Genomic DNA, 72,089 nt, shown 5'->3' on the forward strand with positions numbered 1-72,089 from the left:
ATGGAACGTGAGCATGCTACCCTCGTTTGTAATTTCATCCAAATTTCCAAGTTTGACAGAAACATCCCCGAGTTTTACAAGATACACCTAAAGGAGACCGGAGGTTACATCAACTGAAACGTTGTGAAAATCACACTCAAGATGAGAACAGTAGTCCGATGAATTCAAATAATACAAATAAGCAATCCTCATCTCAAAAATTCAGAAACATAAAAATGAAAAATTTGTTTTACTTAATGTTAGTACAAATTAACAATTCAATGATGAATCAGCCATTTCTCTGACTGTTTCTGAAACATTCAGGTCGATATGACTCCCTAATTGTTGAAAGACCAAACTATGTATGAGAGATGGTTAAAGACAATGATATGAAATCAATGACTTTTTGTAAATATATACTAGAAGATTTACCCAACATTACCCAATATTAAACGTAACATTAAATTCCTTTAAAAAAAATGAAGAAAAAGAAACTGAGACATGGTCATGCAGGTATTATGTTCTCTCTAAACAGTTCATTTCTTGCAAGTAAAAAAAAAAATACTCGAGCTGAGATTGAAACCAAAAACTAAAAACAGTGAATCAAGTATGATAACCATTAGGCCAGCTTGACGCGATCTTTACAAAGTCTTTTCACACCTACTTATACTTAACAAAAAGAAGCTCACAGGTTTCATGGCCGAGCATGAACATTCATGAAACAGTTGACAAATCCGTTGACTTCCAACACGAACCAATTTTTCAATTTTGACCCCTTAGCAACCTTTTTTTTTCGGATAAAACAGATTAAAAAGTTTTCCACATGTCTGAATACTCTATGTACCAGATTTCAAGTTTGTAGATCAAAAATTCGTTGAGTGTATAGGTTAAGAAGTGTCCTCACACAATCACAACGAATTTTTGATCTACAAACTTGAAATCTGGTATGTAGGGTATTCAGACATATGGAAAACTCACACACACGTACACACGTACACACACGTACACACACGTACACACACACATACACACACCATTCTGACTTTTATAGATATATAGATTTTACTTTTTGTTGTTTCTGTAGATGAAGTTGAATTTTTTGGACATCAATCAAGTCTTATTTGTACTTAGATTCTTTCTTTTAATGGTTTTACTCAGTTGTTGGAAGACAATTCAATTGAATCGATAGAATAATTTAATCTGATTTCAAATTCAAAGAAACTTTTGTTGCACCAAAAGATATCTGACCTTAATTCCCCCCGGACAAAAAGCCTAATAAAGAATATGTTACTTGATAAAGTTGATATTCAAAATAAAACATTTTTTTTTTTAATACAAAATATGTTGAGGACAAATTATGTTTAACTCACTTCATTTCTTCTTCTTCTTCTTGTGTCCATCGCACTTGTCGCTCCTGCAGTGCAAGGACGGCTGAAGAACATCATCTGCAGACACAAAAGTAAGGGAGCTGAAGAACAGAGCGAGGGAACTCAAGAGCAGGATCCCAACACTTGCCAAAAGAATAAATGGAAAACAAGAATAAGATGAAAACCAAAAATAAACGGTTTAAACAAAATGCACGACTATTCTACTCAATACCTCCGTTCAGTACTGAAAGACAAAGGATAATCCCTGCAAGGGCAGCTGCGCATGTAATTGTGCGGTAAGGTTGTGCAATCCCATCCACACCTCTCCTGAATCAGCACTTCTTGAGTCCAGTGGCACTGTCCAGGATGATTGGAAACAAGCCAAGATAAGCAGAGAGCACAAAGACCACCTGGAAGTCTTAAATAGTCACCCATCCGGTACTGGCCAGGCTCATCGTTGCTTGACTTTGGTAATCTGACGAGAACCGGTGTGTCAAATGTGATTATGCCGTATTTTACTATAGCTTAATAAGAGACACAATGACAGTAGAAAAACTGCCTGAAAAGAATTAGTTGGATGATTATTAAAGGCCTCTGTTTGAAAATAAGGATACCTATAATGAAGAAGCCCAATGGATCTTAGATGTTACTAAAAGTAACGAAAACAAACCAGAAACGTCAGAACCAGAAATAACAGCTTACAAGATAAAACAAAAGTTGAACGGATTCTAAAATTACAAAAAGCCTGACATAGGCAACCTACCCAATTTCTGACTTAACAAAACTAACAACACTTCATAATCATTATAGCAGTTTCTTCACCAGACTATTGAGGGGCGAAGAGGTTAGAGCAGCATGGCTGTTAAAAGGTTATACACTCCTCATATCGAAAACAAGTGAAACAACTCCCTAGTAAGTACAGACTAATCTACTGTCTCAGTACAATCTACAAGATCTTCACTGATTTAGTTTTATACAATATCTATCAACACCTCACCTCTGGATGATACCTGAAAAAAGAAAAAGCAGGGTGCAGGAGGAAGTATTTAGGCACCAAGGATCAGTTGTTGATTAATAAGACCATTCTTTGAGAACTATAGGAAGAGGCTAAAAACTCAAGTATGGCTTGGATTGATTACCAGAAGGCATATGATAGTATTTCCCACACGTGGCTACTGTTGTGGCCTGATTTATATAAGATCCATCCAGTAATCAAAGAGACCATGTCTGTACATTGTCTTCCTAAAAAAGATGACATAATTCCATTTCCGTTTGATGAAAACCGGTTTTCTATTTTTTTGTTGCAGACCATCTACTAGTTGGCCAGTTGTGTGCAAATCCCAAGAGTGATAGGAGCCTTCTATCATGCCTGAAAGTGACACAAGGTTCAACAAGCGAGAACAGAGATACGCCGCTGTACAACATATGCTTTCTACTGATCCAAGTTATGACAACAGGACCACTGCCAGCACCCTCAAAATGCATCGCTAGATTGCCACAAATAATAGGGACATGACCAGAGTGATGAAAAGTTTTTAGGCACGGTTATGGCTGTTGGTGTGGTTTCAAGTGAGGGCTACATCATGCCACCTCACATCTTTGAAGTTAGCTCAAAAGTCAACATCAAAGTATACCTAGATATGCTAAAGATGTGGTGATCTCCTGGTGCAATCAGGTGGCCGCTGGCAGACCCTGGGTGTAGCAGCAGGACTCAGCGCCAGCCCACGAGTCCAAAGAGACCCAGGCTTGGCTTCAGAAGGAGTGCCACAACTTTGTACCCTTCTCTCACTAGCCACCCCCGACCTGAACCCGCTAGACTACTTTGTTTGGTCATATGTCGAGAACATCACCAGCATGACTTTCCACAACACCAAAGCCAGCCTGATCGCCGCCATCCGTCAAGTATTCGCCAAGCTTCCATCAGTGTTTGTGGAAAAGGCATGCTCCCAGTTCTAGACCCATATCGAGACGGTGATTGAGGCTGAAAGTGGCTACATTGAATAGATGTCAGCTTTACTACATAATCAAGTTACCTGAATTAATTTTTTAAATAAAATTTTGAAAATAAATCTGTAATGTTGTTTCCTTTAGGGCGACAATTTTATCGTTCCAAGCTATACTGAAAATGTGGCAAACAATCATCGTATCAAGCCACACTAACAGAACTGTAAAAATCCTTAAGATCAGAAGAAGAATCTTCTAAGGGGAAAACCTATCTGCTTTACTCTTGTGCCTGACGATAGATCCATTAAGCAAGTTACTCAATAAAAGCTGGAGTGCCTACAATCAGAGCCAGAGCCACCAATAAGAGCCAAACAAGAGTCAACCACCTGCTCTTCATGGTTCACCTCAACTCAGATACTTACTTAAGTCAACTCTTGTAGCTTATATATAAATTCTTCAGAGACATTGACATGAAGTTTGGTTTGGATAAATGTGTCAAATGTTCCATCAGATTTGGGAAGAAAGTCCAACAGAAAACATGCAGCTTGATGAAAACATTGCTATCAAGGACTTAGAGGATCAGTAAAAATACAAACACTCTGGCATAAACGAAAACAATTCAATTCAACGTGCCAAGATGAGAGGAATAATGACTGAATATACATGACGTGTAAAGAAAATCTGTAAAACAGCTTACAAACAAAACCAAGGTAACCGATATTAACTAAATAGCAATACCTGTGACAATATACAGTTTTGGCATTGTTGACTGGCCACAAAGGGACGTAAACAGCCTTGACACTGAAATGTGGAAAATGTTCACACTGTACAGAATAACATACATAAACCAGTGTCTGTCTATGCTATATCTTCCTACAGGAGTAGGCGGTATGGTTGTCTCAGAAATTGAACATCAGCATCATGTCACTATTGTGAGCACAGGACAATATTTGATAAGCTCCTAAAATCCAAACTTCAAACGGTACATCAACATCATGAAACAAAAGCCAGCAGAACAAGCTCGATCGCGAAATTGGGCAAAGGTTTGAGACAGAATCAAAAAACAAATCTGCTACGAAAATAGCCCAAAATAGTCGTCAAAATTACACCAAAAATTTCCATTGCAAAAAACTTGAAGAATGGACCAACTAACAGCATGCCAAGTATTTTCTGGGTGAATTCACTCAGGACTATATAGATAAAGAAGGTTCTCTTGACTGACTAAAAAGAGGATCGCTCTACTATGATCAAAAGAGGATTATAATGACTGCCCAAGGTCAAGACTTGATGATTGATGCTTTTAAAAAAGTGGTCTCAGCAATGACAACAAGTGCAGGTTCTGCCACACAAAAAGTAGAGTGTGACATCCGGCTGTAAGGGTTTGCTGAGAGATGGCTACAATAGTGTGTAGGGGTAAAATGTACGGCAATGGATTCAGGATCAGCCGGAGTGAGAATAGGTATCTCGCAATATTGAGATTATTGAGTCCTTGAGGTAGGAACTGATATCTAGACATCAGTGGACACTGGAACAGGTAGCTGGGTGTCAGTGAGCACTGGAGCAAGTAGCTGGAATCACTGAAAGCTGCAGAACTGAGCTAAAAGCCGCTGGGATAAGCTGCAAGAGTAAGCTGGTTTTGCTGGAGTCGCTACAGGAGTAAGCCAGAGTCGCTGGAGAGCAGCTGGAATCGCTGTTGGAGCTGCTAGAGACATTGTTGGGGGTCGCTGCTGGGCTTGCTTTACTTGACTGGGCGCATCAAAATTGCTGTTAGAAAGGTGTACGAGCCTTTTTCAAGTCACACAAAACACACATTCATATTTCAAGCTGTCATATACATACGCGCACACAAACATACGCGCCCACGTCCACACATGTACACATATTCACGTTCGCGTACATACACTCACATTCACGTATATATACACACATGCTTACGTATACACATGTACTCACACACGCGAACACGAACACACACATGGACGACGTCACTTCCGCTTTCTAAGGAAATACACATGCGCAAAAGACACTCCAGAAGCGAGTATAAAACATGGAGACAAGTTGTTTCTAATCCTCTCTTTAGGACCAACTCTCAACGAGAGAAGTTGGGCTAACAAGCCGCCGCTGTTTCGGCACGCGCACACGCGTACCTCACGCCCACTTCCTACTATGTATGGGGCACAAGCTAAAGACTGTATGTATACCTTCTCACTCTTTCTCTCTCCATCTACTACTGACCACTAAGAACACCTTCGCGTAGCTGACTACTAACTGAGATGACAACTCTAATATCCTCTTCTTTGTCTACACGCTGGATTACCATTCTCAATTTTCCTACAACATTTATTTCTCTTCCCCCGCGCGAACAAACAATAGTGACCCGAACTTGAGATGAAAACACATTTCCTATTCTTGCTACAACACCAGTCCTGTAACGAACATGGGTTACATACGCGCGGACATGTTATAACTAAAATGTTCATTTCTTTCAACAGCAAATAAACAACATTTATCTTATCCATTAATTGAGTCTTTGTTTCCTTCAATTCCCATTCGTTTCATTATTCTTTTGTAACGGGATTGGGGTATTTATATATCCTAGTCCCCTACAAATTTGGTGACCCCTTTATTTAAATGAAATGGATGAGGTTGAACGAGGCACTCATACACACACAGACACTTTTCCACAAAGATAAACTTTTCCTCTTCACCACTTAACGAGAGACGCACGCCAAGCTATAAACTTTTCCTTTTCACCAGTTAATGAGAGATGCACGCAAAACTAACCACGTGTGGTACCCTTTTCTTTCACTTGTTTCTTTCACCAAAGAAATTCCTGTTAGTTTAATTCAATTTAACACGTCGTTCGTTTCTTCCTCGAGACAATTCATTTTCCCTCGGAACGCGAGAGGAGCACGCATTTCCTCCTATGCCACAAGTCCACAACAAACTGCCGCCCGACTGACTTGGAACGAACAAGCATGGCGACCCTACTGTTTTGAGATTAATTGTTTTGAGCGAGACGCGCGTTTTATTTGATAAAAAAAAAAAAAACGAACTTCTCAACAAAGAAAACCAAGCGAACCACTACCCACAGGAATAACTACTACCAACTACAATGACGAACCCTCGTCAGACTCGGCAAAAAAAAAAAAAAAAAAAAAACGAACACGGAGCTGTCGACTTTTATATCGAATTTAAAAAAAAATTCGAGCTTAACAAACACTTTCACGGTTTCCTTACATTACCCTGCAACAAACGCGAGGAGCAAAATCATATAGGCCTATACACATTCCCTCCCACACAGCAGACGCAGCAACAAAGAAACAGGACATTCCTAACAACACATAGGAAGAAGTTGAATCAACAATACGAGTTGAGATGCACGACGCACGCGGATAAACTCAAAACTTGGAAGTTTCATTGACAGCCGCAACCACGAACGACTACACAACAAACGCCCGTACAGACAATGTACACACACTACTGCAGACGCACATGCGAAGACAACGGCAACCAAACTCCGTTCAACAAGAACGAACGCGCGACTAGCGCCCGTCCAAACGATGCACACATTACCGCAGAATCATGCGGAGATACCGTTAACTGGACACACACACGACACCGTCAACACGAAACAAAAATTTTCCTTCCAAACGGAACAATTCACTTCTCTGTCCAAGCAACTCTTTGCACATGTCAACACACAACAGAAATCAAACCAACAAATGTCAGCAAAAAAAAAAAAAAAAAAAAAAAAAAAAAAGAGTAAACGCATTTTCCACGCGTAAGTAAATACTTTTTTTTTACGAACACACTCCGTTTTTGACATTCCGTTCCTTTTTGACGTTGTTTTTTCAAACAACCACACCAACAGCAAAAAAAAAAAAAACAGGACAAAAAAATCAACTGCCGAAAACATTACTCACAAAAAAAAAAAAAATATATATATATACATAAATATATATACATTGCATGTATTTTTTTTTTTCCTAGGAGGGGGAGTATTTGTACGAGCCTTTTTCAAGTCTCACACAAAACACACATTCATATTTCAAGCTGTCATATACATACGCGCACACAAACATACGCGCCCACGTCCACACATGTACACATATTCACGTTCACGTACATACACTCACATTCACGTATATATGCACACACGCTTACGTATACACATGTACTCACACACGCGAACACGAACACACACATGGACGACGTCACTTCCGCTTTCTAAGGAAATACACATGCGCAAAAGACACTCCAGAAGCGAGTATAAAACATGGAGACAAGTTGTTTCTAATCCTCTCTTTAGGACCAACTCTCAACGAGAGAGGTTGGGCTAACAAGCCGCTGCCGTTTCGGCACGCGCACACGCGTACCTCACGCCCACGCGTACCTCACGCCCACTTCCTACTATGTATGGGGCACAAGCTAAAGACTGTATGTATACCTTCTCACTCTTTCTCTCTCCATCTACTACTGACCACTAAGAACACCTTCGCGTAGCTGACTACTAACTGATGACAACTCTAATATCCTCTTCTTTGTCTACACGCTGGATTACCATTCTCAATATTCCTACAACATTTATTTCTCTTCCCCCGCGCGAACAAACAATAGTGACCCGAACTTGAGATGAAAACACATTTCCTATTCTTGCTACAACACCAGTCCTGTAACGAACATGGGTTACATACGCGCGGACATGTTATAACTAAAACGTTCATTTCTTTCAACAGCAAATAAACATTTATCTTATCCATTAATTAAGTCTTTGTTTCCTTCAATTCCCATTCGTTTCATTATTCTTTTGTAACGGGATTGGGGTATTTATATATCCTAGTCCCCTACAGAGGCTCCTTGCTCATTGCCGTTCTGGAGATATGATGTGAAAGCCATTTGTTTCATAAAAAGCTGTTCATGTTACAGTCGATTAATGCCGAAAACTGTAATTAATTTTAAGGTGGGTTTTCTTACATGCAAAAATATCTGTGGCATTTATTGCATGTATATCTATTATTCTTCATCTAAAAATAGAAAGTCTGTTGTTTCGTTGAGAAAAATTGAATTTTGTGTTTTTTCTTGGTTGTTGAAGAAAGGGTTGTTGATATTTTTAGCATGCGTGATCATGGCGTATTTCCGAGAATGTCATATTTCAGTCGACAGCGTGTTTTTATTTATGAACACGGGAGTAGCGATCTGGCAAACTGCAACAATATTTCCACTGGATAGTCTGTAAAAAGTTTAATATCGGATGCAGCAGCAAGTCCTGAGAACATATACCAGAAATTAATTATTGGAAATCTTAAAGTCAACATCTTAACAAGTTATGGGCCATGCTTCTACATCTTTGTAAACGAGTAAATATTTATATACACAGAAAGGTTAAAATTAATCGGAATTTACCAACGGTTCAAGGGAGATAATTTAAGTTTTAAATATTTACTATTAAGCTATGTCCCTTAGATTAGAAACGAAAACTTCAATGGATTAAAATGTAATTCGGGGCTAGGAGTCACGAAAAATATAACATCCCACAAAAATTAGTTGCATCCAAAATTTAGAGTGAGCAATTTCTTTTTAGTAAAAGATTATCGCTTAACATTTCCAGTGTCGAAAATTTTATTGAAATATATTTACATTTCAACGACATTAAAGTAGGTGCGTGTTTTTGTTAATCCCGATGTTTGCCTAGAATCCCCCCACCCTGACCCGACCCGACAAAAAAGAAAGAAAGAAAATAAAGAAAAATATGTATAATGCAAGTACATTAGAATATCATACAATAAAAACCATGTAAATTGATCAGATCGTTTTCTCTTTGAATAAGAAAATCAATTTTGATGACTAAAATACAAGTGACGATCTCGCAACGTCATCTTGAAAACAATTTAAAGGAATAAAGGAGATAACTCCAAATAATTTAAACACGATATATATTTTTTTAATTCTTAACGTGAGGAAGGGGTGGATTGAAAACACTCAAATTAGCGTAAAAATTATGTTCTTTATAAAAATGAAACTACTCGATCAATTTACATGATATTTTATATAGAATATTTTCTTTCCTTCATGGATCAGTGCATTATACAACTTCTTTATTTATATTAATTTATTTATTGCGGACTATTATTCTCATCTTTATTAGTTGTTGCAAAATAACAACTAAGAAAAAGGAGAATAATAGTCCGCAATAAATAAATTAATATAAATAATACTTATATTATTTTTTTTAATTGGAATTCAGATATCTCCTTTATTTATTTATTTTTGATATAGCGGGGAAAGAGGAGCTCTGGCTAAGCATCTTCAGAAGTATATGCAAAGACTCAATCGCCAGAAATATTTCTCTTCCTTGTTTATTTTTATATTTTCTTAACTTATATATTTCAAGATGTAAGACTGCACCTCGATAAATTAATTAGTGGTCGAGAACGTAGCACGGAATAATAAAACAAAGCCTCTTTTTTAAAAAATGGGAGGTATTTCGGCAGCAGAACGTTAAACAGTGAGAAACAGGAAGAGTTGAAAGTTCTTTGTCGCAGTTATCTTTGACTGAAGATCGTCAATACTGGAGGGTCCTGTGGACAGGAACAGAAGAGAAAGAGAGAGAGAGGGGGGGGTCATTCTTCAATACGTGCCAGGTTATCTGCTGACCGACCGTGATTCCCAAAGAGGTTGGAAAAGTCTCTTAGAAACAGATGAAATCAATGCACTTTACAAGTTGATTGGTTATTATGTGGCCAAATCGCTTAGCAGGGACACTGATTCATAAGATGAAATAAATCTTTATTTGTGACTGCTAAGAATATGTCCTTTTAAGAAAAAAAAAAGAAAAAAAAGGAAAAAAAAAAAGAAAACACACACACACACACACTTTCATAGTATGCTATTCTTCCTTATGTAAGGGACGTAATTCAATATTCAAAATCAAAATTATCTCCCTTGTAACGTAAATAACTCCAAATTGATTTACATTTTTCTTGCATTCGAGAATTATAAAACTTAAATTTTACTATAGCCGACATAATACTATTTTCCTAAAAATAATTTAAGAAATTGGTCAAAAAGAATTTAGGTACTGGTCGCGGTAAGAGTTCCCTGCCGAACACCCTCCAAAAACAATGATGTCTCCCGTTTCTCGCGCAGCCGCAAAGGACATGTTTTAGTTGCCATAGTAACAACACTTTTTATCGACATTGTTTTACTGTTTAAAGACATTACTACACATTTATTAATAATATCTCACTTTTAATCACTTTTATCGACTTTTTAAAACTTTTTTTTTTTACTCTTTTTAAATGACAACGTTAATGTTTATGAATATTGAAATAAAACATTACTACACATTTATTAATATCTTTTTTTTTCTTTGCTGTTTATGTGTCAATTTTATCGACTTTTTTTTTTTTACTGTTTATGTGTCAGTTTTATCGACTTTTTCTTTTCTTATATTGAATATTGAAATAGAAGACATTAATACACATTTATTAATAATATCTTTTTTTTTTTTTTTTACTGTTTTACTGTTTGTGTCACTTTTATCGACTTTTTCTTTTATGAAACTTATCGGCGGTTCTTGAAATTTACTTACCACAAAACTTGTCGGCGGTTCTTGAAATTTACTTACCACAAAATGATGATAGAATAATAAATTTACTTACGTTTAATCAATGTTATTTTCTTTTTTAAATAGCATTTTCTTTTTTAAATGACGACGTTTTTACTGTTTATGAATATTAAAAGAAAAATAATTACTAAACATTTATTAATAAGAAAATGGGTGCTAGTGCACTTATGATCCGCGCTATATTTTAAATCGTATTTCTAAGCTTAAAGTTTAATGTTTTTTTTTATTCAATTGTAAGGTTAAAGTAGAGAATAGGTACAAAACACCCTCCCCGTGTTAAGAATGGCTTTTTAAATAATAACGTTATTTCAGCACGGATCAAAAAAAAAAAGATATTAATAAATGTGTAGTAATGTTTTATTTCAATATTCATAAACATTAACGTTGTCATTTAAAAAGAGTAAAAAAAAAAAGTTTTAAAAAGTCGATAAAAGTGATTAAAAGTGAGATATTATTAATAAATGTGTAGTAATGTCTTTAAACAGTAAAACAATGTCGATAAAAAGTGTTGTTACTATGGCAACTAAAACATGTCCTTTGCGGCTGCGCGAGAAACGGGAGACATCATTGTTTTTGGAGGGTGTTCGGCAGGGAACTCTTACCGCGACCAGTACCAGAATTTATTTTACTTTATTTACTAATTTGTGTTTAAATTAATATAAGTCATGTTTTTAAAGGCTGAGCATAGCAACCATCTTTGTTTAGTCCCTTAAGTTAAATAAACGGATTTTTAATTCTACTGCGTTTCCTATAATTTGTTTTATTTTTTATGAGTTTTCAACTATTAACTAGTCTATACTTTATTAATTGAGATTTAATAATCATATTTTAATAAATGCTAAATGAGGTATTTATTGAATAAAATTAAAGAGTAGTCAGCTAGCGTCTTCTTCCCTAACTTTCTGCGATATACAGTCAAATTGAACAAAATAAAATAAAGATAACACTTTATTTGCACTTTTAATAATGCAATTAGAGCAAATAAAAATAACATAATTAGTGCAAATTAAAAAAAAACACACACAATTAGGGCAAATAAAGACTAATTGTGTTATTTTTATTTGCATAATTTTGTTAATTTTGATTGTATACATTTAAATGTCCTTTTTTATATTTTATTTCAATAAATCGCTTCAAAATACAATGGAACGTTCACAAGCATCTGTACGAGTATTCCAGTCATCAGTGACAAGAAGGGGATCAGAAGATTGAGTATATTCCGCTGCTGACCATAGGATATTGTAAAAAATAGTACTTCAACTGATTATCCGAGTCAAGAGCAGACAAAATTACAACAAACACAAGGAGGAGCGAATTCTCGTGGCCGGTGATTTTGAAATACACTTCCTTCCTGGATTGTCCAATCAGAGACCAGCTCTCAGTCACGTGACCAAGTTTATATAAGGTTAAACCGGTAATATACTCTCTTACTTCTCTCTTGGGACTCAACAAGCCAACACCCGGTCTTTGGGCTCAGGGTTCGACTAAGACGTGAATACAAACAAGCCAACATGGCTATCTACACACACGAACCTCAATGCGCTACACACAAACTTTCTTTCCCATCTTAGAATAGTGTCTAAAATCCTTCGTGATGCACGTTTCCACTACTACTTTAGAACGAAACCTACATGAACTCTTCTCCCTTTCAACAGACCTGTATAATCATAGTCTCAACACAGGAACACTTTCCATGACTAACTCGTTTCCTTATCTTTACTAACAAAGATAATCAATAAAGCCGTCATTAAAACATAGGAGAAATGTTTGTCTTTCATTTTTACAAGAAATGTTTGTCTTTCATTTTTTAGGGCACACACCATGATGACAGAGATGTGAATTGAGCCTCTTAGATGAATTCAACCTGAGGAGAGATGGACTCCCAGGTGAGCAAGGTGGAATTGGCTTGGTCACTTATTGTGAAGACTACATCATGTTGGTCTGAGTTGTCAATTGTGCCACTGTGATTGAGATTATATGAGGTATAAAACTTTGATTACGTGGTGACCTGAGTCAAGGATCCTAACATCAGTCTCCAGTCTTATTTGTTACCATCTCAACTAAATTCATATGCATAGAAAAATTTTTTAAATAATTTTGTAAAAGGTATATTTGCACATGCACTTACACCTTACAAGTTCCATTTTTTTATAATTTTTACATCTTAGCACCTATTTTTACCAGTAAAAATCAAATCAAATTTGTTCCACGAGTTCAAATTTTTAAATATACAGGATGTATCAAGTTTCAAATCTGTAGACCAAAAATTGACAGTTTGGTAGAGACCGTTTCTCAGACAGAAAGGCAAGGTTACTTTTGTATATATAGATTATCTTCTTAATGAGAGAGAGAGAGAGAGAGAGATATAGGCCAATAAAAAGCCTGGAAAAGTTGGCAGTATAAAGAAATGAACAACAAAAACAATATTTTAGATCTCTAGAGTCTTCTGCGTGTATTATTATTATGAGTTGGCATAATTAAAACATTTTACTACTACTATTTTGATCATCTACCTGAAAAATGTTTTCACAAAGTGACAAAAATAATAATGCAAGCTGGGAATGTACAGAGTATTTCTATTTCTCCATCTCACTCATTTTGAAGATAACAATAGGCTGCAAGAAAATCTGACATTAACTTTTACATTCAAATTTCATACAGTATTTCTTACCTGTCACTGCCAATTTTCATTCCATAGGTAATGCATTTCTACTGAGAAGAGTGTAAATTAGTCAAGACCTGCTGTCCAGATTGCCTTACTTATCGAGCCTGTTGTTTTGAGTAATCACGCAGAGGTAACTAAAATTAGCATCAAAATATTACATTAAGTACTGTGTTGAAAGCACTGGTTACCTGATTCAGTTACATCCTTCAAAGAAGGATTAAATATTCGGATGTTTTTAGTACCAATATAACATATCTGAATTAGTAGATATAAGATACTAAGAAACAATGAAAACAGACTAGCATTACTACACATTACACAGTGAGAGAGGAAACTGAGGAAATGGTCCTTAGCCCAATCAAGATCAACTCCAAGACTCGGAGTCCTAAAGAGTTTTGTTTTTCCCCATTCCACGCAAATTAAATTGTTAATAAAAACCATTTATGTATATATTTATTTTAAAAAAGAAAATTGATTTTGGACAACCCTTGGAGTAAATGTGGTATTATGGTGATTGAGAATTCCAGCAAGGAATAACATATGAATCTAAACAGGTAAAATGACAAGGATGACCACACTTTTGAATGGCCTTTTGCCTGATTTATTTTTCGATTATTGTAAAATTTTTTGAAATAAGTTTTTCAAAGTCATAAACACTCTTTATGCACATTTGGTTGAATGCACTCATTGTGATATTCAGAGCACCGAGAGGAAACTATATTATGTCTAAGAGCAATCAGCAAAACTACGCTGTGTTTTAATTAGAATTTACTAAGTTTATATCAATTCTGAATTGATGATTCACTGCAGAACAGACTCTCTCCATGCTGAGTAAAATACTACAGGGTGGAACGATAAAGTTGTCACCCTAAAGAAAACAACACTACAGATTTATTTTTAAATTTTTATTGAAAAAAAATCAATTCGGGTAACTTGATAATGTAGTAGAGCTGGCATCTATGCAATGTAGCTGCCTTCAGCCTCAATCACTGCCTCGATACGTATCTGAAACTGGGAGCATGCCTTTTCACAAGCGCCAGTGGGAGCTTGGTGAATACTCTGTGGCGATCAGGCTGGCTTTGGTATTGTGGGAGGTCATGTTGGTAATGTTCTCAACGTATGACCAAACGAAATAGTCCAGTGGGTTCAGGTCGGGGGGAGGAGGGGGGGGCAGCGAGAGAAGGGTACAAAGTCGTAGCACTCCTTCTGAAGCCAAGCCTGGGTCTCTTTGAACTTGTGGGCCAGCGCTGAGTTCTGTTGCCACACCCTGGGTTTGCCAACGGCCACCTGGTTGCACCAGGGAATCACTACACTCTTCAGCACATCCAGGTACATTTTCGTGTTGACTTTCAAGCCGACTTTGAAGATGTGAGGTGGCATAATGTGACCCTCAATTGAAACCACACCAAAAACCATAACCAGAAACATTATTTTCATCAACCTGCGTACGTCTCTGTTATTCGTGGCAATCCATTTTAAGGCTGGCAATAGTCCTTTTGTCACAACTTGGATTGATAGAGAGCACATGTTGTACAGTGGCGCATCTCTGATCTCGCTCATTGAACATTGTGTCACTTTCAGACATGATAGAAGGCTACTATCACTCTTAGGAGACTAGTACGAGGGGTGTGCAATAAGTAATGACCCTGACCCACTTCCAGTTGTCTGATCTAGCTGAAATTTTGCATGTGCAATGATTTATATCTCTACGAGTTATGTGGCAAATTACAGCTCTGAACTAATTGTGGTTTTTGTTTTACAGGTGTCTGAACTGAGTCAGGTGTGAAATGGAGCCTGCTGAATGTCAAGCAGTGATCGGGTTTTTGTATTTGAAAGGACGCACACCACAGGAGACTTGATGAAATGAAAGAAACTTATGATGATAATGCCCCATCATATGACCTGGTAAAATGCTGGCATCATGAATTCAAACATGGCCGGAAGTCTGTAGAAACAGCTCCCAGACCTGGTCGACCCCCTTCTGCCATTGATGAGGGATCTGTCCATCAAGTTGAGGCTGCCATTTTGGAAGATCGGCACACTACCATTCGCCAAATAGCCCAAGATGTCAAGATTAATACAGGGTCTGTGGAAACTATCATTCATGACCATTTGCATATGCATAAGGTGTCTGCCAGATGGATTCCCAGGTTGCTTACACCATTCCAGAAGCGAGAACGTGTCGAGTGCTCAGGAATGAATTTGGAAGATGAGTCAAAGTTTTTCAAAACCTGGGTCCATCACTATGATCCAGAGATCAAAGCCCAGTCAATACAGTGGAAGCACTTGGACTCACCACCTCCAAAGAAGGCAAGGGTGCAGCCCTCCGTTGGCAAGGTCATGCTCACAGTCTTCTGGGACCAGGATGGAGTAGTGATGACAGATTTCCTGGCAAAGGGTACCACAATTACAGGAGCCTATTATGCTTCACTTTTGAGGAAATTAAGGGAAGCTATCAAAATCAAGAGGCAGCGCAAGATCAGCAAAGTTACCCTCCTCCTGCAGGACAACGCTCCAGTCCACAACTCGCATGTAGCCAGATCAGAAGCACGGGCGTGTGGTTATGAAATCCTTTCCCATCCTCCCTACTCTCCTGACCTTGCACCCTCTGACTTTCACCTCTTCCCAGCCATGAAGTTGTTTTTGAAAGGAAAACGCTTTCCAGATGATGCAGTCTTGATTTCTGAAGTCACGTCGTGGTTGGAGGTCAACCTGGGGTGTTTTATAAAAACAGTCTCCAGAGCTGCATCAAACGCTGGGAGAAATACATAACTCTGGGTGGTTCCTATGTAGAGAAAGACTAATAACTGTACCAAGTTTTGTTGCTCTACTGCTATGGGAAGTGGGTCAGGGGCATTACTTATTGCACACCTCTTGTAGATGGTCTGCAACTAAAAAGGAAAACCGGTTTTCATCAAACGGAAATGGAATCATGTCGTCTTCTCTAGGGTGATAATTTTATCATTCCACCCCGTATTCTGATAAACAATCTATGACACACCTGGTATTTTTTACAAAGGGAATACTACAACCCTGAAACCTTACCCCTCTTCAATTAACCTATTCCTTACAGCCAATCCTTCTTCACCACAACATCTACAAAGTTTCCAACCTATGTCAGCATGTAAAACAGATGTTAAACCAAATATTATGATTTTAACAGCATGCTATGGATACTCTATAATTTTGTTTTTTAATAAGTATACTAGTCACTATGGTTGCAAGGAGGCTTGGAGCAATAACGATTAACCATGGCGGGGGTGAAAGTAGAAGGAAAAAGCAATGATAAAGAGATGGGGAAGGAAATGTCAGCAGCAAATGATCGATGAAGCAAAATTTACCAACTGCTGTGAACATGTATGTTTCTCACCTGATGGTGCTATCTTCAATACATCCACACTTTCAGTGTATAATTTTGTTCCTTCATCTAAAACTGCTTCTGGATGCAGACTTGACCTATTTGTTCACTTTACGAGCAGGACCGTATGACAGATATGCTAATGGCTGGTAATGATGCAAAGTGTTGGCACTGAGAATGGATGAAAACACTACTCTCTAATCCCGGAGCCATTTATGCAATCATGAAGCTTTACTTCACTTCAGAAGTAAAGGTCAAACCCAGAAGCTTGTCAAAACATGGAGCCTCCCCAAGATGAGAGCCATTCATTTCAATTGATGTCAGATGGGTTTCAGAGCGTTGATGATGTAAAGATAGGAGTTTGGTTTTAGATGCATTAAAAGTAACCAGCCACCTTTTCCTTCATTGTATCACGCACTCAAGATCAGAGGAAAGAGAATCAGAGAGAACTTTGTCATTTACAGCTGTTGATGTGTTGCCATAGATGGTCGTGTCATCAGCATAGATGTCAACGAATGATTTAAGTATGTGTTTTAGGAGATTATTGATGTAGATCAGGAAGAGAATTGGGCCCAGGATGGACCCCTGAGGGACTCCAGCATTAATACTCTGGGCCGCTGATTTCTGCCCATCCACCAGTTATACCGTAGCTGGAAATCTTGTGAAGTAGGCCTTTATGCCATACCTTATCGAAGGCCTTTGATATGTCCAGAGCAATTGCCCTAGAAAGGAAGCCTTTGTCAAGAGATTCACTAATCCTATGAGATATAACTGTTAGCACATCTGCTGCAGATCTAGAAGAACGGAAACCATATTGCGTGTCACTGCTGAGATGGTTGACTACTTCTCTATTTAATATGGATTCCAGCAGCTCTCATGACACACAGGAGAGGGAGATGACTTATCACCTGAATTCTTAAATACAAGGCATACTGATGAGGTTTTCCAGGGTGTTGGAAAGCACTTCTTAAGGCAACGCTTAAACAGTTTTGTAAGTATGGGGGCAAGTTCTGGTTGAAGCTTTTTCAACACTATAATTGGAATGCCGTCAGGGCTAGTTGCTTTACTGAAATCAAGGTTCTTGATTAGCTTGGCAACCTCACGCACAGATATTTGTATGTTGCATAGTGTGTTGTCTATTATAGGAGGAAATATTGATGGCCTTCGTCGCATAGGGTAGAATTTGCTGCAAAGTTCTTGGCAAGTAGTTTGGCTTTGTCTGATGCTGACAAGATTACCTCAGGTCCATTAATGACGGTTGGGATAGAACGCACACTTCTGTTCAAGATCCTCTTTGCTATTTGCCAAAACTGATGGGAACTAAGCCGCTGCTCAGCTACTTTGGATTTAACGGACTGAGCATATAGCTCTCTTGCACTTTTTATTACTCTTTTACATGGTTGCTGGCAGTCCTGAAAGCAGCTTTAGTCTCAGTGCATCTATTAAGTTGGTAGCTATGGAAAAAGTGATTTCTGTGAGCGATGGCAGCAGCACATTCTGGGGAGTACCATGGCTGGCTGTTAGGCTTTTGTTGGAATTTTTTGGATGGTATGAATCGGTCTATGTCTACAATTAACCATTCGGTCAGGTCTGATACTATAGAGGACACATTTTTTTTAAACATTGAATGCAAAGATAGCTTCCATATATTTATATCTGATCTATCCCAGTCAGCCATAGTGTATCGGTATACTATATGGTGGAGAGATACGTCTGAAGACTTATAACATTTCATTTTTATCTTAACTGATACAACCGAGTGGTAGAAGGATCTCAGAGGAGAAAGAATGGAACATGAACATAGCTCAGGAGAAGTTGTGAGAAAAAGGTCTAGAAGGCTTGCATACTGACCAGTAGTATTAAGTACACGGGTGGGTTCGTGAACAATCTGAGTGAAGTCATAGGCAGTGGCAAAATCATGACAGAACCTCCCCTCATTATCTGTCTTTTTTAAGTGGGTCAGCCATTCCACATTATGGACATTGAAGTCACCACAAATGTGAATGTTAGCCGAAGGATGAGCAGACAAGATGTGGTCAATTTTCTCAGATATACTCTTAAAGATAGTAACCCCGCTGTTGTGGGGACGATAGAGGGCAAATATAAATGCAGTGGTGTAAGCAAGTGCAACCCGAAAGCACATATAAGGTAAATTAGGGTCTTCTCTGGAGATATCCCTACCACACGGAAAGCCATCTTTAATGTAGGCACGTATTCCATGTCCATGGCGATCTTGGAGATCAGATTTAGATGTTAAGTATCCTTTAATTATGAACTCTTCTAGGGAAGTGGTCGGTCCTATGCCAGTTTCGCTTAGAAAGAATATGTCCGGTTTCGTTTCCAGTAATTGTATTTCAACCTCTGGAAGGTTGGAACATAGAAAAAAAACACTTTTTGCGTGGCAAATTGTATACTTGACAATATTTCAACAAATCTGTGTTGTACGAGTGCATAATCATACCATTATATCAATGTTTTTAGACAAGCATGTCTATTTTTTTTTTTACCCTGAAATGCTAATTCATTGCTTGCAGAGGATTTTTATTTTATTTTTTTTATTTTTATTTTTTTTTTATGGACTATCCTCAAATCTTAATCGCTACCAATTTTCATGTATTTAATTCCAAATAATGTGAAAATAACAAAAATTCTTAAATTTGGCCATTCTTGACTCATAGCCCATACTTTTTGTGAAATCAGTAATTTTGGGCCATTAAAATATGGAAAACATGAGAAAATTGCCAAATACATGCATTTCCTTTCACTGAAAATGATTGGAAAAAGTTAAGATTGTAAACAATAGTGCCTGGAAAGAAAGAGTGAGGACAAAGCAATATTGTTTGAAAACAAAAAAGATAAACAGTAACAAGCTATTGATTTGACAATTCAAATTGAGCAAATGTTAAAGTGTCTTTGTCAGGTAACAGTTGAAGTGAATGTAATGTTTTTTCTGAGGCTGTTGTTTCAACTTTGATAATATTGGAACTGATGAGATATTTTTTAACACATTTGTCAGTGGATGGAATTATTCTGATATTTTTCAGGCATCCATACCAATAAATGTAATTGTTCTTGAAATTTTCAAATTTCCTCCCATAAATTTCATCTATATCTTCTTTGAGAATTCGAAAATAAATCAAAACTTGGCCTAGAATTATTGCTTTATTCATAACAGAACGAAATAACTTTTTATCAGTTTTGGCTACTTTACAAAAATATTTAGTTGTCAAAGGCCAACTAAAGAGAAATTTGTCCGTAGAACCTAGTGAAGATCGGCCATTTTGATGCTTACCAGCTTGGTGATACTATCCCTGGCACTACAGTTGTCATCACTTCATTCCAACATCCCAATACACAATCCAGAGAAATTAAGTATTGACACAACAATCTTTGTTGATTATTCCTTCCTGGCCATGCCAGCACCACAGAAAGAGATACTAGAGTCTCTCAAATGCAACAACTACATCACTTGTATCTTTGACAGGTTTTGGTGGCTAGCATGGATTGAGGCTGCATCCGCATGGGCCATCAGCTCAATTTCACTGACCTGGTACAGATGATAAGGGATGGAATCCATTGAACAAGATAATCATGAAGATTACGACACCAAATACGTCATCAAATGAAAGCACGTATTTCATCACAGATGAGGAAAAGAACAAAACCCAGAACTAATTTGATAGATGTTGAAAGTACTTAGACTATTTACTTCTGATTATTTTTGTACGTATTGGTTTGCATGCAGACAATCTGTTGAACTGTAAAAATTCTCCTGGCGTTTAAGATGACAAGGCCAAAATTTTTGTAAATACAGGATTTCCCACTTGGGTTCCAAAGGTAGAGGAGACATTTTTCGGACACCCAATTGAGATCCATAACCCTTACAAAGGGAGTAGAGGAATCGTTTTAAATTTGTTGGAATTTTTTTTTAAAGCTATTTTAAAAGTTAGACAAAAATTTTCCGGGTGAGGTGGGGGAATCCCTCCATCCACCTACAGAGGGAAACCCTGAAATAAGAGCAGATTTGTTGGTCTGCAAGCTCTCACTGGACATTCTGACCTATGTTTTCAGCAAAGCTTTCTGTGTTTTTGTTCTACTACTCAAGGAGATCACACTAGTCTGTTGCAAATATCGCAATTTTCTTACTTAAACCAGAGAAATTTTTTCTAGAAAAATATCAAATTTCAGAGTTTAAATACATCAGAATAGAGGTAATGCCAAGAGATATTTTTTGGTTTTATGAAAGTTTCATCCTGTGTTATTTCAAAAATCCAAAAGTTGTTGCAGGAAAAGTACCACAGTTATCCTTTTTGTTGCTCTGCTTTGGAGGGCTGAATGACCTCTTAAAAAATGCCATGGTAGCACATGAATTTGTCAAAACCAGGTCTATCCTTTCAGTTGGTGCCTTTCTAACAAAATATTTTGGATTGCTTGCCCACGAAAACATACTTGGGTGAAATTTAGGCACAAGAGGATTATTTTTGGACCCAAAATTGCAAATTTTCTAAAACGTCCGTGGTATAATAGGATGTCGTGGCACACACATTTCTAATTTCTGAACTGAAACGAATCCTCTGAAAAAAATGGGTTCCTTTATTCAAATATAACTGAAAATGCAGATTTCTCTTCGTTTTTACCTAAATTTTATGAGGTGTTCATAAGAAAAAAATCTGAGGGGGGTGGTGTCAGGGCTGGAATGTCTTATTTTTTTCACATTGATTGAGCAACATTAACTCTAGGAAGTCCTGTCCATCACGCTCCCTAAATTTCTATAGTTACATTCCAGAGATGCATTCTGGTAACTTAATGTTAAACAAGGTATGGATTCTACAACAATTGGTCTGTACAATAATAAATACCTGAACATTATATTTTTTATCAAGAAAAGGAAATATACATTTATTGTTCTTTTTTTTAAGATGATAAAAAGTGACAAATTTAAAAAACAAAAAAGGCACAAAAAGTTTGAGATATAGCAGTGAGTTTTTGCAAAGAAAAGGGAGGGGGGGTCCTTTTAGGTTTTGCCACTTTAAAATCGTTTGTTTTTTTCTTTTTTATAAAAAAATAAGACATCTGACTTCCTATTCTGCTTTTAAAAATCTTTTTTTTTGTTGTTGTTGTTATTTTACATTGTGAGTAAAATAAATTTTAAAAAAATTTTTCAGCAATCAAATTTCACAAACATTCATTAAAAAGTTTTCTTTATTTCCTTTTATGAAAGAAATAAAAAAAAACAAAAAAACGAGATTATCCATGAGAAAAGAGAAAAAAAAAAAGAAAAAAAAATCAGCTTTTAAATTTTTTCTGATCTCGTGAGGATTTTCGGGCCTTAACCGTCGCCTCTTTATTTTTCTCTTCATGCTTTTGCCGCAGCTTATACTCATCTGAAGTACCTTTAGCACGGTTCACCTGCCTTGACATTCTTATTTCCATATCATACTGTTTCTGTAGGGCCAAAGCAAAAAGGCGATCTTTCTCCTCCAAGCTTTGGCTGGCCTCGTCTGTTTTATACGTTGCACATACACTCTTTTCCTTCTGTTTAAAATACATTTCCATCTTGTTTTTGCCATTGAGAGATGCTTTCGGGCTACCCTTCATTCGAGATACAAGAGTTGAGGGTCCACTTTTCGAATTGCATTTGTCAACATTCAATTTTTTCTCAAACAGAATTTTACGACCAAGTTTATTTGAAGCAGCTGTTACAATGTTGGGAGAAGAGTGAATTTCTGAATCCATGTGGAACAACTGGTCTGCCTTACCGTTAAGAATTGAGGTGTCTTCGGTTTTTGTCGGGGGAGGAGAACAACTTTTCTTTGGACTCAGCTGATCAACTGTTTGTAAAAATTTTAATTTCTCAAAATGGTCAACAATGTTTATTTTTAATTTCTTTTTCTGAGAGTGATTAATTCCATTTCCAGAAATGGAGGACGGGCTACAGACATGATCCACAGAGTTCTGATGGATAGGCTGACGTGAAGTGATCTGAATTAATCGAGGATGTTTGCTTTGGTCAGTGGTAGATGGAGACGCTTTTCTTTTCTGATGACCGCTGGCTAAAGTCGCAGGAGATGAAGAAGAGTCATTATTGGGGGAGAGATCAGGAGATCCATTCCTAGTGATTTGTGACGACACTTCATCATTTGGATTATTATCTTTTGCTTCCTCTTCTATTTTTCGACGAAGCATCCTTGGTGATCCTGCAGTCTAAAAAGTAAATAAAAATAAAACATTATTTTACTAAATACACAAGCTTTTTGACAAACATTAAACATCACATGAGCTGTTGAGCCAACATCGGTACATTATAGATTAAAAAATTAAAATGAAATGTTAGACAGGTTTCATAGTATCAATGTCGTAAATAACAGAATCAATAGACAAAGCATCCATTTTTGACAGATCCAATGTTCACAAATTCAAGGGATTTCAGAATAGACTGTGAGGTCATAAGAGAGCCACTTTTTCTCCCTCTCCTTATTTACATTTAATATATTGTACCATATTTCTTAGGAGCCATCTTTTACATTATTCACCCGCTCCTCTACCATTTCAAACATTCATGCACAGATGAAGTGTAGTAGTAAGAGATTACAAGATAATTTCTTAAATTAATGAACAGATCATAATGAATTTTGAAATATATATTCTTAACAATACAATGAGTAGCATGACCACATTTTTTTTAACTGTACCATTTAGCTAAAAAAAATTATAGAAGACAAAATGGCTTTACATCAAATTTCTTGTTATATTTAGAAATGCATGTTTAAATAGATCAATGCATGCATGTAAATATGCAGGTCACAGAATAATAGTTATAGTTAAAGAAAAAAAAAACACTCACCAAAATCTCATTAACTTATCTTTTATGATCATCACTCCCACAGACAATTTTCCAAATTCCTAATTTACCATTTGGACTGTCTTATAGCTTGAAACCAAAATATTAATTTTTAAGAGTCTTTAAACAAACCTTTTCGCTTAAATGAATTTAAAAAATAAAATTGTTTAGAGTTAGAAACAATTGAATTTAAAAAGGAAAGAGTTAGATTCTAGTCACCGAGATAACTGAACAAGGTGAAGAGAGGTTAGTAATGATGTCGACCAATAGAATTGTTGAGAGTTTCACCAAGCACCTCTTCCTCACGACGCTGCTCAGCATCACGCTCCTCGGCAAAATTGCTAAATAATTTTTGAATTGTATAACTGCCATTATATATCTTTAATATAAATTTGCTATATTGTAATTTTAAAAACTAATTTTTTTATCAAAATAGTCTTCATTAAAAATTAATGAATATAATATTTTAACAATTTTGGTAATTTATCCTTTTTATAATTAAAATCATTTAAAACTATTACACACACACACACACACACATATTTATATATATATATAATATGACCCAAACTGAAATCTGAAATCTTCACTTTTTGGTAGAGGTACAGGATACTCTTGGATGTGAGTAATTTTCTAACATACTAGAGAACCCACCTTCTTTGCAACAGTCTTGGCAATGTCCTCAATGTAATTCTTTCAGTTCATGTTGCATGTGGATGTTAAGCTGAGGAGATTGAATTATCAGCTCTCAGATAGGGTGTTATTAGTCATGCTTATCAGTGGTTGAAAATGTTTCTTGTAATTGTTAAAAGAAATCTTAGTCTTAATAGCATTAACTGTTATTATCTATTTACAGCCATATTCTACTACAGATTAGGTTTTCTAAGGTTTCTGCCATTGTGTACATTCGTTTTCCTTCCTATCTATTAGAGCGAGTGGTGTCATCAAAAGAGGATAAGATTATAAATGAATACCAAAAATTAATCTATACAATAATATGGCAAGTCACTTCATGTTCAAACATGCGTTTGCACACATTGAAAATGACAATCATTTGATTAACAAAGATGATGATTGGTGATTAATCTAATGTCACTAATATAAGATATTCCGATTTTACAAATTTTAAAATGAATTGTTCCAAAATCGGAATCTGCCATTCTATCGAATAATTAAGTACAATTTTAAATGAATAAATTTGTTCAGTATAAACTGTTAAACGAAATACTTATGCAAATTAGGCATACAAATAGCTGTGTTTAGGTTTTTGATCCCCATTCTATGTAAACTATATTTCAAAAGATTAAACAAGGAGTCGTTTTGACGGTAATATATGTGTGATAAATAAAATACAAGAAAGCTTACCTCTAAAAATCTGGCCAGTTCTTCATCTCTCTTCAATTGAGATTCCTGTTTCTCCAACTCTTCTTTCACACGTTTATCTTCTTCTTCCAAGGTCTTCAACAAAGCAGCACTTGCCTCTTCCTCACGACGCTGCTCAGCATCACGCTCCTCGGCAAGCTAGAACACAAACAATAAGATTCATTCTAATATATGTTCATTTTATCTGTGTGCTTAGCTACTATGGTTTTAAAAGGTCAAAAAGAAATAAGACAACAAAGAGGTAGAGTTAACAAGAATGTATATTTACAGAAAGTAAAAAAAGTAATGTGCTGTCAGAGAATGATTCTGAATTGGTCATAGTGACTCTTTTTGTTAATATTCCCAAGTATGATAAAAAGATTCCGGAACTTGAAAATGGTCAAAGGTTACATCGGACAAAAAAATCGTAAGAATAATCTCAGTTCAGTCATGCTCATAAATTCAGTTATACAAAAGTTTTCTTGCGCATCTAACCTGCTTTTTTGTTATCTATATATATAAAAGCGAAAAATGTATGTATGTATGTTTGTGTGCCTGCTAAACACTTGACCAACGGAACAAAAATTCACAAACTTGGTTTCATATGAAAGTCCCGCCCTCCTGACGACAAATATCGAAAAATTGGCCCAAAAGGACCATCAGAAGTGCGTCAACTGATCAATTTTCTGCAGGAAGGGGCCCAAAAAAAAAGTGACATTTTAATGCTAAACATTACATATTTTTAAATCGATTTATAACTGCCCTAAAAAATACGGGTGCCAACTCTTCTACATAAAGTGTACACGGGGCCGTTTATTTTAGGTCAACTTGTATTTAAAACCCGCTGAGTCATGTCACGTAATCTTGACGTCAGCAAGTTGTAATGGCAGTCTGAATTTAAAAAAGTTATTGGTAAAAATTTTTTTAACCCTCACACAAGCTAAACTATGAACTTCTACGCTATAACAACGTTACCAAAGTTATTAGCACGTTAAAAATAGTTAGATATGATAATTAAACGAAAAATAACAAGCCAAAAATATGAAGTAAAAAAAAAAATACGCTTACAAAAAATATTAACAATCGAAGTTTTTACAAAAAAAAAAACAGCCAGACGCCATTTTCTTTTTTAGTAACACTCTTTAGAGTAAGGAAGACGAAGTGAGAGAGAGAGAGACACACATACACAAACACAGAGAGAGAGAGACACATACACAAACGCAAACACAGAGAGAGAAAGAGAGAGAGACAGATAGAGAGAGATGTCTAGACAGGAAACGAAATACGTAATTTAATAAACGCTACACGCTGAATCATAAAAAATGTGAAGTAAAACAAAAGATAATATGCTTAAAAAATTATTAACGATCGATGTTTTTAGCATTACTTCATATTCTTTTTTTATCACTCTTTAGAGTAAGGAAGACGAAGAGAGACAGACAGATAGAGAGGGAGAGGGAGATAGAGAGAGAGAGACACACACACAACAACAACAAAAACAGATAGAGAGAGAGAGAGAGAACGATCGATGTTTTTAGCATTACTTCATATTCTTCTTTTTTTTTATCACTAGAGTAAGGAAGACGAAGAGAGACAGACAGATAGAGAGGGAGACACATACACACACAACAACAGATAGAGAGAGAGAGAGAGAGGGGGAGAGAGATGTCTAGACAGGAACTGTGTTTTAAAATGTATACTAATAAGAGTGATTGTTTTTCGAGTAACGTTTGTTTCTACGAAAGATGAGACCGCTGGAATTCTAAGAACATATACAACACTTTGATCTTAGCCAAAATACCATGTAAACAGGTAATAAATGTTTTAGTTTCAAGAATTTATTTTTGTAAGACGAAAAGAGAGAGACAGAGAGAGAGAATTCTAAGACAAGTTAATTCAATTTTCTCATTGTTTATACGGTCCCGAGAAACGCCGGGTAGCCCCGCTAGTCTATAATATAAATCTCACCTGTCTGTTTATATGTATGTATGTATGTATGTCTAAAACTTTTGACGGAAGTGACGGATTTTCGCAAGATCGGTATCATTTTGAAGCTAGACCCTTCGGACGACAAATATTGAAAAATTGACCAAAACCATTAATTCCTTCACCCTTAACTTGGCAGTTTTCTAAAGGGAGGGGTCGTTTTTTTTTCTGACATTTTTTGCAAGTCATTGAACCCTTAACGTCGCATAAAAGGCTGTTATTTCGACTGCCTGTGATGTCACAACCACGATAGGCACATCAGTAAGACAGTTTTTTTTTTTCACCTTTTTTTCCTCTGGCGCGTTACGGGTTTGAGCTTGCTTACTACTACTTTTTTTTTTTGCGCTCGCAATTTTCCTTTTTTTTTTTTTTGCTGAACCAACACCCTTACATACACCTCCACTTTCTTTTCTGCCTTCGCATCACGGGTTCGAGCTTGCCTGCCTACTAAAACTTTTTTTTTTCTCAACACACACCTTCAAACCTCCAGGCAATGCTGGGCATCCTCGCTAGTTAGAATGAAATTTGAGAATTGAAATATTGAATTTCAAGTAAAACCAATGGTATCTACTGAATTGTCAGGTCACAGTAATGAACATATCAAAAAATTACAAAAAACAATACGGTAGAAAATTAATTATTTATGGAAACAGTTTTCAAAGATAAGCAAAAATTGGATTTTGCTAAACTGACCTAAGATTTACAAAATTTTCTGAAAATAATTACCTTCCTAGTTATGATTCAAACTGATTTCTTTAAGCAAAACTCAATTTTCGATAATAGTCTTCAAAAACTATTTTCATTAATAATTAATTTTCTACCTATCATTTTTCATAATTTTTGGATATGTTCATTACTGTGACATGACCATTAAGTAGATGCCATTGGTTTTACTTGAAATTTCATATTCGAATTTTACTCTGATAAAAAAGAAGCACTAAGAAGTGATCACTTGTGATCAAATATAATTGTTCTGTTCGAGTGCACGACTAAATCAAAAATATTTTTTAAATATATTTAAAAAACTATATTTTTTCAATTCTTATAGAATTTAATTAGCATATGTGAATAGTCAATATCAATATATAATAAACTTGTCAAACAAATGATTTTCTGTGGCTGTTCACATTCAAACATAACTTTTAAAATTATTTTTCTTTTAATATATACTAGGGGGGGGAGGTACCCGGCGTTGCCAGAGTGTTTGGAGGTGTGTGTGGTTGTTAATGAAAACCTGAGAATAAGCGAAGTAAAAAAAGAAAACAGAAAAACAAACATTAAAACTTATTTGAAAAATAAAGTGGGGGATACCCGAGCGGTGGGTAATCAAAACATCGAAAAAAAAAACACAAAAAAAACTAACGTAAAGCAAACGAATGATGATAAATGTAAAAATCAAAAAAACAAAAACAAAAAAAGAAAACAGAAAAACCTAAGAATAAGCGAAGTAAAAAAAAACAAACAAACAGAAAAACGAACGTTACGTGAAAAATGGCTTAATAACCCTGCTTCAATATTTAAATTTAAAAAACAAAAATAAAAAGACATCTCATACCACGATTCAAACCCAAAACGTTTAGATAATGAACCAACGCTCTAACCAACTGAGCTAACACGACGTACATGAAATTTAGTCAGTTCTTCAACTATTTAAACTAAATCAGGTCATGACGTCATCTGACGCATGAGTAGAACCGCTCGTCATGAGAGGACGGTTTTTGTTGACCCCGCCCCCTGTAGAAAATTGTTGATTTCAAGGTGAAAAAAATTAACGTTTTTGGACAATTTTTCGATATTTTTCGGGCGAAGGATGGAGCTTCAATATGATACCAATTTTGTCAATTTTTGTTGTCTGTCGAAAGTTTTTAGCGGACACACAAACACACATACATATATACACACATTTTCGGTTTTATATATACTAGCAAGGGGTACCCGGCGTTGCACGGGTGTTTGGGGGGGGGGGGGTAAAAAAAGTAAGTATGAGGATCGAACCCGAACACTTGAGGCAAAGTTGTAAATTAAAGTGTGAAAAAAAAAAAAAAAAAATGTGCGATGTTAACCATTGCCCCACCGCGAGATGCTAACGGAAACACGTTTGAATCTATTTAATTAGTTGGATTTAGCAGATGCCCGTTTTAAATGAGGTCAAGTTTTGACTGCGGGATAGTATTCATTTACTGCTGAATGCTCCCCCTCCCGAAGATGTTATAGGAAAAAGACTAAGCCACATGCGGCGAGCGACAAATATTGAATATTTATCTTCCCGAAATCGAGCAAATTAAATAGACAGGTGAGCTTCCTTGTTAACTGTGAGATATTACAATTTGTATGTGATATAAAAAGTTTTAAAAAGTTGTAAACCGAGCGACCGCTTCTCTGAAAGAAACCTTTTGTAAACACACAGAAAAAGCGAACACACATACATACATACATACATACATTTTCGCTAGTGAGGGGTACCTGGCGTTGCCCGGGTGTTTTTCGGGGTATGTGAAAAAAATCCAAAAATGTGGGGAAAAAAACAGGTGCCCGTAAAAAAAACAAAAAAACAAAGCCTTCACGACGCGCAGTTGGAAAATAGTAAAGTGTTAAAAAAAACAGGTGCGTGTTTTTGATTGACGTGACGGCGATAGGTATTCAGCAGTTAGCATTTTGTGCAGGACAGTTTTGAATGAGGTGAATAAATCGGTTTGTTCGTTTTTAAAAACCCGCTCCCTGTTTATTAGGAGGAGCGAAATGAAAGCTACAGTCTGATATGACGAAGTCGACATTGAACAAACGTTACTTAGCTCTCTTGAGACAACTGGCTTTCAGCCTGTAATTAGAGTCGAGTTTCACTTTTTTTTATACCGAAAACCGAATGTAACGCGTGCCAATGCGGGAAATGTCGAATAATTAACGTTTGAAAGTCAATAAAATTAAATAGACAGGCGAGCTCCGTGGGTAACTCTGAGATATTACAATTTATAGATGATATAAAAAGTTTTAAGTTGTGAACCGAGCAAGCGCTTCTCTGAAAGAAGCCTTTTGTGGACATCGAGGAAAAGCGTACATACATACATACATACACATACATACATTTTTGCTTTTACATATATAGATAGATTATAACTATTAAAACATTTTTTCACATATATTTTTTTACTAGCTTAGGAGGATGGCATCATGGCGAACTAACATATAACACACTGACCCCCTCAAAGGAGAAGATAATGATGGAGTGATGCAACAGCCATTAAAAAATAATAATAAAATTAAAATATTTTGATAATTTTTTTTTTTTTTTTATTGCTGTTTCATGCCAGATATACTAACGAGTTTGTTGCAAAACTCGTTTTTATTAAAAAAAAAAACAAATGTAAATATTTTCCAACATAAACTTAAGTAAAAAGAAAAGAATTATTGAAACGAAAATAAAAATGTAAAAAATTCCTGGGTAACACTGCTAGTACCTTATATACTGATATCAAGTCATCATGTAAGAATGCAGTATGTGTGAGTTCTGCAAAGCATGTATTAGTTGACAGTTCTATTCAAACAGAACACAAAGACAGCAAATATTGTTGATAAGAAGAAGTTTACCTTTTGAAGTGCCCTCTCATATTCTTGACGGATTTCACCCGGTTCTGCCAAACGATGATTAGCATGAGACTCTGAAGAAGAAAAAAAACGAGATATGAAAGTGACATATAAAAATAAAAGCTTTTAGACAATCAGATCGACAGACTTAACCGTTTTGAACATATCGCATCAGATAATGAAATATGAGTAAGTGTTCTGTTGTCTATTTCAAGCATTCATCAAATTCAAACTAAATACACGTTTTATAAGATCAAAATTTAATAGTTGAAATTCAATTTTTCTGTTTAAACACAAGTGAAACTTAATGATAGTTTTGACATGATTAATGAAGCTCGACAAATAACCAAAAATAAAACTTTAATAGATGGAGAAAAACAAATTTTAGTTTGAATTAAAACTTATTGTGATTTTCAATGTTAAAACCTGATATTTGTTTCATATAAAATTAAAAAAAAAAAAAATTAATTTCATGAATTATATAAAAAAAAATAAAAAAAAAATTTGTACAAATTTAATTAGGATGAAAATGAAAAAGTAGATAACTACCATCTTTAAATTGCAACTTGCTCGATTCACCTCCTCCAGAGCAACTTTTGGCATCAAAACTTTTAAGTTATTTGCACTTACATTCTAACAACTCTTGGGAACAACTATCTCACATCGAAACTCTCCTACTCCGGCATCAATTCATGAAGAGTGTCAGAAAATACATCCTACTATCTGCAACAATTTAGCCAATAATGAATAAAAGCTGTTATAAAGGCAAAAAGAGGACATGTCAAATATTGATTGGTGTTAAAATAGATTTATTAATGTTTACTCCACTATTCTTAACCTTTAAATATATAAAAGTTTGAATCAATTTCGATTTTTCATTAGTAGTTCTACATAATTTTGACCATGGCTATCTATCTATCTATATATATATATATATATATATATATATATATATATATATATGAGAGAGAAAGAGAGAGATAAAGATTTCATAATGGTTAAATAAATCCCAGTAAAATGCTCAACTACTTTAGGAACTATAATAAAGTGATGTCATATTATTGTGTACATATTTCCAGTATTTGTTTCAACATTGCGTAATACATGAGTAAAACTTAGTATTAGTAGTAGTAGTACCATGAAAATATAAATATGGTAAGTAAGCCAGGGCTCTACGGACGAATTTAATTTTAGTTGACCTTTGACAACTAAATATTTTAATTTACTAGCCAAACCAACCTTCTTAGTGACACACAATATGGTTTCAGTTCTGCTAGATCTACAGCTGACATGCTAACGGTTATATCTCATAGAATTAGTGAATCTCTCGACAAAGGCTTCCTTTCTAGGGCAATTGCTCTTGACATATCAAAGGCCTTCGATAAGGTATGGCATAAAGGCCTACTTCACAAGATTTCCAGCTACAGTATAACTGGAAATGTTTTCTCAATCATTAAATCATTTCTCTCTGATAGGCTCATAAAAGTAGTGGTTGATGGGCAGAAATCAGAGGCCCACAGTATTAATGTTGGAGTCCCTCAGGGGTCCATCCTGGGCACAACTCTCTTCTTGATCTACATCAATGATCTCCCAAAACACATACTAAAATCATTCGTTAACATCTATGCTGATGACATGACTATGGCAACATATCAAAGGCCGTAAGTGACAATGTTTTCTCTGATTCTCTCTCCTCAGATCTTGAGCGCGTGGTACAGTGGGGGAAGAGGTGGCTTTAATGCATCTAAGACCAAGCTCCTATCATTACATCATAAACACTCTGATCCCCATCTGGTATCGATTGAAATGAATGGCTCTCGTCTAGGGGAGGCTCCATGTTTTGATAAGCTTCTGGGTTTGACCTTTACTCCTGATCTGAAATGGAACACGTACATCAAGTCTGTGGTCAAGGTCGCTAGGAAAATGGTGGGATCCTTCTACCGCTCCAGAAGATATCTTACTAATGATGCAATATATAAAAGCCAAGTACGTCCAAGGATGGAGTACTGCTGTCACATCTGGGCAGGAGCTGCTAAAAACAGCCTATCCTGCCTTGACCAGGTACAAAATAGACTTCGTGGCTTGGTGGGGGATACCCTTTTCTTTTCCTTGCAACATCTCTCCCACAGAAGAGACGTTGCGAGCATGTCTGTTTTATCGTTATTTCCATGGCAAGTGCTCATCTCAGCTCCATTCTATGATCCCCCCTCGCCAATCTTTCACGAACCCCCCCCCCCAAGCAATCCTTCTCCTGCCATTAGCCATCCACTTCTCAATGGATTTCTCTGAGTTGAATTCAGCCAGATCTGGACTTTCTGAAGAAATCAATATTAAATCTGACAGTTTCTTTACAGACATGCTGCTCCGTATGTCCCTCTTTATTCTTTTCTGTGCAGAAAAGGTTCTCTCACACTGCAGAGCTAATAGGAAGAGTCAGCATTATTCTTACAAGATGTAACAAATTGGAGAAGTCAGTATTGTATGGGTCCTTGGTTAGTAGAATTTGCCACAAATCAGAATAAGACTTGTCCCTAAAGTATTAGAAACAAAGAATTTCATTTGTCTCCATTCTGTTTGAACAACTTCCATGTTGCATCCTGCAGTCACAAGATGTTTTTCAAACCAGTTACAAATCACCTCTATTTCGTGATTTCCAAAATGGAGAAGTTCTCTTTTACCATGTATCATGATTAAATACCTTGAAGCTTTTCACCACGGCTTGAGCATCTACACTTGTGTTTGCTCCCAACAGATTTTTTAACCTTGACTCCGGTTCTTTCAATATAAGGCCAATTGTAGAGCCAACATGTTTCTCCAGTTTTTCTTTGGCCATACAAACAGGACTTCCAATCATTTCAACTCCTTGAAATTTAGGATTATCCTGCAAATTTGAAAACTTGATCTTCAATGCAATTCATTAACTTTTCATACATTCCCCCAGGGATGTATTCCTCCTTCATACTTATAATAGTTTCCATACAATCGTTAATTGATCCAACTGCTACAGGAAGAATCAGATTGTTTGCCTGTAGTTTTAGACTGAGTAAAGCTAGCTCACCAAACAGGTCAGATACAAAATGTCAAAACGTGGTGAATACAAGGTCTTTCAACTGCTTTTGTACTTTCCTAGCTCTACCAACAATATCTGCATTTGGTGATGTTGCTGCAAGATTTTCCATACGAGTGAAGACTGCTGCATACTGACCATGATCCTCAGCCAAATGACTGTCTTTTTTTCCTTGTAAAAAAACTCTCATTGCCCGGTCTACATGGGGAACCCATCTGGTACCCTTCACTGGTGCTGGTGAGTAAATTCTTGTTTCAAGTTCTCCAATGATCTTTAGCTCTCTTTTGCTCTTTGGGCTGAAGTGGTATGTCTTCCATATCAAATGTAGACATTCATTGACAGACTGCATGATAGGACACTGCTTTCGTAGCTTCAACAGAGCTAATTCAAGCCTGTGTGCCATACAGTGAAAGTCAATCAGATGAGGGACTTCCTTCCTCAACAGTGACACGACACCATTCCTCAGTCCGGTTTTATACTGTAGTAAGAGTAGAGGTTTGAGTTTTGTGAAGGCCATTTCTTCCTTCCCTATACAATAAACCGTGTTAAATTTAATTTTTAAATCTGTCAAATCCCTTTCGTTTGTGTTGATTTCTGCCTCAAGAAATTCTTGGCTATCTGAGAGCTTTCAATCAATTTTTTGCCTTTTTTTTTTTAAAGATAAAGTCACGGCACTTGCCGTGTCAAAGACTTTTACTATGAGCAAGGACATTTTCACGTTTAAATTTATTACTACCATCAACAAAATGTTTTGCCAGTCAAAGTTGAACTAGCCTGATGACAAAAATTACAATACATCCTGTTTTTTTTCTTTGTCATAACGAAGCCAGGTGAAAGTTGACAACCAATTTTGTCGGAATTCTCGTATAATGGAGGGTTTATTTTCATTTTGTGTGTCGTCAACATTATCATTTGAGAGATTCTTTTGAATCTCAATTTCATTCCGCATTTCTACTTGGTTTGATTTTGTGAAGAAAGTTGATATCGGCTTCATTGTTGTTTTCTTCAGTGTTTTCTTCGATGCCATGTTTCTTTCTTTCACGGTTCAATCTTTTGAAATGTGAAACTGCGAATAAAATTTACAAAAACAATTTTTTTTTGGTTGTTTGCTGATTTTGTTTATTGAACATAACTTCTAAAATAAACTATCTAGGAAAAAAAAAGGTTAAGTGGTACAGTTCACACACCCTCATTTTTCATTTTTTTCAGGAGATTTAGACAATCTACTAGATTATGAAAAAGAATTGCAGAAAATTCAATATTTTTTGATTTTTAGGGGGTGCTTAGTTTTACACACAACGAACAATGCTCTCCAGTAAATCTACTGCCCATACTGGAAATGCTCAATGAGAGATTAGATTAGATTAACAAATGTAAAAATCTAACGATGTAAAAATGGAACAGAATGCAAATCTTAGAGAAACGAAATTAGCAAGTCGACTATACAGCCTAGCAAGAAAAAAACTACTCAACTGCAGATAACAATAACTAATAATAAGCATGCTTTAATTATAAACTAATCTGTACTTGTTATGAATATGTTAATAATGAAATAAAATAACTATTTTTTTATTTAACTAGACTGTAGTTTCACATAACATTTTAATAAACAAAAGATATTGTAAAATTGAATTTCATCGTCCTTTCTCTGTATAAATAATTACCAAAACAAAACCATTAAATGAAAAATAAAACAAAAATAATGAAATGAAATAATTAAAAAATAATGTAATCCTCCAGAATAACAAACATAAAAATTACCTTGAAAATAGATAAATGGTGATGGAATTACTGAATTTCTTGAAATGTGTTGAGGTCCGTAATTTAGCCCATTTTTTTAAAGAAATATGTCCACAAAAAGCATCAATTTTAGCACTTAAAATTCTCATAACTTTTGAACCACTTATGGTATTGGCATAATTCAAACGGTTTTACATAAATAATATTGCATTCAAAACTGGGGCAAATAGTTTTAAGATATGGAAGGAAGCATCAACACATGTTTTTTTTTATAAAGTTCATTTGTTTTTTTTTGTTTTTTTTATAAAGTTCATTTGTTTTGTTTTCTCTGCTTCATTAGTTGAATATTTTAATAGAATGTAAATTTTGTAAAGAAAAAATATATTTGAAAATTGACTTACCGCAGTGCGCAGTAGTAGCTTAAATTAAATATAACACCGTACTTAAGAGATAACAAAATAATTGTTTTTGTGTTTTTAATTTTCTGAAGACCTTAACCGCAAACCACCACTTAGCATGCGTAGTTCTAATTTTTTTTTTTTTTTTTTTTTTTTGTTTACACGGTGGTCACCACTTATCAAGGCCCGAAAGCCACTCAGGGATAAGGGTTATATAATGTTATTCCAATGATATTCTTTTTGAAACTTCAAAAGAAGCCGACTACTGTCAAAGTTTTGCGAAATAATACCACGTGATCAATTTCATTTTAGAGATATTTCTTTGAAAAGCCTTGTTTAAAAAAGAAAAAAAAAAGTATATTGTTCTATTACTGTTTTACTGTTTAAATAATTTGACTTTGCTTGTTTTATTTTAAGAAAATATAAGTTGAAAAGACATTTTTCATTCACTATTAGAAGAGTTGTCGGTAAAAAGAACAGTCGCCAAAAAGATAAGCGTTTTCTTTTATTTTTAGTCGCCAACCGGAAAAATTACTCGCAAATGCGAGTGATTTATTCGCAATGTAGAGCCCTGAAGCTATGTAGTGTAATCCATGTTTCACTCTTGCAGGAATAATTAGGCCAAATGTACATGAGCCTTGTTATAAATATGTGTAGACGCATCTAAAAATACAATTGAAAAGTTTAATGCAGTGGTTCTCAACCTTTTTTTACTCATAGACCCCTTTTCCCTTCTTTTTATCTTGGTGGACCTCTTCATAGCTATTAATCAAATTATATTTTTCACTAATATAAATTTTGAGGTTTTAATAATCAAAGAAATATTATATAACTATCGGGGGTACCCGGCGTTGCCAGAGTGTTTGGGGAGGGGGGGTGTATGTAGGAGAGGGTGACCCTGTTTTAATATTATAAAAAAAAAACACGATGTTAAGAAAAATTGGAAAAACCAATACAAAGCAAAACAGCGAACAAACGTAAAAAAAAAGGAAAAAAAAGGTGTAAAAGAGGAAAATCGAACCCGAAACATCGAGGCTAAGGCGGGAAAAAAAAATGCCCGACACGTTACCCTTACGCCAAAGAGACATACAATTGAGAATGGATAAAATTAAACCTTTAAAAACACTTGCAGGTGGTTTTAAGCTAACGTCACCGTTTTCTAGGTCAAACATGACGTCATTGTCGTAGTAGCAGGAGCAGAGAAAATGAAGGAACGATTTTTTCAGCACCCCTTCCTGTACATAACTGATGATTTTAGGGTGAAGAAATTAATGTTTTGGTCAATTTTTCGATATCTGTCGGGCGAAGGTTGGAACTTTAAAATGATACCTATCTGGCGAAAATCTGACCTATGTCGAATGTTTTGCGAGACATACAAACACACATACATACACATATTTTCGCTTTTATATATATATATATATATATATATAGACTAGCGGGGGGACCCGGCGTTGCCCGGGTGTTTGTAGGTGTGTATGGTGTTAAATAAAAAAGAACCCGGGGGGGGGGGGGATCAAGCCAGGAACCCTGAGGCGAAGTTTGAAAATAAAATCGGTCAGCCAGAATGAGTTAGTGAAAGATGTTTGAATTTATAAGAAGAATTTGTAAGAACCAATTTGACAGGTGCACGCCCGGAAGTCGTCGAGTATTACGATGACGACGTAGGTTTGCTTGTTATAAGCGAAGTAAAAAAAGAAAACAACGTTTTAATTAAGCGTGGTGGGGGGGAGTTAGTAGGATCAAACCAGGAACCCTGAGGCGAAGTTTAAATAAAATCGGCCAGCCAGAATGAGTTAGTGAAAGATGTTTGAATTTATTTAAGTAAGAACCAATTTGACAGGTGCACGCCCGGAAGTCGTCAAGCATTACGATGATGACGTAGGTTTGCTTGTTATAAGCGAAGTAAAAAAAGAAAACAACGTTTTAAATAAGCGGGGGGGGGGGATCAAAACATTAAAAAAAAAAAAAAACTAACATAAGGCAAACGAACGATGAAAACAGAAAAACGAACACGTGAAAAATGGCTTAAATAAGCCTGTTTCGATATTAAAATTTAAAAAATCGGTGGGTACCCGGGTGTTTTTGGGTGTGTGGTCGGGGGGGGGGGGGGGGTTGGATAAGCGAAGTAAAAAAAAAAACAAAAAAAAAAAAACACAAAAAAGAACGTTACATGAAAAATGGCTTAAATAACACTGGTTCAATATTTAAATTAAAAAAAAATCGCAAAAAAAAAAAAGACATCTCACACCACGATTCGAACCCAAAACGTTTAGATAATGAACCAACGCGCTAATCGATTAAACTAATGCGACGTACATGAAATTTAGTCAGTTTTTCAACTATTTAAAGTAAATCAGGTCATGACGTCATTTGGCGCATGCGTAGAACCGCTCGTCGTCACGAGAAGACCATTTTTGTTGACCCGCCCCCTGTCGAAAATTGTCAATTTCGGGGTGAAAAAAAAAAAAAAAACGAACGTTTTTGGCCAATTTTTCGATATTTTTTGAGCGAAGGATGGGGCTTCGATATGATACAGAGTCTGTGAATTTTCATCGTATCTGTCAAAAGTTTTTAGCAGACACACAAACATACACACATACATACATTACATTTCGCTTTTATATATATAGACTAGCGAGGGGTATCCGGCGTTGCCCGGGTGTTTGGAGGTGTGTGTGGTTTTGGGTAAATCAAAACTCCAGGGGGGGGGGGTAAAAAAAAAAAAATGTTTTGATAGGTAAGTATGAGGATTGAACCTGAACCGTTGAGGTAAAGTTGTAAATTAAAGTGTGAAAAAAAAAAAAAAAAAAGAGTGCAACTGTTTTAACCATTGGGCCACCGCGAGATGCTAACGGAAACACGTTTGAATTTATTTAATTACTTGGATTTGGCAGGTGCACGTTTTAATGACTTAATGAGATCAAGTTTGACTGCGGGATAGTATTTCATTTACTGCGGGAACACTTTTTTATTTTCCCCAAGATGTTATAGGAAAAAGACTAACCCACATGCGGCGAGCGACAAATGTTGAATATTTATCTTCCCGAAGTCGAGCAAATTAAATAGACAGGCGAGTTTCATTGCTAACTCTGAGATATTACTATTTATATGTGATATAAAAAGTTTTAAGAAGTTATGAACCGACCGACTGCTTCTCTGAAAAAAGCCTTTTGTAGACATACAGAAAAAGCGAACACACATACATTTTCGCTTTTATATTTATAGATTAAGCTTTATTTTTAAATGAAAACTAATTTAATGCAAATAAAGTATTCTACAACAACTATAATAATTATGATAATTTTGTTAAATTTTGCTTATGGACCTCCAGAAATATTCCATGGACCCCTAGGGTCCATGTGGACCCTAGTTGAGAACCCCTGGTTTAATGTGACAGAATATTTTAGAGATAGGACACATCTAAAAATTATGTTAATTTGTATATTCATTAGGAAAAAATAATTTCATTTCTTAAGTGATAATCAGCCTTTAAAAATAGGGACCAACAAAAGTATTCTTGTAAATCTCTGCTTATCAATGAGACATGATAAATCCAGGTTTGTAATGAACCGAGAAAAAAGACAAATTTAGTATTTTAAAGATAAGATATAATTATATACAATTGGGTTGGTTATTTGTTAGATCTTTATTTTCTTCTTATATTCACTACTAGCAGAGAGACCTGACGTTACCTGGGATTGAATTTCACATTTTTATTGTCATCAAAATTGGTGAAATTGCCCATTTTTCAATCAAATTGATTTATGGTCTGCTCTAATTAGGGATCCACCATGGTGCAGCACGAGGAAGCGTCACATGCCACTCCACAGTAACTTAGTCCAAATACCTTATAGTCTACATCACACTTTAGAGAAACTACTGTTGATTTTATAAAATTATTTTGAATATAATGGTTTAAATTACAGTTTTAAATGCAAAAGTCAAGTATCAGTGTTCAATTGCATTATAAAGAGAAACATTCATTCCAAATACGCCCCTGTCTAATCAAAGAACCTACTGTTAATTTCATATGCCAGGTTCTTCTGCTTATAAAACTTTTCAAATACACTTGCGATGTTTGGCTGTTTAAGGATGTTAACTTTGGTCGAAATCAGACTGTTCATTCTTTAATTGACATATTCTGATTACTGATACTTATTGGAAGGATTCCAATACAAAACCCATCTAAGAATGCTTCCAGAGAAATAAAGTACATTTGTGTGAAATTCAAAAAAAATTTTAAATCGGTATAACAGTTTTGGAATCCATAAGGAACAAACTCGCACACTTTTATATACAAGTGGAGATATTGCCACAGAGACATAAGGGGCTAAATTAAGGGTCAGATTTATAGGAGCATCCCAAGTGGGAAGTTGTGCAGCGAGTTGTTTGTTCATATTACATTTAAATTTTCTGCACATTAATACAATTACAGAAACAGATTTAGTAACACTAACAAACTGAGGAAAAAATAAAGTTTTCTTTGATAAAAAGGGGATGCCACCAACAATCTCAGAAGAAAATAATTTAAAAAATGATTTTTTTCATTTAATAAAAAATTATATAGTATTACCAGGTTTTCTAAAATGTTCAAATTTAACCTTAGGAAATAATCCTTTCAAAAGATGTGACTAACACTTTCTTTTCAAGTATTAATTTACTAGCAGGACACCATGGAAATTCCACAGAATGAGAAACATTTAATCAACAAATGTTTTTTGATAAAGCTGATATTTTCGTGGATAATGCAAAAAATGAGTTTTGGGGACAGAAAAACCAATAACACACAGTAAATATAAGTTTATTAACATTTCTATGAAAATAGTGTCCATCATATTTTAAATATAGAACTGACCCAAATGAGATGAATTTTTAATTACTAATAAATACTCGGAAGGCAATATTGTGCTACATAGTTCAATACAAATAATAAAATCACATTGTAAAAAACAATCTTTAATTTACTCCTTCAGTCCAGCAACTCTTGGAAGACAATGATGTGATTTTTTGCCCTATTTCTTTCGAATGTTCCCTTTTTATGTAGCGTTTTACTACCTTTTTTCTTTGATGAAGAACCATACATGTCAAAATTACTATGTGTTCCTTTATCACACTATTACAACAATAATCATACATTATTATAATGATATTCGAAAACGTAGCTACATCAAAGAGATGCCATTTTCATATTCTTGTCCAGGGTTGCCAGATTGTTTTTTTTTTAACAAAATTTCGAGAATTCGGTATTTTTTAAAGCAGTTTGGCCTTCAAAAATTGTAGTTAGCCTTTTTCAAAGCATAACGTACAAACTAAGGAAGGAATAAGCAAAATGTTATAAATAGATACATTGATAATTTTTTTTATTTTTTTTTTTTTATTTGTCAATCTTCAAACGTTTCCACTGCTTTCAGAAAAGATATTATATCCTCTGCTTTACTTTTATCAAACAAATGTTTTATACTGCTTCTGCAGTTTGTTTTACAGCATATCAACCAACAGCAGAATACAGTCATTTAGGTGAAAGTTCTTAACAAATTTATTCAACATGTAAATTCATGCATACACCAGCAGATGTAGTTTCAGGTTGCATTCTTTCAGACTACACCGACTAGGGCTGATGCAAGTGGATTTGGCTGCCTAAATGTGCCCCCCCCCCCCACTTGAATGCCTTGATAAACAAGTATAATGACCCATTTACTACACGGTTTCTAACTTTCAAAACACTACTGATAACATCATTATCATTTTGAGGCTTTATTGCCACCAAGACAATATTCTAGACTAGTCTATATGGAAGGGGAGGGGGAGGGGATGAAAAATAACAATAAAAGCAAAAGCAGTCAGTTATCTATAATCCCCTCGCTATTTAAAATTTTATCTGAGTTTGTCCTGAATTGCTTTCTATGTTAGGGGCTCTAGGCGATCATTTAGTAGGTTTTAACTAATCTTGCCCTCATCCCAAATACTGAATGATTCATAATTCCAATTTTACAAAAGATTGAAATTTTCAGATTCAATAAGGCTTGCTTTAAAAAGAATTTTTATACTAATGGTTCATCACTTATCAAGGCAAAAAGTTACCTAAGGATAAGGTTAGTGAGCTTTTGAGTTGGATGATAGAACACTAATATGAAAGGATTAATAAGTGTTTAATTTAGGGACTTGACAGATATTCATTGATATTTAACTTAAAGATAACCATATCATAGTCTGTAGGGAAACATTCTTGTAACAATTTGTTCCACAAACAGAAAATTCTTTGAAAGAAACTCTGTACATGATTTTAGCTACTCTGGAAAAAAAAAAGTTCTTTGCAATGTTGGTAGCAAAACAAGTTCTTGCTGAGAAAATTAAAGCTCAGTCGAGCATGTGCCATAAAAATACCAATAGAGTATGGAAGCACTAGCAATGTTTCTTCTGTGAAAAACAGACTGTAAGGAAGATTATCCCCCACTAGATTACAAAGTCAATTTTGTATCAAAACAAGAAAAAGTGCTTTTGCGGCACTTTTCCAGATATGGGAGCTACACCGTCAGGTACCTTATCTGAGACTAAATGAATAGAGGATTGCATCACGAGTCAGGTACTTTCTGGAGTGGTAGAATGATCCAACCATTTTGTCAGCAACTTTAGCAAGTGGTTTAATGGAGCTCTTCCATTTCAGATCTAGGGTGAAAGTCAGTTTTCGGAGTTTATCAAAACAAAGGGTTTTGCTAAAGCGAAAGTCATTTACAAGAAATGCTCAAGAAACAAAGTAAACATTAAAGTAAATTACATACTTTTAATAGCATTACAAGTGTAGGCAGTATTTTCATGGACATCGGCAATATTACATACCTAATGTGCTTCAACAAGTCATATCTCTTATTTGTTGGTCAATTTTTAAAAGAATTATATTGATGGAAAGAAAATAAAATAAGCATTCCAATGATGTTAATTCATTTTTGTTTTATGCGTTCAATGTTTTTATGCTCAAAGTTAGAAATAAAACAATGGTAAAAAATAATAAAAAGGGAAACTGTTTTTTCAATGTTTACATTTTATACGTTATTACGTTTGGATACATATGCCCAGGGTTAAATTTGATTGGACATGGCTGAAATTTTAAAGGCTATATAAATAAAGCAGTCCATTTCTACTGGTGTTTGATTTATATTTTTATGACCACAGGAAGCAAAGTTATGACCAAACAAAGTTTACAAAGAATATTTCAAAAGTGATAAGATAAATCGGCATATATCATCCATTTTCATATAGACAATAGTTTCAGAATTATTTTCATGTCTAATATGTAAATATTTGATAATTATTAATTGTGTCAAAATTTCTTTAAAATGTTATCTTTTATAGAAATTCAAATCCGCTTACAGAAAAACGGCTCGCTAAGCGCAAATGCGCAAAGTTAGGTGTATCAGAATTTTTGATACCCCTAACACGAAACTGCGAATAAAATATAAAAACTTGTACACATTCTCGCGAACTTGTTCAATTGATGCCTAAAGGTAAATTGCTTCCCAACACCTTGGAAAACCTTGTTAGTCTGCCAGTATTTGAAAATACTGAGGATTGGTTTTATACATCTTAGTATAGACCAATTAGTCTTCTGTGCATCATGAGTAAGTTGCTTGAATTTGTACTAAATAGAAAAATTGTTAACCATCTCAACCAAACCAATCTACTCAGTTACAAGCAATATGGTTTCCTTCCTGTGGAAGGTACAGCTGATGTGCTGACTGTAATTTCACATAGGATTAGTGAATCTATCGACAAGAGTTTCCTCTTTAGAGCAACAAGCTCTAGAGAGGAAGCCCTTGTCGAAAGGCATTTAATCGCGTTTGGCATAAAGGTTTATTTCACAAGATATCCAGTTATGCAATATCTGGAAATGGTTTTTCAACAATAAAAGCCTTTCTCTCTGATAGGTTTATACAAGTAGTTGTTGATGGACAGAAGTCCGAAGATCAAAGTATCAACACTGGTATGCCTAAGGATCCATCCTGGACCCAACTCTCTTATCTTCATCAATGATCTCCCAAATTACATTTTGAGTTCATTTGTCAATCTATATGCAGACAACACTACTATTTACTGTAATACATCAAAGACCACAACAACAAAGATCTCTCCGAATCTCTCTCCTCTGACTTTGAGCATGTAGTGCAATAGGGCAAAAGGTAGCTGATTAACGCATCCAAAATGAAGCTTCCATTTTTTTTTTTTTTACCAACACTGATCTACACTTGGCCCCAATCGATATGAATGGCTACAGTCTCGAAGAAGCACCTTGCTTCGACAAGCTTCTGAGACTTACTTTCAACCGACCTGAAATGCAAGAGTTACATCAAATCTGTTGCCAAGGTTGCTGGAAAAATAATTGCGTTATTCTATTGTTCCAGAAGATATCTCATTCCCAACGCAATCCTCTACCTGTATAAGAATTAAATATGCCCTAAAATGGAATACTGTTGCCACATCTGCACAGGAGATGCTCCGAGCATCCTATCCTGTCTTAACAGAGTTCAGAACTGGTTACAAAGCCTAGTGGGTGATGTCATTTTCTACTCTCTACAACACCTTTCGCAAGAAGCGACATTGCGAGCAGGTCTCTTTTTTATCATTATTTCAATAGCAAGTGTTCAGCTGAGCTTTAATCTATGATCTCCCCACGCTAAACTTTCACAAAAAGCACTTGTCTATCTCAATATTAACAATTTCCCTTACTTTCTATCTGTACCTAAATCTGACCACAGATTCCATAAACAAAGCTTCTCCTCTAGAACTGCCCACCTGTGGAACTCAGTTCTACTGGCATGCTTTTCAGTTGACTACAACGTGGTCGTTTTCAAGTCCAATGTGAACAAGATTTTAATGTTATCTTATCCCATTAAGTAATCAAATTCTACCCAACTTCCACCATCAACAATCACTAAGCTGTTGTCTTAGTAATCACCTTACATTCATTAACCCTGTTTCGAGTAGCCTTTAGGCCTTGATAAGTAATTACTCCCTTGTAAAAATAAAATTAAAAAAATAACAATAACAAGAGTCAACCTCCATAAAGAGTTTAGGTAAATCGTTGATGAATGTGGAAAACTAACAAATAGAGAAATGCTAAGAGAGACGATTATAATACTAAGAGTAATTTAGTACTCATTAACCACAGGATAATTTACTGCTTTATTTTTTTGCTAATTTCTGTAAGGACTATACATAATATTGTAAATTTGATTATCTTTAAATAGCATGCAATGCTTTTATTATTAGCATTTTTTTCTTGTTTGTTAACCAATATTAAAAAAAGGGTTACTTTCCTTTATTTCCTAAAGATAGATTATCCCCCTTTTTCTATTTTGCCAATGAATTAGCCTCATCTGATTCGACAGGGGTTTTCTCTTTGACCAATTAGCTGGCACTTACATTTAGCAGGATGAAGATGAAAAACCTTTTCTTTTGAATGCGATCTTCAACCAGAGAAAAGTGACCTCTTTTAATCCCTTTTCATGTATCAGACACATTGAAAGGGCTACCATTTTAAACATTAAAGAAACCCCTTTTCACAATAATTCACTTTTAATTATGTTGCAAACACATTTAGTTTTGTAAAGATATTTATTGTATTAATACATACATTGTTTTGTGGAATTTCTTTTGTACGTTTTATTTTAAAATATTTCCAATGTTCAAACAAATTTCTTTTGTCAATGATAGTCTTCTGAAGGTTGAAGGTTCAATCCTTGCTACAGACGATAACTAGGAATAACAAATTAACGCTTTTATCCAGTCATGAGAACAATTACGCTTATGGATTGAACACAATATGCAGTTTCAAATTCCTTGAATAGGTTCATTTGAGTTCAACTAGAAATTTTTATGGTTAAAAAAGATGCAACCAAATGTTAAAAGTTACACTCACCGAAACGTTATGAGAATAACTAACATCCAAATAATACAATTTATTTTAAAAACAATTTATTTTAAGGATTGTGACATTGTTAAATTATGAAAATTTGAAAATATTCAACACAAACTACTTGCTTGTTTTCACTAAAACTTGGAATATTATTTATAGTCATTTCACACATTTACTGATCCAAACAAACAACTTCCGGTTTTGAAAGTCCTCGGAAGTAAATGGTTTTACTGAATTTGAAAACTTCACTAATATTACATTCCTTTAATTGATTTATTACAATCATTTAATTAATTTTGTTTTATTTATTATATGTAAATAAATATTTTAAATATGTGTGTGTGTGTGTGTGTGTGTGTGTGTGTGTGTGTGTGTGTGTGTGTGTGTGTAAATAAACATTTTAAATATATATAATTTTTTTTTTTTTACAAGGTGATCACCACTTATCAAGGCCCGGAAGCCACTCAGGGATAAAGGTTATTGCATGTACAGTACGTTAGTGTGGGGATTTAATAAAAGTGTCTACTTAAGGGGGCGGTTCATCAGGAATTTGTTTACGTTGGACTTGAAGACATCCAGGTTGTAGTCAGGTGGGAAGCAGGCAGACGGAACAGAGTTACACAGGCGTGCAGTTCTAAGAAAGAAGCTTTGTTCATAGAATCTACGTTTTGATTTAGGCACAGATAAAGAGTGGGGAAAATTTTTGACAATGGTTTTTAACTTAGCTCTGACGGCACCGACCCTTTCTTCCAAGGTCATCTCGAAAACTGATTAGTAGCTAGCAGACTTGGGTTGTTCTGGTACTTAAGGGATGTGGTGGGTGTGGGGGTTAAATGCTTTTAACTTTTTTTCAGCTAGTCGGGTGTTTTTCGTAAAAGATTGGCGAGGGGGAACTAGAGATTGGAGCTCAGACGAGCACCTGCCATGGAAAAACAAAGATAGGCTCGCAACGTCTCTTCTGTGGGAGAAAGGTTGCAGGGAAGAGAAAAGGGCATCCCCCACTAAGCCACAAAGCCTATTCTGTACTCTGTCAAGGCAGGATAGGCTGTTTTAGCAGCTCCTGCCCAGATGTGGCAGCAGTACTCCATCCTTGGACATACTTGGCTTTTATATAGATAGAGAATTGCATTAGCAGTGAGATATCTTCTGGAGCGGTAGAAGGATCCTACTATTTTTCCAGCGACCTTGGCAACAGACTTGATGTACGTGTTCCATTTCAGGTCAGGAGTAAAGGTCAAGCCCAAAAGCTTATCAAAACATGAAGGCTCCCCTAGAATGAAAGTTTTTAGTTAACCTGCTTTTAACATTTATAACATTCTATTTCCCACTTTTTTTTCTTTAAAATCATTTTTCTCAATACTCAATATTTAAAGATGGCTACATTATGTCTACAGATGTTGGTAACCATTAAAAGTTGAGTGTCGACAAAATTTTATAAAAAGAAAAAGTATGAAATAAAGTGTTATACACATTAAACCATGACTACTTAGGTAGAGAATTTTATTTTAATGCATTTCATATGAATTATGTAATCTTTTTTTTTGGGGGGGGGGCTATGAGTTCTCAGGTGTTAACTATTTTGTACTTTTAACTGCAGGTTCATTCTTATTTCAGTAATCTAAATTATTTAAATAGAAATGGATGTTGGCACTGCTACCAAATTATTTATTTTAGTAGCAATCTATATTTACAACAATGATAACTAGCTGTGATAATACTGCCCACTTGTGTAGAGTTTTAGAATGTTTAACACATTAAAAGAAAAAACATTTCTAAAATAAAGATTGCAAAATTAAAAGAAAAAACTATTTCTCTAAAAGTACAGTTATAAAAGTTAACAAATGAAAAACTATGAATAAAAAAAATAATAATTTATATTTAACACAGTACAATTTAATCATCTACCAACTTGTATACTTTTAATGTTCTGAAATCGTTTGTAAGATTTTTTTTTTATTTTATAAAATAGCAGCAGGGACATTGCTTAATTGTTGAGTTGTCATGAATGAAAAGATATAAAAAAAATTTTTTTCAGATAAACCTTACCACTAACCGAGTTGGAGTGGTAAGTCGCCTTCCCATTTAGGTAGAGCAATTTTTTTTTCTATCTTTTCAACATAAACAAAAAATAGGTGGCTATCTTTATTTTTTCATGTCACAACGGTAGCTTTGAACAAAATCAAATTTTCAAATAAAAAAAATGAAGTTTCAACATGGTAAAAGTATACAGGTTGGTAGATAATTAAATTATACTATGTTTAACAGAAGTTATTTTATTTTGTTTATGAATAATCAACTGGTAACTATTCTGCAATTTTACCTTTGTTTTCCTAAAAGTAGTATATTTTACCCTTCTTTTTTGTGTGTATTGTCATCCAGATTTACAGTTGGTGTTTGGATAAATGAAGGGCATGTGATTTGAGGGGGGGGGGGCTCTTTATTAACTTAAACACTAACACTAAGTCAGGGTTAACAATCTGAAAAATACATAAATTATAAAAATAGTCATTTTAAAATGTAATATTTTCGAGATTCGACTAAAACTGCACATGTGCTACCTTAATGTATCAAGTTATCTTTGTTGTAAATATAGACGTTTACACTCATTTTTATCGAGATACTGAAATGAAAACCAAGCCTGAAAAATACAATTGCTATCTTTATAAGCAACTTTAAGGAAGACTAGGTAAGAAAAAATAAAATGATAATTAAAGTTCGTAATTTTATAGACAAGATTATGAGCTTGAATTATAATTCTTTGTTAGCTGGCTCTTTTCTTGGCGTGTTTATGAAGATGACGATTATTATTCGAGCCTAGTTTACATTTCAGTGTTTCATATGTACGATGAAATGGGCAATATTTTCTTATGAGTAAATGAGAAATTTGAAAGAAACAGTTTCATTAAAAATTCAAATAAAATTAGTGTATAGGCGATACTTATATATAAAAGGCAATTTGTCTGTGTGAGTGTTCCCTACGAACTTGGAAATGGCTGGACCAATTAATTTTTAATATCGCACAAATGTACTTTGTGTCTGATAGTTTTCTTAGATAGGTTTTGTATCAGTAAGTAAGTATCAAAAATTGATAATCGAAAAAATCCAAATCAAGAGAGGTTTGATTTTGACCAAAGTTAACACTCTTACGTAGCCTAACATCACAAGTGCATTTTAGAAGTTTTATCATTGCACAAGCAGAAGGGCCCAGCATATAAAATCAACAGTACATTCTTTGATAAGACAAGGGTATGTACAAAATTAATGTTTCTGTTTAAAGTACAATTGAACCATAAACTTTTGCATTTTAATTCAAACCATTATATAAACTAATTTTATAAAATCAACCCTAAATTCTCTACAGTGCAATATAGACCACAATGTATTGTGGACAAAGTCACTGCAGAAAGGCATGTGATGCTTCCTCCCAGTGCATCATGGTGAATCCCCCCACTAGAGAAGGCAATTTGATTGAAAAATGGGCAATTTCACAGATTTTGATGACAATAAAAGTATTGGAATAGTGGAACTTGTTGATCCTAATTCAATCTTACGTTGGGTCTACCTACTAGTATGAAATGGAAACGGCACTAACCCTATGTGGATTTAACCGGCTTCCTCTAAAGGAGGAAATTCTATAGGAGTATGAAAATCCCAAGAAATCACTAATCTCATGTGTATCCCCGTTAGGGAGGATGACAACGTTAGGTTTTTGCAACACTTGCAGGGCGATGTCAACGTCCTCTTACATATAGTGCCTGGAATTCCGAAATTGGTAACCCATTTTAGTAATGACTAGGCTCAACGTTGCTTAACTTCGGTGATCTGACGGGACCCGATGTAAACAACATGATTATGCTGTATATAATATATATAAAGATTATAATACTAAGAACGTTTTGGAGTTAATAATCAATTTAGTATATTGGCTTGACCAATGCAAAATAAAAAGATGAGCCATGCGAAAACCTGGATCGTAAACAATAAGTATCAAAATGAACTGACGCTTTTAGTAAATTATAAAAATATTTAAAAAATTAAAGTATTTCTAAAAATATTTCTTTCACAATCTTTTTTACAGATAATTCTAAGAATGCAATTTTACATTTTCTGGGAAAATGAAAGTGCTTGTTTTCGTTTCAGTTGGAGTTTTTATTACTTTGTTGTTTATAAGCCTCCATTTTGTTAAACTACCGATTATTCTATGTACACATTCCAGTCATGTTTTTCTGCAGATTATATAAATAGATTTCAAGTCGAAACGATTCTTATTTAGTGATATATTTTGTTTTCTTAAATTTATTGCCTATAGACATTTTTTTATCACATTGTTTACCCGTTTGAACTCATCATTTACCTTTTTATGCATGCCATCAATTACAATCAGGATTTTGACTCACACAACTTAAATTAACCAGTTGGAAATTGAAAAAGCGTGTCTGCTGAGAATATTTAAAAAATGAAAACCGGTGTGGCTTCTGAAAATTTTTAATCTTTTCTATGCTGTAAATATTTGCCAATTTTACAATATTTTTTTTTATTTTGAGTTTAATTTCAAGAAGAAAAACAAAATCTTTTCATTTCCCCTCCTCCATAAGAACCCCCCCCCCTTGTTTTTATAAAATAGAAAAGGCTCTTTTTACTCTGTAATTTTGTTTGGAATTTTGTGGTAGATGAGATACAAAGTCGTTTTTTAATACGAGAAAAATCCATCTAAAAAAAAAAAATGGAGCACACTAGATCGAAACTAAAATAAAAATTACCTCAGTTTAGCAGGACTTTCACTGACCAAAAGTATAAAAGATAAACTCTAGTATCAGAAGATACAACACTAACACTAATTCTTTTGAAAAGTAAAATAAAATTAAATAAATTTTGTAGAATGGGCAAAATATTCAGAGCAGACGGAAAAATTAAACACCGGTTTTCATTTATACTATCTTCAAAACAGCCGAATTTCCATCAATTTCAAATGGTTGCCATTGATTGGTTAATTTGAGTCACGTGAGACAATTCCTTGATTGTGATTTGTGGCTGACATAAAATGTGCTGCACCTCGGTCTAGTATCCACAGATAATATTAATTAGAATAAATACATAAGGATAAGGACTGGAACTTGGTAGACAATGCGCGTTTTGCGAAATCTGCTGCAACGAATATAGGCTCCCTCTAGCGAGCTAGAAACATTTTCGGTATTTATCTATTTTTGGTACCGTGCTGAAATAATAATGTTATTATTTCAAAAGCCATTCTTAACATGGGAAGAGGAGGGTATTTTGTAACTAATCTGGGTACTCCTTGGGCGTTGAGTTCACTTTCGCACTTTTACAAACATTATTTATGTTGGCTTAACTCTTTTCATGAATATTGAAAAAAAAGTTTTACTCTTTATGACTATAAGAAGAAAAAAGTTACTAAACATTTATTAATAATTTCTCACTTTTACAAACACTTTTAATTTACTTTTTGATAACTTTTTGGTAAATATTTACATTTAGGTCCACCTCCACAATTTTCTTTTTAAACAACTTTTATTGATAAATAAATCTACTTCTCTGCAATGGACATTGAACCCCTTTTTTTTTTTTTTTTTTTTTTTTTTTTTTAAATAGTATTTGCGGGTGGGTATGCTGACAAATATCAATTAAATTTTGCAAATATTTTTTCATCCCCCCCCCCTCAAAGGTGTTTATTCAGAAAGCTGTTCTTAACATGGGGAGGTTGGGGGTGTTTATAAGGTGGACCTAATCTGAAAAAATAAATAAATAAATAAAAATACCAATTTTTTTAAAATGAATATTAAAATAATTTCTCACTTTTACAAACATTTTTACATGAGCACATAAACTATTTTTTATTAACTTTTTTTCATTTAAAAATTAGTAAATTTCAATGAATAATAAATCATTTATTATTAGTATGTGTTTTTAGTTTTGTGTGTTGAATGAAACTTTTTTTCTTTTTTTTTTTTCATTACAACAATAATGAACCAATTTAAATCTTCCGGCATGCGTTAAGGGTTACGAAATTATCAATAAATCGTTTAGTTACTAAGCCAATGTCAGTAAATAAAGTAAATAAATAAATAAAAATATGTAAATAAAAAAATGTTACGTGCGCATGCGTTAGCCTTGACTAAAGGAGCGACCATTAAATAATTCGGTACTTGTACAGTTTAGTCAAGACGTTAAAAAATGAAAATATTGAAAAAAGGTTATATTGTACGTATCTGTTTTGGACTGAAGATCTCCGAAAAAAAATTTCATTTAATTTGATTGAGTAGTTTTTATTTTACAGCAGAAAAACACGTTTTTATGAGAGCGCGTTGAAGTCAGCCATTACGAAATTTGTTGAACATGCCAAAGGGAGATAACTCCAGTTAAAGCGCCGACACTCCCTCCCCATCTTTATTACTAGCTTTTCTTCCTAAAAATCGAACCTTTTGCTCGGTATCATAACAAATTGTTTTTTCGCTGTAAAATAAAAACTACTTGATGAAATTAAGTGAAAATTTTTCCCAGAGAACTTCAGACTATAACGAGTACGTACAATATAACAATATAAATTTTTTTTTTTCAATATTTTCATTTTTTAATGTCTTGACTAAACTGTATAAGCGCCAATAATTCTGCTGGTCGCCATGGAACTCAACGCCCAAGGAGTACCTAAACGGTATGTGCTGCCACCTAACAATTTAATAAAAAATAATAATAATAAAAAAAAGATATCGTGAAACTTAAATTTATCCTGAAAAACTATTTAAAAACAACTTTTCATACCTGTTACTATCCTACATCTCTACAAAGACACCATTCGCCTATGCATGGAGCTGGAGCATTACAACGGAATTGGTGTCCCATCTATGTGAAACCGGGTGCAAACAGAATCGCTCATCTAATGAGTTTAGCAAATTCCAATCCCTATCCGTGGCGGTCGTAAATAGTATACTGGCCTTGCCCTACCCCATCCATCGCTGGAAAGTTGCATTCCGTACTTACAAATACTTGCACGGAATGTACTCTAACGAACCCCTCACAAGCAGCAAAATCCCACTCCTTCAATGTAGATGTTTCCCAATAACCGAAAACTTATTCTAATAGCTTCTTTCATCGAAGCACTTGCCTTTGGAATTCCCTACCTGTTCCCAGACCGTACCAACATGCAGAAATTTAAATTTCCATGGCAGGTGCTCGTCTGAACTCCAATCTCTGGTCCCCCCTCGCCAATCTTTAACGAAAAACACCTGTCTAGCTGAATCCACTGTCAAAAATTTCCCCCCACTCTTTATCTGTGCCTAAATCAAAACGTAGATTCCATGAACAAAGCTTCTTTCCTAGAACTGCACGAGTGTGGAACTCTGTTCCGTCTGCCTGCTTCCCACCTAACTACAACCTGGATGTCTTCAAGTCCAACCTAAACAAATTCCTGATGAACCGCCCCCTTAAGTAGACACTTCATTAAATCCCCACACTAATGTACTGTACTTGCAATAACCCTTATCCCTGAGTGGCTTCCGGGCCTTGATAAATGGTGACCACTGTGTAAAAAAAAAAAAAAAAATGTAATGTGCACTTGCTCAACAACACCCACTTAGGACTCACTATAAATCTAATTCACAGTAGTCTCTTGCATTTTTTGTTTTTTTCTTGTTTTTTTATGCAAATCGCTCCAGACAAGTTATGAAACCATTCGATCTAAGGAGCCAGAGGCATTGTGTCTTGTTTGAGATGAACATAAAAAAAGATAATCAGTATGATACAGATTATCAATTGTCATCTAAAAAAATTCCGGTACTCATGCAGAGTGATCCGTGCTGAAATAATAACGTTATTATTTAAAAGGCCATTCTTAACATATAAATGCGGGAGTGCCCCAGGGATCTATCCTTGGACCTCTGCTGTTCCTGATATTCATAAATGACCTCCCCGACAAAATTGCCTCTGAGATGGGTATATATGCTGATGACACCACACTCTATAGCAGGCACGACAGGAAAACAAATGAACATATATCTAAAGTAATAGCAGAAACACTAGAGGATGACCTCCAATCAGTAGTGGAATGGGGACAAAAATGGATGGTCACGTTCAATGCCGCCAAGACAAAACTGGTTTCATCCAATAATTACAAGAAACCTTCTCTACCACCTATAGCAATGGCCAACGACTCTTTATCTGAGAGTACGTCTCTCAAGCTCCTTGGCATAATGTTCACAGGAAACATGAGCTGGAACAATTACATCGAGAGCATTGCCAGGGCCGCTGCGAGGAAGGTGGGCTCTCTCTACCATGCTAGAAAACTTCTAACACCCAAAAGTATCCTGTACCTCTACAAGGCCACTATTCGCCCATGTATGGAGTATTGCTGTCATATTTGGGCTGGTGCATTGGCTACTAGTCTCTCGCTCCTTGACAGGGTTCAAAAGAGAGTCGCAAATCTGATAGGCCCTAAACTGGCATCTAAGCTTTAGCCTCTGTCCCATCGTCGAAACGTTGCATCCCTCTGCCTGTTCTACAAGTATTATAATGGTGAATGCTCTGATGAACTGCAAGCACTTGTGCCCCCACGACGTAAACACCCTCGACAGACCCGACAAGCTGCAAAATCCCACCTCCACACTGTAGAGATCCCTAGATGTAAAAGATCTTTCTACTCCAGTAGTTTCTTCCCCAGAACTGCTAGACTTTGGAATTCCATTCCAGGTCACTGCTTCCCCAACTGTACTGACATGCATAAGTTCAAGTGCAACGTGAACCAACATCTCGCTGCCCAAATCCCTACATAGTACCCCAGTAGATATTTCCCCTGATAGTAGCCCCCTACACCAAAGTGGCAATGTGCCTTGTTTGGGGTGAAAATGTAAATAAAAAAAAAAATATATATATATATATATAAAAATTTTTTTAAAAAAAACATGAAGGGGGGGGTTATACCTATTCTGTACTTTAACCTTACAATTGAATAAAATAAAAAAAACATATCAAAAACTTTAATTAAACGTGGAAATACGATTAAAAAAATAGCGCGGATCACTCCATCAGCACCAAAATTCCAAAACACAAAATGTATATAAAACGCATTCGAATGAAATTCTCTACTGAATCCAGTTTTAACATGTGGAAATTATTTGAAAGATTTTTTTTACTGTTTAAAAAAAGAAAAAACAAAACTTTTTATTTACGAGTTCTAGGGTGTTAACTATTCTGCACCGACTCAACGAAATAACAAGAGAGGGAGAAATGTTTTGTTTTTACCCTTTTCTTCTTCATCGTCATCTCGGCCCTCTTGTCGCAGACGTACTTTTTCGGGAAATAAAGTTTTGATTTGTTTCCATCGTTCCTGGTTAACAAGGTTGTTTAATCTGGCCTGTCGACGAACCCACGAAGAAATTCGGCATCGACACATTGGACAGCAAAGACTCTCGTGGACATTCTGTTGAAAACAAGACAAACACAGTTCGTGTTCACAAGGCAGAGTGACGGGTTCTATCAAGACATACATGCATATTGGACAGGCATGATCTTCCAATCGCTCGGCTTCTTTTTGTTTCGCTTTTTGATTATTTTTATCATCAACGGCCGGCATCGTCGTTGGAGCCGAACTAATGAAACCATCGAAAGTTGTCTTTTCTTTCAGTTAATATTTTAACAATAACTTCTCATGATCGTTAAGACAAAAAATAAATAAATAAACGCTATAACGGAATGTCGTTTTGGCGCGTTTCACTTGGTGGCGCTGCGAACCCCCAAAAAAATAACAACATCCGGTTTAACCGGTGTTCAAGATAAAAATGTACGCCAGTTAATATAAGCACGGGATTACTTTTTCTATGAGCTCCTTATTTTATAACTAATGATTAAAATAAGATTAAAACATTAGGTTATCCTCAACTTCCGCATGTTTTTGTTCACTTCTGTTTCTGCTGACCGTCCCGCTCCATGATGAAGGCCATGGAAATGATTAATGTCTACCAATAAAAAAATATTCTGTGTGGAAAAATATTCACAAAGATGAAAAGCCCTTGAAGAAACAAAATTTGCAAACCTGGAATACCTATCTTGAATGGATTTCTCAATTCAGTTAGTGATTGCAGCAGCAACGAACCTTTGTATGCCATCAGGGCTGTTAATGGCCTCTTCAAGTAGGCCATCCTTCTTGACCGAGGCAAATAAAAAATTCGGAAGAATAGCAATTATCTGTACGTATGGTTGTTAGGTTCTTATAAAGTTCATAACAGAAATTGAGTCGAAACAATAATTTCCTTTTCAAGTTCCCAAGTGCGAATTAAGTCAAACTCCCCACAATAGGAATTTATCCACAGAATGAGTTCCCTTGAATGCTTTCTGCAGGAATAAAGGCAGGAAAATGTTCCTAGAATTAGAGACGAAAATTACACGGCCTTACACAGCAAAATCGACTTGGAAACTAAAACTGCAGGCCTTTATTTGGCATGCTACATACATACGTATATATATATATATATATATATATATATATATATATATATATATATATAAAGGACTTTCGTTCCGAAGCAACTCCTGACAGGCAACACTGAAAGTGCTCTAGCCAATGCGAATTTCAACATCTAAGAAACAGTCAAGTTGGGTTTTTTTTATTTCAAAACTGGTAAACAGTAATCAGAAGGGACTTTTCCAAGACATTCACTGTGAAACAGAATGGTCAGCAGAAAACAGAAGTAAACAAACGCTGAACTTGAGGATAAACCAACATTACCTTTTATCAATTAATCACTATTTCAGCAACATAAATTATCTAAAGTGAAATTGATTTAGGAATTATTCTCAAGTAACTTAATTTTTATTTAAACCAGCTTTCATTTTAAAAAAAAAATGCAACATTAAAAACATTATTATAGCAAGTTTTATCATTCATGGGAAATGCCAAAATAAACATCGCCATTTCCTGCAACAAATCATGAAGGAGGTTAACTAAGGAAGGGTAATATTCCAAGTTTATAATTTTCCTACACCTAAACATGTGAATTTTTTTTATTTTTAATAAACAGTCAACACTTATCAAGACGAGATGCCAATCAAGGTTAAGGGTTAATGAGATTAAATGATTGTCAGTTCAAATACTTGTGGAGACGATTCTAGATAGTCCTCTATCAATATTGGTTTTGAAGACAACCAAGTTGTAATCTGTAGGGAAGCAGTCTAGTGGTGCTATGTATTTTGTTTGCTTTTTTGTTGCTTATTTACAAATGAGTCGGGATTTGTAACAGTGCTTCTAACTGATAAAGAAATTGATTGTTTAAGAGGGTGTCTCAGAAATAATTTCCATTGTTGAAAACTGAAATGTTATAGTTAACCGGGAATCCACACTGTGATATTGTGTTCCACAGAAGTGCCATTGTAGGAAAGAAATATTGCTCATGGAAATCCCACTCAGTCATAAGGTATACAGAGGAAGAAAGGAGATTTATTGACAGTGGTTGTAACTAGACGAGTTCTGTCATACAGGAGGAGAAGGATAGATTGAACTTCAGCTGAGACCCCCCACTATGGAAATAATGATAGAGTAGAGAAAGACTAGCAACATCTCTTTGATAAAAAAAAGGGGTTATAGGATGAAGAATAGGACATCACCTACTAAATTTCGAAGTCAATTTTGTATTCTGACAATGTAGGAAAGGGTGCTCTAAATAGCACCTTCTGAGATGTGGCAATTGGAAGAAGATGGTCCATAATAATCCAATCTGCGTTTGGATTATTATGGACCATCTTCTTCCAATTACGGGATTTCTTTGGATTTTACTTGTACAAATGGAAATTCTTTTAACTTTCTTGAAGTTTTACATTTGGATTTTACCGTCACTGGATTTTTTATCTTCCACCAGACTATCCATTAATGTGTAATCACCTTTTTCTTTACCATATTCCCTCTGCTTAACTTATTTTGTTTTCAAGTAAGATCTTTGACTTATTTGTTGTTTCATCAAATACTTCTGCATGCAAAATCCAATCCTGCATTTTGCTAATTCCTACCCTCTGATGAGAAGGAGAGTATTTCTTCGAAACTCCGTGGATTAAGGACTATCAATTTATCTAGTGTTTCCTTTTCAGATTAAATATGTTTTTAACTCATTTCAAAGTGCTTTTTAACATATTTCATTAACTGTTTGCTCATATATATATATATATATATATATATATATATATATATATATATATATATATATTCATTCAGAATTCTTTATGAATAAATATGACCCAGCTGAAAAACAAAGAGATAAAAAAGATATTTCTTTCTCTATGTTTAATTTCATAGGAACGACAGAGTTATCCCCCTTTGAGAGAAGTTATCTTTTCAGATCAGAGTGTGCCTTCTTAGTAAATGGACTGGTTATAGCAACTTTCCCTATTATCACTATAAAGTCCATGTAGATATGCAATAACACTAATACAGTTTAATCAGGAACTTTTCTGAATAAAATAAAGTATTGCAAAAAATAATTAAAAACTGGTTGCATCCTTTGCTACTTGAACACGTCTATTCTAGCAAAAACTGAATTACTTTTTCTCAACAAAAGAATGTATCAAGTTGACAAGGAAGTTCTTGCGGTTTTAACTTTTAAATTTGTCTCGGCTCAAACAAAAATTTATTGATCGAAATAGGCACCATCAGAATCAACATACTTTTGCCAGGGAAAAACAAGTGTATTTATGCCAGTAACGTAAAAATGCACCGATGTGGGGAAAATAGAAACTGACATACACATGACCTACCTGTTAAGCGCCACCGTGTCTGCTTGTCATGTGCGTTGGATAGGAAAAAGAAAAAGCAAGATGGCGTCTGTGATATTTAACAGAAACGGTCTCGTGTAATCTCGTGAAATTCACGCGGATGAATGTGATATAAAGCAGATCGCTTAGAGAGGTTGGGAGAGCTTTTGGCTGTTCAGATGCTAAACAGGTGACATTACAAAACAGACGGTTCTTAGTGCATTGAGACGACTGAAGAAGGTTCCAGTTCAAAAAGCTATTTCGGCATGATGTCGGGATTTGATCCTAAGCTGATTCCACAGTTTGATGGCAGCAGCACTGAGCAGTCAGTACAGGAATGGGTGGAAAAGGCAGAATTGATATGCCAGCTCAGTGGTGTGAAGCGTCTGGAATGTGTGGTCCTAATGTGCCTCACTAGGGGCGCATACGCTGTATACCAGCAGCTAATGGATGAAAAGAAGAGCAGATGTCAAGAGAGCAGTGGAAAGTTGCAAGGCATGTCAATCAATCGATCCGACTCCGGTACAGTGGAAAAAAGGGCAATTGGGAGTGAGCGGCACGTGGCAGAGAGTGGGCATGGATATCACACATTATGGTGGCAATCACTTCCTCACCCTCATTGATTGTGGACCTATGTGCTTCGTGGTCTGAAGACCACTCGGATGCCAGGACTCCTCCTCCATTATTCGCCAGCTGTCATCTGTGTTCTTTGAAAGAGGCGTACCTGGAGGTGCTGATGGACAATGACCCAGCTTTCTGCAGCCAGCAGGTCAGGCAGTTCCTGAAGGAGTGGGGAGTGCGGCTGCGAGTGCATGTGCTTATGTGCCATCTGGCAATGGTATTGCTGATAGGAGCCATCGCAGTATCAAAAGAATCGCGACCAGAAAGCAATGCACCATCTCAAAAGCCGTATATTGGTACAACATCATGCCAAAAGATGGCATCTCTCCAGGAACAGCGCCTGCAAACGCAATATACCAATACCGAGTCCAAGAAAAGGGAATCTACCCCAACAGAGAAGTTGCCAAGGAGGAAGGACAGAGGTCATATGCACCAGGGTGAAGCCGCCAGGAAGCTGGTGCACTGACGGATATACACGGGGCCGAGTGACCGATGTGGTGAGTCAGCAGTCAGTCATGGTTGACGGTGTGCCTCGTCATGTTAGGGACCTGAGGCCGGCGACACAGTTGCAACCACCACTGGATGACGGGAGCAACTCTGGGTCTGAGGCCAGTGGGCCATTGCTCTGGTTTGCACCATCCTCATCCTCATCAAGCAGGGAATCCCATATTAGTAGCCTCTCAGGGGAAGCAGGGTTTTTCGACCCTCAGACTGCGGAAGAGAGTGCAAGTGAACAAGAGGCCTGCACAGTCATCCTTCGAAAAAGCACCCGACGGAAGAGAGCGCCACCTCCCTGCCATCTCTGTGATCATGAGATCGGGGGGGGGATGTGGGGAAAATAGAAACAGACATACACATGACCTACCTATTAAGCGCCCACATGTCTGCTTGTCATGCACGTTGGATAGGATAAAGAAAAAGCAAGATGGCGTCTGTGATATTTAACAGAAACGGTCTCGTGTAATCTCGCGAAATTCACGTGGATGAATGTGATATAAAGCAGATCGCTTGGAGGGGTTGGGAGAGCTTTTGGCTGTTCAGACGCTAAACAGGTGACGTTACAAGACAGACGGTTACTTAGTGCATTGAGACGACTGCAGAAGGTTCCAGTTCAACACTTGTGTTCTGGTGGCAATGAAGTTGCTGAAAGCGTTTTTAATATTGCTTAGGTTTTTGAAATATTTCTCATGCAGAAATTGTCGAGATACTTGAAAAATTGGTAGTCGATAAGTGAAAGGTCTGGAGAGTATGGAGGATGAGGCAAAGTTTTGTAGCCCAATTCGTTCAACTTCTGAAGGTTTGATTTAGCAATGTGCGGTCGAGCAGTGTCGTGGAGGAGAATTAGGCCTTTTCTGTTGACTAATGTTGAATGTTGCTGTTGAAGTTTCTGATGCATTTCATCCATTTGTTGACAGTACTTTTCGTTTACATTCAAAAAACTGTAATAAATGAGACCAGTTGCAGACCACCAAACAGTCAGCATGACCTGTTGGTGCAACTATGGTTTTGGGAAGTGCCGTGGAGCTTTATCGGCATCTAACCACTGAGCTGAGCGTCATCAGTTATCATAAAGAACCCACTTTTCATAGCAAGTCACAACCTGATCCAGAAATGGGTCATTCTTGTATAAAAGAAGGGAAGACGACACTTCATGATAACGTTTCTTTTGGTTGTTGTTCAATCTGTGAGGCACCCATTTATCAAGTATTTTTGCCTTTCCAATTTATCTCAAGTGGTTGGAAATCGTTGTATACGTTACGTCTAATTCAGAAGCAAGTTCTCAAACAGTTATTCATGGATTGGCTTCAACTAAGGTCCTTAATTGATCGTTGTCAACATCTGATGGCCGACTACTATGCTCATCATCTTTAAAACTCTCGTCACCACCGCAAAATTTATTAAACCACCATTCTGCTGTGCATTCAGTAGTGGTTCCTGGGCCAAACGCTTCATTGGTATCATGAGCTGTTTCAGCAGCTTTTCGGCCTAGCTTGAATTGAAATAAGAAAATTGTGTGAATTTGCTTTTTTTCCATCTTGTATTCAATATTCTAAAAAGAAGACATAATGGTTTTAAAACAACTGTAATTTAAACGATTAGAGCGAAAACCGCTGTCTAAAATGATATAAGTAAAGGTATTATAACGAAAACTTATTTGAAAATACATTATTTGAAATCAAAAGTAAAAGTTCCGCAAGAACTTTTTTCTCAACCTAATAGGAGGTAAAATTTATATTCTTGTAAATAATTATTAAGTATATTCTTGTCTAGTTCACTCTTTCATTTTGATCCATTTTGAGTTATGTGATATATATATATACTATTTTTCAATAAATATTAATAATTTTTATTTCTACAGACACTAATGTTTCATAGTTATGTAATCATCAGTGCAGGAAACGATAATTACTGCTGGTCAGAAGATTCTCTCTCTATATGTATATCCCCTAGCTTAACCTTCAAATATATATATATTCTCTAGTTTAAATGCCAAATATTTATCCTATCTATAATGTTATGCTTGAGCACGATTGGGTGTTAATGCCGGTACAAGAGTCAGCTAAAATGCATGATAAAAAGAATCCTGTCTTCCTTGATTAGATTTTTATTTGATTGTGAATCATCATTGCTTTTCACCAAACGCCCATGCGTTAAGTTACTAGTGGAAATGATGCAGCCAAACAGTCCCATCCATCCTCTTATCACGTCACATCTATCTTTATCCCTTTACCCTCCCCACATCTGTTCTTCTTTCCTAAAGGTAAAGAGAGAGAGAGAGAGAGAGAGAGAGAGAGAGAGAGAGAGAGAGAGGGGGCAAGTAATTTGAAATAGAGTTTGTGCACAAATGAAAGCACATGGGGAGAAAATATAAAAAAAAACATTTTGAGCACAACCGCTGTCAGATGCAGATGCAAGTGAGCGCACAGAATCCATAGTGAAGAGATTGTTGAATTTGCCACACACCCAAATCAATGGAGATAGCTGCACTAAAGAAAGGGCAATCATACCTATATGTCTCTCAGAATAGCAGAAAAGGTCAGACACCCTAAAAAACTATGCTTACCACAAATCGAGGAATGAACGTATTACTGTGAATCTCAAAGAACTAATAAAATTCTGGGAAGCTTGGAATTGGATGATGACTTCTCTTGACTATTTTATTTCTGTTGGATCTTTCACTTTATTCAGATTATACCTTTTCTGAGAGTTAAGTATTCTGTGATTATTAACCCCTTCCTTTTTATCTCGATCCTGTTCACTCCCATGAATAGCCGAACTAAAATCTTCAGACATTTGTTTTCATTTGAGCAAAAATCATTTTATACAACATAAAGAAAAGAAAAATAGAAAAGAAAGAAAAAAATGGTTAACTTTCTGACTTTCTTCATTCGCCCTGTTTTGTTTCGACCTATTGGGACAGCATTCTATATTTTGTTTCGTGTTTATTAAATTTTATTGCATAATAAAATAGTTGGTGTATATATAGATATATGAATTATCTTGTTGTTATGTCCGATCACTTCTTCTTGTCTTGTTGAATTGTTCTCTGGGTTATTTCATGGCAGTACTGATCAAAGAACCTTGGATTACCTTGCCATTTGGGTTGTAACATTCCATGGCCGGCATATTACATTTTTTTTTCTTTTCTTAACACAATAGATATTCAGGAATAGAATCGAATTTGGAATTCTCTTACTGCAGCGTATCATAACAATAATCTCCACAACTCTGAAACCTGATTTGACTGCAATACACCTTTCTCTTTATGTTACCAATCATCATGATCCTTCACCTACACCTATACTGCACCCAGGCTGTTCTTAACTAGGTCAGAATTTTTTATTTTTGAGTTGTAGAAGGGCTTTCAAGACTTGAGTCTGGAGGTATCTGGGGCATCTTTTAAAATTTGTTCGCTTGGTAAGTCTCTGGTTGTCCTCCTCAACGTTTTGAATCCATTTTTGAGTTGCCTCTTCCCTCCTTATGTGGGGTGGTGTGATCGAGCTTGCTACTGGTAGCCATTATGTTGGGGTTGACTTTAGACTTCCTGAGGTAATATGCATGGTTTCTCAGAGTTTTTTGTCAATTGATTTTGTATGAAAAAGTATTTTGTGTGAAAAGTATTCTTCAGCACTGTAGCAAAGTGTGACTGCTGTTGTTCTGAGGCTTCTCTGAGAAATTCCCCATTGCGTTCCAGCTACTTTCTTTAGAAGGTTGTTTCTTTTGGCAGTTTTATTTGCACATCTCCTAAGGTGTGTCTGATAGGGTAGAGTGACTATATGTGCAGAAAGAAAGTGTGTTGATTTCTGCCACACTGGTTAAGGCACACAGAAATTAAACATTCGATTTTGTAAGGAGCGTTGAGCCATAAAGAGAGTTGGTATGATGAGGACTGTTCCTGTGTGTTGCAATATATTGATTAGTAAATTTATTGTAATGTTACTGTTGTCTTTTATATTTTTTGTATTTTTTCTTCTTATTATTAAAAATAAATAAGTTAAAAAGTTCTGGCTCATGTTAACATTTGTATATGTTTTTGTATTTGAAAAAATATTAATTAAAGGTATTTTGTCTGGTTCGTGTTTGTAGTTTATGTGGGTTGGTTTCCACATTTGAGTATTTTCCTTAAGATTTCAGCTGTTTTCATGATTGATGTCCATTGTATAGTTTCAGTCATCCAGATTTTTAAGAATATTCTGACTGCTCCTACGATTATTGGTATTATATTGTTTTTCTTCATTTCTATATTCCTTTCAGTTCTCTGGTGAGTTCTGCATATTTGTTTCATTTCTTGTCTCTTTAATCTTTACCCTGTGGTCTGCTGGGATGACAAAATATACAATTTAACAGTTTTTTTCCTTCTTGTTAAATCTTTTGATGAGCAGTCTTCATACTTAAATGAGTTTATTTCCAGTTTGTTTTCATCTTCAGAATGCAGTCGTTTGCATAGTTTTCAGTGTACTGCTTTCCCCATGCAGTTATATCTGACTTTGTATTTTTGGGGGTTAATATGCTGCATTCATTTATATATACATTTTCTCTCTTTATTCACAGACTCTACATTTACTGTTTTTTCTGTTTTTGATCTAATTTAGCTTTAATGTAATTAGTTCTAATCGCATATATATACACACACAAATATATACACACGCACACACACACATATATACACACACATATACACACACACACACACACACACACATATTTAGTGACACGCAAAAGTATTGAATACATTACATTTTTCTTCATAACTTGAATTTGAATTAAGGTTCAAGATTTTACCTAAAATTTGGTCAGTATATTCGTATTATTGTTCTAAGTTATATTTGGAGTAGTAATTACAAAATCAAAGTTTAGAAAGTTTATATTAAAGGAAAAATACGAATTAACAAATGCAAAAGTATTGGATACACTTTAAAAAAATTATTTTTCTGAAATAAATTTAAATGACTTTTGCTTAGCACGTTGCAATAATGCAAACGAGTTATCACTGACCAATCAGAGAGCTTTATATTAAAATAATTTTATAAAATTCTTCCAGTTTGGGTTCACTCCTTCAAAATCAAACAGTTCATTTATAAAAATGCCTAAAACTAAAGAGTTGTCAATAAACATTTGTCAAAAAATCATTGATATGCACAAAGAAGTAAAAGGATATCGAATGATATCAAGGGAACTTAATCTACCACTTAGTATAGTTGGAAACGTTATTAGAAAGTTTAAAAACCCTGGTGAAGCTGTTGCAAATCTTCCAAGATGTGGTTGGCCAAGGAAATTAAACGAAAAAAATCAAGATGAGTAAGCAGAAAGGTACAAAAAAAAAAACTTGCGAAATTCAAACCGACCTCAGAGAAGCTGGGATTAATGTGAACAAGGATACAATCAGTAGAGTTCTAAATCGTGCAGGTTTTGTATCAAGGTCCCCAAGAAAAGTTCCATTATTGAAGCTTAAACATGTCAGATCATGTTTGAATTATGTTAAAACATATGGGGAAAAACCTCAAGAATTTTGGAACAAGGTAATCTGGTCAGACGAAACGAAAATCAAAATCTTTGGAAGAAACACAGCAACACATGTATGGTGTAAAAATGGCACCACCTATAACAAAAAGAATACCATTCCTACAGTAAAGTTTGGCGGTGGTTCGATTATAGTATGGAGGTTTTTCATCCAACAGTACTGGTGAACTAGAAATCATCAATGGTAGAATGAATGGACGTATGTACAGGGAGATTTTGGAGAAAAACCTCCAGAAATCTGCTGATTTGTTGGGACATAATAGCAATTTTCTGTTTCAGCAAGAAAATAATCCAAGGCATACTGCCAAACTAACCAAAGAATGGCTTAGAAATAATGGAATTGACGTTCTTATTTGGCCCAGTCAGTCTCCAGACCTCAACCCAATTGAAAATTTGTGGAAAATATTGAAGATCAATGTTCACAAGAGGAATCCACAAAATATTCAACAACTGGACAGTTCTTCAAAGAAGAATGATGCAAAATACCTGCATATCTTTGCAAAAAACATGCGTGCAACTATAAAAAGCAATTGGAAGCTGTTGAATGCAATAAAGGCTATGCAACCAAATATTAAATCAATGTATCCAATACTTTTGCGTTAATTGATTTATATTTTTCCTTTAATATAAACTTTCTAAACTGTAATTTTGTAATTACTACCCCAAATATTAGTTAGAATAGTAATAGGAATATACTGACCAAATTTTAGGTAAAATCTTGAACCCTAATTAAAGTTATGAAAAAAAATATAATGTATCCAATACTTTTGCGTGGCACTGTGTATGTATATATATATATATATATATATATATATATATATATATATATATATATATATATATAAACTTAAAAGTTTCTATGTAGCATCAAGTATTAGGTTGATGTTAAGAAAAATGTGCATGTCGCTAAAGTAAAAGTAAAATGTAATTCCCAGAAAAGTATGCGGCGGCGGCGGCGGCGGCGGCGGCGGCGGCGTCGGCGTCGGCGTCGGCGTCGTGGTCGTTGTCGTTGTTGAGGAGGAGGAGGAGGAGGAGAGTTCCAGTTCATTGTTAAGTAATTTCTTTATGGTGAAAGATTAAGATGCAATATTAAATTACTATTAAATAATATTTCAAAATTAAACCATGTAATAATGTCTGGTTAATGAAACAGAATTACCTCCCTTACACTGAGATTAACTTCAGTCTATCACTTGAACATCATCATCATCATTTTGTTCTTGTTTTTTTCTTCCCTGTGTTTAACATCGATTTCACATGCTGGCATGCATTGGATGGCTTTAGGAAACTGACTTCCAAATTAACTTATCTCTGACCAGGTCTTTATTTATACCTCTTTCTCGCAAGTTCATTTTTTATCACTTCTTGGCATTTTCTTCATAGCTTTGCCATGTGAACTAAACCTCATACCTCAACTATTCTATATTTAATAACCCAAGAACTCTCATCCATTCATTCAACGTGATCATCAAAGTCTTTTATTCCACACACATTGCCCAATAATGTCCAGATTTAATTTTCCTCGGAGGTCATTAAACTAATAACTTTAATAACTGTCACAGACTATAATGCATCGGCCAATAAAACAACATGCCTGACAGGTTGAGTAAGTGTTGTTCATGACGGTGGAAAATACATCCTTGACAATCAATCCAACAGAATCTGAGTAATTTTTTGAGTAAGTTTTGACCTTGCTTCTGTTGGAGTAAGGTATGGTTCTGTGCTTTTCTTGGGAATCCACCCTCCTAAGCTTTATCTTCTCTCTTTCAGAAGGGAATAATTAATTGCCTGAAGCATCTATACTGGGGAATGTCAACATGTTTATTCAAACATTTTTGAAGGGGACTAGAGTACAGTGTCTTTTGTGCATTGATTTTTCAATCAAACCTCATCTTCTGATTTTATATCACATGTATCTGTGGAGGGAGATATTAAATAGTAAGGGTACATCTGCTAGTACTTATTTCATGATTTAAATTTGCAAGGGAAATGTAAGCAAGTAAATGAGAAATAAAAGTTAGATAGAGTCAAATAGTTAACCTTTTGGGGTCATTGTTCCCTGTAGCTAGAGGAAATGACGTCACACAAGATAGGATAATCACAAAGAGCAGTGACAATGAGTTGAAAGTTTAAAGCGATGAGATGTGATCAGAAATTGTATTGTTTATGGTTTGTGTAGTTGTAATGAATAACAAACATATGTTTTATTTGAAATATTTATTTGCACAATGTTATATTCGCATATCCCTCTATATTTACATGATAAACTAGAAAAGCAGCAGCAGCTGCAACAGTCAATAATGGCGACGCTAAGACAAAGATGTTCGTTGAGTTTATACAAATGAACTCAAACCAGAAAAGCAGCAGCAGCTGCGACAGTCAATAATGGCAATGCTAAGAATTCGCATATCCCTCTATATTTACAAAGCAGCAGCAGCTGTGATGGCAACAACAATGGCGACGATAAGAAAAATCCGTTCGTCGAAAGATCTCAGCAAGAAAGACAAGGGGACAATCCCTCGCACGTCTCAGAGACTTTATCATGTGAATCTGATTGAGATCTGGGGGAGCATTGTTATATTCGCATATTTCTCAATATTCACATGAATAAACCAGAAAAGCAGCAGCAGCTGCGACGGCAACAACAAAGGCGACGATAAGAAAAATCCGTTCGCCGATGCAATACAAATGAACTCAATAAATACACACAACAATTTCAAAGCCCATTCTCTCACATACACACATCAATAGAATAGCTCACACATCACTTCAACCAAGAAAATCGCTAGATAAGGCTGCACAACAAAAGAGAAAACCAAAATTAAAACACACACATCACAGTAAACGCAACTTAGATACCATATTAATGCAAATAAATATTACACAAAACATTGCAACAATTCAACACCAACTAGGTTACATTCACAACTTTTTCAGCTTTAAATCAATATAACACATGCATACATACACCAAACTGACGATTCCCAACATCGCATCAAGACACAATAAACAAACACAATTAAAATAGCAAAATATAAGCTAATTATCAATTTGCCCTTTGTCTTCAACTACGTCCGCAGCACTACTATAAAAACAGTAGCCGTCGCAACAAAAAGTTAGTCGCCCAGAGTCACAGCAGATCTACAGCATGGGATAATCATCGGCTCCATCGGATTCCCCCTCCCCTCAACGTTAAACCTACTTTCATGCACATCATCCATCAATTTCTCCACGTGGAAATACCAACAGCAAGAATTAACATTTTCACTTCTTATTTTCATCATAATTTCATATTAGCGCTTGACTTTTCTCTCCTAAGAAGCAAAACATTAACCTTACGATGAAACTCTTCTTTCCTGAACATTCTCACATCCTTACGAACTTTGAACACTTTGTTTATTTTACTTTCTCATTAAGTTTAATTTTATAAATGAACGATTGAGAAATCAATCATTTAAAATTTAAATACATATTGTGTGTCTGGTTCCTTCTCGCCACCATACGCTTATACATAATATAACAACAAGATATAAAAATACATAATGAACAAATTAGGCATAACGCCATTCAAAAGTGTAGGAATAAAAGGTATTGTTGATCACTCTTGGTCTCAAATACTTAAAATTGTCTATCCTACTCTTAACTAGAAATATCACAGTCACCACAATACCACATTCACTCCAGGGGCTGTCCTACTTAAGATAAATTTTGAAAAAAGTTTTATCGAATTATTTACAGTAATAACATTTTATTGGTGAGGGAATAGGGAATAAACAAAAAACAACAAAAATTGTGTAGGGGAATAAATAAGAGCACCGGATTACCGGTGTAGGGTAAGGAGTGAGGTCCTTTGAGAAAGAAGAGGAGAGTCCGTACACATGAGGCACGGATGCAAAAAGTTCTTCTCCTAAAAGACAATGTTGGACAGGCAGAGTACAACTCTAGAATACAGTCCTCACTCCTCCCGTAAACCCCACTATTGAAGTGAGTAATCTTTTTACCTTAATGTTCTGAATTGCAGTGTTGTCATGTTTTCATGTTTGTTAATAAATTCTTGTCGTTTATACTTGTTGTACATTTAGTAATTATTAAAGCTGGTCGGTAGTTTTGGGACTTGGAAGGACCTAAACCCGTACCAACAGTGGTGACCCCAACTAGCAACATAGAATACGCAAAGCAACGTTTTTTTATGTTTTAATAACAAAAGGAAAATGCGTAAAATTAAAGTTTATTTTTAAATAAAAATAATCCATAACATGAATCCCGGCGTCAGAGTAGTTAAAAATAAATAAACAAAACATTTACGTACGTAAGTTAAAAATAAAAAGTAAAAAATAATGACTAGTTACGTCTGTGCCGAGATTTATTTTATACAAGTATCGTTACCCTTTCATCGGGATATTCACATTTTTCTCGCACAACAAATATGGCCGACCGTGTCTTCTTCAATTTGCACGCGGCGCCAGTCTCGTGATTGGCTGATGTGAACACTACGTCACACTTCGTCTTCCTCTTGCTCTGTCCCTACTATTACTACTATACGGTGTCATCTAGCTAACTGTCGCTATAAATAAATAAATAAGATAAAAATAAATAATAATAATAATAATAAAAATCATAAATAAATGTGAAATGGCGTCGCCCACATTCAGTCTGATTCCAACGGATGTACGGAATGACCCTGCTTTGTTTTTCGCACAGCTAGATTTATATTTTCGGCAGAAAACGATATCAGGACAGACTGAAAAGTTTTGCCATGTGGCGACTATATTACCTCAGGATGTTATCGTCGAGGTGAGAGACCTAATTATATCTCCTCCCACGGAGAAACCATATGACACCCTACGAGAAAGAGTGACAACTGCTGTGTCAGTTTCAGCACACAGGCGAATCTCACAATTATTAGAACAGGAAACGATGGGGGATAGCACGCCGTCACAGTTTCTAAAGCGCCTGCAGAAGTTGGCTGAAGGGACAATGGACAATAATATTGTCAAACACATCTTCCTACAGCGCATGCCAACCGAGTATAAGGTGGTAATAGCTGCACAAGATGAATCTATGCCAGTGGAACGAGTGGCTGAGATAGCTGACCATATTGCCGATATAATGTCGACACGGTCGTCAACGGTGGCTGGCGTTCAGACATCGGAGAAAGACGAGCTACTCTCCAAACTAATGGAGGGACAGACCAGATTGGAAGCTCGCATGAACAAAATGGCGGAGGACATCGCGAGACTTACCCTCGAGAATAAGCAAAGGCGGGGGGGTGCGCGCAGCCACTCCAGAGAATGGAGGCAGGATAGGACCATTTGCTGGAAGCACAAGAGATTTGGGGAGAAGGCAAATTCCTGTATCCCACCGTGTAGTTACAAGAGTTCGGGAAAAGCTTAAACCGACAGAAGAATGCGGCATCAACTGTCGGTGCATCTCGTTCAGGCCGCCTATTGTATGTGGTGGACAAAAACTCAGGTACGTCCTTTTTGGTGGACAGCGGGGCACAGGTGTCTCTCATTCCTGCGACTGCAGCTGACAAGAAATCCCCTCCCTGTAAATTCACACTACGAGCTGTGAATGGCTCGTTAATACACACATATGGGGAGAAGTGTATGGACCTTAATTTAGGCCTGCATAGAACATTTACCCACATTTTTATAGTGGCGGATGTAGACAGTGCTATTTTAGGTACCGATTTTTTACAGGCGTTCGGTTTGGTGGTGGATATAACAGGCCAGTGTCTGAAAGATCCAGAAATGCATCTCACAGCATGTGGGGTAGTTAGGACTGGTACTCCATTGTGTCCAGCAGTGGCACATGCAAACCAGGATAACGATTTTCTGAGTCTCTTGAAGGAATACCCTTCAATTTCAGTGCCTTCTTTCCATAGGGACGTTTTGCCACACTCCACCACACACTATATCAAAACAAATGGTCCACCCGTTCATAGCAAAGCTAGGCGCTTAGCACCAGAAAAGGTAACAGCGGCCAAGGCTGAATTTCAGCAAATGATGAAGTTAGGCATAGTTCGCCCTTCAAAGAGCGAATGGGCTTCACCTCTTCATCTTGTCAACAAAGGTGTTAACACATGGCGGGCATGTGGGGACTACAGAGCACTGAATGCAGTCACTAAACCAGATAGATACCCAGTACCACATGTTCAGGACGTGACAGCAGTGGCTCAAAATAACCGTTTTTTTACAAAATTGGATTTAATTCGAGCATATCACCAAATACCGGTGGAGCTCGAACACATTCCTAAAACGGCTATCATCACCCCATTCGGGATGTTCGAGTTCATGCGAGTTCGTTTTGGGTTGCGGAATGCAGCACAAACATTCCAACGGTTCATAGACCAGGTGTTGTCAAATTTGCCATTCGTCTGTGCATATATTGACGATATACTTATTGCTAGCCAAACTAGAAAGGAACACATCGGTCATGTGCGACAGTTCTTCGAACGTTTGAAGCAATATGGGATAGTCCTAAACCCATTAAAATGTGCTTTTGGTCAATCCGAAGTAATTTTTTTAGGACACCATATTTCAGAGGGGGGAATATCCCCATCACCAGAGATGGTCAAGTCCATTCAAAATTTCCCTATCCCTGCCACAATGAGGCAGCTGCGTCAATTCTTGGGGCTGATAAACTTTTATCGTAGGTTCTTACCTCACTGTGCACAAGTACTTTTACCATTGACAAGTTTGTTGACAAATGTGAGGAAGTGTGACATTGTATTTTCGGAGCACGCGGTAGAAGCATTCAACAAGATCAAGGCTATGTTGCAGGAGACTGCAAAACTGTCTCACATCCAACCCAACCCAACCAGGAGCTGTGCCTAGCAGTGGATGCATCCGCAATCGGAATTGGA

General features: G+C 35.6%; 1 protein-coding gene across 1 annotated transcript; it reads right to left on the bottom strand.

Annotated features, from left to right (window-relative positions):
• Positions 1–21,814: 21,814 nt before the first annotated feature.
• Positions 21,815–55,622, bottom strand: LOC145288022 (uncharacterized). Its single transcript, XM_080136027.1, has 4 exons — positions 55,085–55,622; positions 30,718–30,788; positions 25,150–25,305; positions 21,815–23,147 (listed from the first exon to the last, which is right to left on the bottom strand). The coding sequence occupies exons 1-4, from the start codon at positions 55,413–55,415 to the stop codon at positions 22,230–22,232; spliced, it is 1,476 nt and encodes a 491-aa protein (XP_079992153.1). The 5' UTR covers positions 55,416–55,622; the 3' UTR covers positions 21,815–22,229.
• Positions 55,623–72,089: the final 16,467 nt, after the last annotated feature.

The sequence above is a fragment of the Euprymna scolopes genome, chromosome 11, assembly GCF_053919585.1.
Source record: "Euprymna scolopes isolate OS-2025 chromosome 11, ASM5391958v1, whole genome shotgun sequence".
Lineage (NCBI taxonomy): Eukaryota > Metazoa > Mollusca > Cephalopoda > Sepiida > Sepiolidae > Euprymna > Euprymna scolopes.

Bases quoted from the DNA above. Each gene is read 5' to 3' on its own strand.
- LOC145288022 (XM_080136027.1), bottom strand. From the start codon at position 55,415: ATGCCGGCCGTTGATGATAAAAATAATCAAAAAGCGAAACAAAAAGAA. The intron at 25,306-30,717 runs GTAAACTTCTTC...TTTGTGTTCTAG, and splicing joins ATGAGAGGGCACTTCAAAAG to CTTGCCGAGGAGCGTGATGC. The intron at 23,148-25,149 runs GTAAGCTTTCTT...TTTACTTTTTAG, and splicing joins AACTGGCCAGATTTTTAGAG to ACTGCAGGATCACCAAGGAT.